Below are 59,752 nucleotides of genomic sequence, written 5' to 3'. Positions count from 1 at the left end.
TTATCAACACACACAATGTCATTATAGCCAAACTTAATATTATGAAACAGTAATCAATAAATGTATGAAAGGACGAATGAATTACAAGCATTATGTGATAACTGATAGGAAAGAATGGGATAAAATCAGAACATGTTATTTTAGGCTAACAATTATTAAGATAAAAACATTGAACAGTTTAAGTCCTGAAAGAATGAACCGATCTAAAATAGATTTAATAACTTGCGAAACAACCCTTCTACAAATTATTTCATTACAAATATCTCATAAAAGACTCCCGCACGTGGTGTTATATTTTTCAGGACCCACAGTCGCATTCAGAAGTAAGAACCTTGTTGATTTAACACCAACTACTGGGGAAACACTTGTGTTTAAGACGACGACGTTCAACGAATGTCTCGGGTATGATAACAAGAGCGGGATATTCACAGCACCAGTAGCGGGAACATACACGTTTTCTGTGCAGTTATATGGTACTAATGATGATATTGTTATTTATGCATAATTGCAGACGGTGAAGAGATCAACAAAGGGAGGTTCGCTGATGAAAGATTCTATAAAAGTTACACAGCAGAGTCTGTTGCTGTTCTCCAAAAAGATTCACAAGTTTAAGTGAAGTGTTCTAGCTATTCAGCTAAATTATCAGCTTCAAATGATGCTTGAAATACATTTTCAGGTGTACTGGTTCACTCATAAACCTTTAATTTGAAAAAGGGATGGATGCATTTATGTTACACATCCTCCAAAATTTAATTTTATTGGCATTTATTTCATGGTATATCTTTACGTAACTTATATTGCAACGACTAACTTACACATTTTCAGTTTGGTACACGTACACGCACTACGCAAGCCTTTTCAAATAAATCGTATTATAATAGCAAACTGAGGGTACTTTAATTCATATTAATGTAATAAACTAAATTTATTTTTGAAGTGTAGACATAGAAAAGCACGCCCGTTTAACTCACAACGAGTGAAAAATGTCCATCGGTTAAAATGTTGTGAGCATATGAATCAAATCCGTTTACTAATAAGGAAGTTATGGCCAATGTTAAAGTTTTCTGACAGATTGACGGACTGACTGTTCAAAACTAATATGCCTCCCTTTGGGGTAAACACAACGTCTTGCAAAGAAATGCTGCTGTGCAAAATGTTTTTATTACTGTGGTAGATTGAAAATTATATGTTCACCATCTGAATTACATATTAAAACCATACACGCACTGCGCTTGTCTTGCTCACAACGAGGTTATGGTGCTCACAACGAGGATTAAAGCAAAAAAGGGTATATCTTCGCTTCTATGAAGACTTTCAGATAATAATTTTCGCTGAAGACTTGTGGGCATCTGTTTTAGTTTAGAATGCACAAAACGTCACCAGAATCGACGTTTTCAATGTTAAATTAGGCCCAAAGAGAAGTTGTCTCCAGTTTTCCTGCTACCCCGAGTGACTGCGTCGCACGGTATTTCCATCAAATTGTTCACCAACAGGCAATATCTTTACATGTGCATACTCAGAAAACATATCGCTAGCTAACTGCATTTCGATATTTTTACATAATTGTCTGTAATCTTCAAAAATTATGAAAAACTCACATTGTTTATCGTGTCACACGTCATAGATGGGTGCTCACAACGAGGAACGGAAGTTCCTCACAACATTTTAACCAATGGACATTTTTCACTCGTTGTGAGTTAAACGGGCGTGGAAAAGGCGCAATGTACTATTGGTTTCGAAAACTGAACAATCCCGCTCTTTCCCTAGTATTTACAAATTTGGAGAAAATTTTAATAAAAAAAAATGTCTTTTTCATTTAACGCATATGTATAATGTAAGAACAAAGAATAAAACATTTATATGACAAATTAGTCATATGCCCTTTTTTAGAAGAATAAATCATGATTTACAGCAAACACAACACGTTTTCTGAAAGGTGCAATCATCATTCTATAAGTATAAGAACTTCTTTGGTGTACGATTTGTAGCGAGATTAACAAATAGTCTATCTATTTCAGACAGCACAATCTAGTTTAAATTACCTTTTACTTTTTATGCATTTATCACATTTTAGTCATGTACATGCATATATGTTTGTAAAACTTGCATGCTGATATTTTATTGACCACATACCGGTATATAATGAAATAAAGTTTTCTAATATATATTTCTTTATTATTCTTAAAATCTAGACAATTTACTTATTTATTGATACAGTCCTAGTATCTTAGGTATGATGAGCCGTATTATTTGATTTGTTTATGGTTTGGGCTACCTTAACATAATTGCAAAGAGATATAAAATTCTATAAAAGGGTCGATCTCTCGGACGCAAAGAAAACAACAAAATTGTATAAAAAAATGCAGATACGGTTGGATAAATAATATCTGTCAAACATTGCGGTTCGGATCGGAATATCCGTCCCTAGGGAACCGGTCCATTGGGCGGTAACGAGGCTTCCTTATACACACATGTATAAGTAAATGCTAGCAAGATACATAGTCAATTTGTAAATAAAGTCTACCTTGTGTTACATAGCCACTTCAGATATTATTTATTGAATATTCTACCATATTTCATTATGTTTTAAACTCTTTACATTAGTAAAAACACTTTTCTATGCAAATTTATGCCATTATAACGCACGTAACATTTTTCTTAAAACAACAGCGTATGAACTTCATTCTTAACGGTAAACTGAAGTCATCCTTAGCATGCCATAATACAGCAAGCGACTCATCTTGCATTCCCATACCAGATAAAATGTTCAGCATGGATACAACTAACGGAAAACGGCAGTCTGATATGAAAAAAATGTAAAATCCATCATGCCTCGAAGTGTCAATGATTTATTTTCAACAACAAAAAATAATAACTCAAGACATAGATTTACAAGAATATATACTCATGTTTCTGGATCGAATACAAATGCAGAATAATTAAAGTCAATCCATTTCAGTTTATTTTGTTTTAGTTCGATTACGATAAAAGCTTGAAAAGTTGTCGATGCCGCTTTCCGGATCTTAACAGTATAAGAGTTATTCTTAAAATCTCGACAATAAACTGAAAATCAGTATGTTCACTAAAATTACTTATACTTTTTATTGATACAGTCCTAATTCTTAAAATGTGATGTGTCTTCTATTATTTGATGATGGTTGGGGCAATAGTAAAATAATCATAAAGAGGTATAAAAGCCTATATAAAAGAGTCTATCCCTCGGACGCACTGAAAAAACAATTGTACAAAAATTGCAGACTCCGTTGGGTAAAGTATGTTCCATATAGATTATGTAATTTTACAAAAGCCCTCATGTCTTCTTGAATACATCCTTGCGTGATGCGAAGTATCTTTGGCCCGTCTTACACTCACACTCAATGAGTAAATCCAATATAATTGCCTAACGTTTAAGACAGTCCTCACCTTTCAGTAAAGTGGTATTCAGGTTAATCTAAAGTAAGTGTCGAGTGAACTCAGGAAAGTTGAGAATCTGTGAGATAAGTAGGGGGGTACCTTGAGGTGTCCTCAATAAAATAATACTGAATATCACTTAGTTTAGAGTATTGATTTTGAATTATTTTCGTCTCATATACATTTTAGTTCATCCATAAAACGCGAACTGACAGTATTTTAGAAAATAAATGTTGAAAAACAGATACTTAGGAATAGAGATGATCCCATTAAATTTAAGTCAAAAGTTGAATTTTATCAAAACATTTGATTTTCAAAGGGGTGTACCCAGTGTGATACAAGTATTAACACGGTATTCAGCTCACGGGATACCAGTACTTTTGCCATAAAGAAATAGATTTAATATATGATTTCAAATTAGAAATTTCTTGAATTTCCTTATATCCATGAAAATGACTGTTCCTGTGTTTGTCAATGTGACCGTCGATGATTCTGAACTCGGATGATTTGTCGTTTGCGTCTAAATATAGGCATATGTATAACAGTTAGATACAAGTTATATCACACTGTTTGAATTTTGGGATTGACATAAAATTCCCAATCTATATATATTTGAAGATATTTCAAAGGAAAATGACAGAAAAATATCTTCCTGGCGTCATGAATAACCATGGCATAAATTTAGCGTTGACGTCTGAGTATTTATTGATTAAAAACAACAATCAAAATCCCACGTAAGCAAAAACAATATCTTGAACATTTGTTTTAGCATGATTTATGTAATTACACTTTACTAAACGAGTATGGCGTTCAATACTTAGATTCAGTTTGTAACTTTAAATAACAGCTGACACATGATTTACCGTTTCAGTCGTTAGGTATTCCAGCATCACAATCAAGCAGGGTTGTTTTCTGTTTGTTGTTGTTTTTTATATTAGGGGGGGGGGAATTATGTACAAAAAATCATTGAATTTGATTCAAGAAATTAAAAAGATGTAGGATTCTATATTTGCAAATACCAACGACAAATATTTAAATAAAACAGTCCTTTGTAAAAACACGTTATTGCCTCTTTCTATTTTAAATCTTTAAGAAAAAATAATTTAAAAAATCTTTTTAAAGTCGCACTGGAACGTGCAGTAATGTGTTTATGATGGTAGAAAAATGTAAACATTGTAGTATTTTGACTTCCATATAAAATGATAATGCAATATGATTATACCCTTTGCAAAAGTTGAATGAGAAATAAAATTGATATAATTTCTGAGGCATAATAGGCCTTTAAAATGTCATAAGATGGAAACATAATTGTGTATTGCAGACATAAAAAAATGCATGCGACTTTCAAAATAAAGTTAACGCTGTTGAAATGTATTTCTTTCTTCAGTTCTAAATGCCTGTCATAAGCCTTTCACTACTTTCTTTAGCTTCTTTTTTTTCGTCCTGTCTTTCAGGTTTTCCAACATTACTTTGCTATTTTGGCATTTACTACGTGAAAATGATTAAATTCTCTTTATTCTACTCAGGTGCCCGTTCGTGCCTGAAATAATGCACGGAGGGGCACCTGAGGTCTTCCTCCACCAGTAAAGCTGGAACGTCGCGATAGTATGTGTCGATGTGACGTAAAACCCAATCAAACAAACAAAATTCTCCTTAAAGTTTTCCTCATGCTTTTGTTTTATCGAACATATGTTTAAAATCGTTTTTTTATTTTTTTTTCTTTTAAATAAAGATTTTGATAATTAATTCTTTAACAAAATTGTTCCACTTCGGTGAAATACACTCTTTTAAACGACATGGTAACACTTTTTCAATGTTAATTGAGTGATGTTATGCAATAAAACTGATCGGTCAACTTTTGAAGTCTCCCTTACGAGAGGTAGAGTTGAGTAAACAATGAATACCACTTTGCACATTGTGAGTTACTTATCGTAAGTCTACTCCAGCGTTACTTGAGGCGACCTTTCGTGAGTTTGAGTCGAGATTGAGATTAAGTATCGTTTCTGAATACGGGCCTTTGATTTCTGAAAGGTTTCGAATTCAACATTAAAAATATAACTCAAGACAGAACTTAACAAGAAAGTGAATGCTAGCTAGATACATGTTCGATTTCTCAATAAAGGCTAGCTTGTGTTAAGTAGCCACTGCATATTTATTTGATAAGAGACAATTAAAGAAAAGGAATATTTCATGTTGTAGTAAACTTTGTTACGCACTGTAAGGGATAAAACTCATAATGTAAGCTATGTATTTAGAACACACGGGTATTCTCTTGTGTTATTAAAAGTGAGATTCATAATCAGTTTATTTATCACTATAACAATACTAACTTTACATTTAATAGTATAAGGATGTCTTTGTAGAAAAAAATCAAGTAACCTTATTTGTTATTGGTTTAGAACTGATTCTCATTTCGTTAATAAATAAATACGTTATTTTTTTAATTTCTTAAAATTTACAATATGAAATTGCTTGATGTTTTAAAGATAACATACAATATACTAAAATGGCAGTCACAGTATGATACATTGTTTTATCTGTTCATTTTACTTTTTTTACTTAGAAAATGAAAAAAGTATTATTCTTTACGTTTGTACTATCTTTTTTATTGAACAAACTTGTCGTCTATAAACTTAACGACTGCCGTATACCGGTACCTCATATTTCCGTAGTACTATAATACCCAGGTTTTATGCATCAACAGTTTCAAGTGCCTCCTAGACCTCATGCATCTGCCATGTACTTTAACTATGCATTTTTATCGAAATGCTAGATATACGACAAAGAAATTTTTTTATTTTATTCAGATTAAGATCAAAGAAAATTATTTCAACATTTTACTTTTTAGTAGACAATTGTCTTTGTTAAACAACCATTAAGATATTTGATAAATGTCATAGAGAGAATCTTCACTTTCAGACGGGGCTCGGTATAGATATACTACAAATAAAAATAATATTGTTTAACTGTTAAAATGTTAATGTCTTTGAAATATTAGAACACAACTTTACTCACTTGGCAGCAGATAGGTGTTAATTGCCATGTTGTGTACATAAATATTAAATGGAATAAACTATGATGTAATTAACATGTCTTTACTAAAGTATTCAACGTATTTCCCCGAATCTTATTCTTTTAACTTAAAATTGTTGTATGTTACCATGGAAAGGATACCTCCTTACTGAAGAGTATTCCTTTTAAGTAAGGTTATTAAACAGAATTTCCACGAGTAATCGAATAAAATTTCATTGTTTTTCTTCAAATAATATTACACTGTAAAAAACAGAAGAAAATGGTAGCCGAGCAACAAAATGATTGTTCATGGCGGTATTTTTTGTAAATGTTCAGTTGCTATTAAAACAAACATGATGACACAATATATGACGATTAAGTCTGGTGAGATTTTTCTGTCAAATGGATCAGAATACCGATAATTACTTGTATCTAAAACAACCATCATTTCTTTAAACTAAGTATTATATGGTATTTTAAAGCAGCATGCCTCCAGAGTCATGCTAATTTCATGAAAATTTTGAAAATGTATTTAAAAGTAAAATACTGTGAAGTGAACAAAGAAAGTAATTTACACATTGCAAACGGCACTTACAATCTACGTAAAGTGCCAAAAGGCGGTCAAAATATACATAAATACCTCTTACTGCGTTAGTAACGCAGTAAACTTGTAGTGATTGATACTGAAAAATCAGTCATTAATCGCACATGACATGTAAATAATTAATTGAATATTGAATATTTTTACTTTTCTTAAGATCTTAATACATTTTTCTAGAGATTGAATTTCTAGAAATATTTTTACTCATCTGGAGACGTGCAGCTTTAAGGCAGTATACTCCAAATGCATTTCCTCCACATTGAAAAGTGATTAAAGGCACATTATGTCTAAGAAATCTGACATTTTTTTAATATTTAAGAAATGGCAAACAAATGACTAAAATTTTAGATCCATTTTAAAAATAAAAAGTACTAAATGTTTTTGTTATGTACTTATTAAAGGTATTTATAAGGTTAATAATGCTTAAATTGTGGACAAATGTGGTATCTATATTTTCGAAGTCCAATGAAATAAAAACTAGTATACGGTTAAAGAATTTTATATATGAAAAGATCGACCGATATATACACCTGGAAATAAATTAATCACATCCGGCAGTTTTCTTCAATTTTGACATGATTAAAACTGATATTTTAAATTAAATTTGGGCAATGGCACAAACCACCTGTAGTCAACCTGCAACAACTGGACCAAGTTCTGCACCAAGAATGGCAAACTGTTCTTCAAAATCGCATTAGACGTCTAACTGGTATTATGGGGAGAAATATTGAGGCTACAATCCGGGACGTGGCGGTTACATACGTTATAAAAAATGCCTACATAATGTTATTTCAGGTTACGTAATTGTCAGCATTTATCAAAATCATCCACCAGTAAATAGTGTGTAAACGCTCCAACACTATACTTATAAACACTTACATTTTGATAAAAAAACACATTTGTTTATGCTTCAATAATTTGGTTAAGGATAAACTGAACTCATACATTTACTAGGTTTTCATAAAAATGTCATTGAATTAAAACTTGTAGATTTGTTTCCCTGCTCTCTATTTCCTAGTGTTTCGGTTAGAGGGAAGTCTAAATCATATACAAGCATTTTTTCCCCGTCTTAATTCTTACTCAGTGCTTTACTTTTCAGTTAGGGGCAAATCATGTAATTGTGCTGTCCAATGTATACATTTTATAGATTACTTGCATTTGTTTATCTATAATCTGTCTTGTATTGTATATATCACATTTGTATACTTGTTTTGTCTGTAGTAATTTAAAAACTGGTTGTGTAATTGTCGTTCAAATCTTCATGTATTATGGAGGATAATAAATAAATAATAATAAATAATAATTATCTGGTTAATGATTACTTGATAGGTATCGCAACTTATCAATCCTCAACCCATTTACACGACATGTAAAATTTTTATATTGTTAGAAACAAATAAATTGAAAATTTAAAGTACTTTACAGCAAATAATAACGTAACGAAATATATTTGACGAAGTGTTTCGTTACAATTCGTCTCAATTTCATTTAATTTAGAATTAAATGGGGCAAAACTGTTAAATCCATCTAAAACATGTTCTCAGTAATAAAGTAATCTAATATATTCATTTTGAAAAAAAATACCTGAACCATTGTAGAGGTTAGATTTAATCAAAACATTTCAAAAGAACTACAGTGTCTGTTTTATTTTAAGTTAGAGGTTGCATTCCTTAAAAACATGTGTTTTTATTGAAGTTAAAGTTACATTATATTAATTTGATTTTTCAAACATAACTCGGTATTAGATGAACTTTATCATTTCACATATTATGGCATTTGATATAATTTATTGTTGTCAAGATCTCCCTGTTTCAGTACGTTAATGAGCTGATTGTCTAACATTTGTGATAAGATAAACATTATTTATATGTATGTATATATACGCTTAAACACTACTTAAGGCGAATCTACCAAGCGAAATGTTTTAAGTTTATTCTACCACGTGAAATGTTTTAAGTTTATTCTACCACGTGAAATGTTTTAAGTTTATTCTACCACGTGAAATGTTTTAAGTTTATTCTACCATGTGAAATGTCTCAAGTTTATTCTACCACGTGAAATGTTTTAAGTTTATTCTACCACGTGAAATGTTTTAAGTTTATTCTACCACGTGAAATGTTTTAAGTGCATTCTTTGTTCTCGTTCTTGACTGAATGAAATATTTCACCGAGAAGCTTAAGCCGTAGAAGTATCATCGACTACATCAGTGAGACATTTTCGCTGTAATACACGCTCTTCATCTCTAAAGACAATAAAATTATAAAAGATAGTTAAATTATATAAAGGGAGGCAACCAATACATTAAATTGTGTCAAGGTGAGACACGGTTATTCCCCCCTCTGGTAAGCTTCCACTCAACAAGTAGCTTTGGCTATCAGAAGGCGTAATCTTCTTGGAGTAAATTATTATTATGCATGGTCGTAAAGGTAATACATTTAATGATATGCACATTGCGAAGATGCCATTCGATTTGATTCAACAAGAATACAGGTTTTATAATGAATTTATTATTTAGACAAATTTTAAGTCATTCTTTTTGAAAATATTGTACACATTGGAATTACCGTTTAATAGAAAAGTCTTCTGGTGTAAGTAGTTACTGGTATAAGTTGGTATTTTCTTAAAAATTAAAACCTCTTGAATTTTTTATCCGATTAATCATATTATGCTTTAAAATTGCAAAGTATATAAATTGAAAGGACGTTAAACTATTTATAGTATTTCAAAATAAGCAATTGAAAAGACATTTATGAAATCCTTTTTTTTAAGTTTTTAACATGAACGAACAACATAATTCGGTAGGCACGAGGCTTTGTTAACCATGTGAAATTGATGAAAAAGTTAGTCTACAAAATCATGATAAAAAGGAACAGCACTGTCTGTTTAGAATCTGTTTCTTATTGATTAACGCAAAATTAACGTCAAATTGATCTTTTCCGCCATCCGTTGGTGCTCTTCCAAAATAATAAATGATAACATAAGCACTATTTCACAATATGTAAAACAAGAACAGGTTATATCTAATGTGATAAACGTTGATGTGATTTATGAAAGTAGCCTAAAAACAGAAAAAATAAGCAGCCACCAGGGGGATGGTTAACAATACATCTATATACAAAAAGAAAGTATATGTTTACTTATATGAATTTTTTTTCATTCATGAATGAAGTTCGTCCGAGTAAAAAAGCACAGTATTCAGGTTTACATGTATTCGTACCAAAGTAAACAATAGATGGCAAATAACAGGATCCTATTAATCCCGGCCCATAGCATGCAATCAATCATTTACATTGTCTGCCGCTGTAAGGTATAAACTGCATGTTATAACAAAACTCAATATAATGGGTCAATATGATGACTTATTGCTATAAACAGTGATAGATCAAACACCATCACTCGTGTTTTGACTATCTGAATTTGACGTAAACACGATAAATAAAATTTCTAAGTTGCAGGAATGCTAAAAGAAAACAAAAGCAAACTGAAATCAAACACATGACTCGTAATGCAAATGATGTAAAATAAGATGAACAAGGACTCTGTTAACGTATACGTAAATTATATTTACTGGCCGGTATTGTATTCAAATACAGTAAAGACTTTAAACTTACGGTGTGTCAATTATCGTCTCAGGGGTTTCAGTGGCCGAGTGATCAAGGTTGTTGACTTAATACAACTTGCACCTTACCGCTGCTATGTGTTTGAGATGTGAATTGGACTTTGAATTATTTCATGTGAGAAAGTTATGTAGGTATTGACATGGCTAGTGTGTGTCAGTGAGCATCGTCTTGCCATGTTGATCTTTGTTCTCATTTTTTACGATGATGTTACCAACTCACGATGTCATTAAAGCCAAACTTAATATAATGAAATAATAATGAATGAATCAATAAGAAGAACAGATAATACAAACACATAACTAGGAAAGTATGGGATAACATCAGAAAATGTTATTTAAGACTAACAATTATTTAAACAAAAAGCATTAAATTATTTTTATTCCTCAAGGAATGAACAGATCTAAATAAGATATTATAACTTGTGGGACAACCCTTAAGCAAGTTATTTCATTACTGATATTCCATAAAATCTCGTCTCCCACATCTGCAAATCACATTTGATTCTTCGAAAGGGCCAAAATATAAACATGTTTCAGCGTTCAGTTGCTTTACTATTTATTACTGCAGTGCTATCGGAACCAGAATGTTCTAGATTTCACTATGAGGAACAAACTTTAAACAAAATGATTCGACAGGAAATAGCCATGGAGAAACTGCAGGCGGATATGGTGGCAACTCAGCAGCAAGTGCTTGATGCCCTGGGAAAGTTGACAGAAACAACTAAGCAGCTTAGTGACGACTGGAATAATGAAAAGATAAAATTGGAGCATGTTGCAAATGTGTCGGCGGAGGAAACCAATAAAAATGTTAGAAACTTTGCTGTTGAAATGGAAAAACTGAAAGGTAAAACTACTTAGAATTATACTTTACTTAGAATTAACATTATTTGTAAAGTGCTGGTAAAAGGTATTATTCAGTATTGAATTCAACAATAAGTGAACTTTCAATTTAAAGAAAAATAAGTTTTTATTAAGATTTCTAATTAAATTTTTACTTGTACTTGTCAGGATGCTTAGTACCAAGTTTAATCCTATGTAAAGTCAGTTGTTAAATACTCGTAGTAAGTAAAAATAATTATATATGAACACAGATTTGTTAAATCTATTGATGCTGTCCCACATTATTGACCTGGCACTCTTTCATATGACCCTATTGATGGTAAATTCCGTAAACAATACGATATATTTGTAAATCATTATGAATGTAGATAACATCTTAATTAAGAATCCCTCTTAGTGTAGTCGATAAAGTTAAAGAATTTTGACGTAACGTCGTAGGGTCCGCCACTTTTATTTATTTCAAATTCTAATTTCAAAGTAGTCATTCTCTTAAAACTTGTTAACTGTTTTTATGTTTATTATCTGTGAAGTATTTTTGATAACTGCATATATAGCGGGTATGGCTAAAACATGTACGATTGCATAATGTCAAAAGTATAACTGTGGACAAATATGCGTTCTAGATTGTCCGTACGTCTAAGTATTAACGGAAATATCCCGATAAAACAAAGGAAACAACGTCATCAACAGGACAGCAGTATGGGCAGTACGACTGATATTGTCAGTGAAATCGGCTTGCTGATTGATTAATTTGTATTGTGAAGGAGCTATACTTTTATTAAGGATCTTGTAATGAAATAAAATGAAATATAATTGTATAAAAACACTACTTTAAAAAATATTCTAAAACAAGTTGTAGTAGAACGAGTCCAAAACAAAATTCTCGCACGTAAATTAGAAAATAAAGTATATTTTCATAACGTGTTGTTAGTTATGAATCGAACCAGAGACCTTTAGATCCATAGCTCGACATTTATAATAAAAGCGTTAAATTAACCATTTTATGGATATATTCGTTAGATACCATTTGTTATTCAATGATCTTAACAAAAGTTAATTAATGAAGTGCCAGGTCAATATTGTTGGACAATAACATACATGTATATTTCAATTTAAACATGCTTTGTCACTACATATTGTATACAAAAATCTAAATTACATTTATCTAGGACCAACAGTCGCATTCAGAAGTAAGGACCTTGTTGATTTAACACCAACTACTGGAGAAACGCTTGTGTTCAAGACGACGACGTTGAACGAAGGTCTCGGTTATGATAACAAGACCGGGATATTCACAGCACCTGTAGCGGGAACATACACGTTTTCTGTGCAGTTTTGTGTTTCTGGTGGGAAAAATATGTATTACGCAATAGTTGCAGATGGTGTTGAAATAAAGAAAGGATGGTTCTGTGATAAGGATTGGGTTACATGTTACACTACAGACAGTGTTGCCGTACTTCAAAAAGATTCAAAAGTTTATGTGAAGTGTTCTTACAGCAGTAGTTCATTAACAACTTCAAGTAACTACTGGAATACATTTTCAGGTGTACTGGTGCAAATATAAACCTTCAATTTGAAATTGGAATATTATGTTAACATGCATTTTATGTTTATATTCTTGTGTGTGTTTCTTTCGCATGAAGTATATGTTATTCAATTTACCTTGATTTCAATGTATGTCAATTATATTGCATTTCATTTACGCAAATGAAGAATATAATACGGTGTCAGATCAGTTTGGAAAAAAATGGTAGACGCATTGTTTATATCGTATAATAAACATATGACCTTAAACTTGTATCAATGTAATAAAACATTATTCTAATATAGAAGTTGCACAAAATGCTATTGGTGTTGAAATAATTATGTTAAATCACATTGTGATCATATTGTGGTAAAAGTTAGATATGTCCTTTGAATAATGAGGGTCCATCAGCCGTTAAGGCATAGAAAGCACCTTTCGCTTGCTGCCGAGTACAAACCCCTGACATGTAATCAGTCATGCCTTTAAAGGGTTAATTGTAAAGCACGAAGTAATAATAATTTACTCCCATGCAATTTTCACGGAGTATTAGCCAAAGATCGGAGTTTTCATCCAAAAGTAAGTCACTGTACGGTGCACCTAGATGAACAGTAACCTGAGACAGTATTAAAAGGAGATAACCCTTTTTATTTCATGATTTCTGTCGGGTTTTGGATGTAGCTAAGCAATACAGCTTAGGACCGAGTATTACAGAAAGAGTTCCATTTATTTCGTGTATGGAACATCAAAAGCACATACTTATTATATTAACAGACAAGCTGACAAATTATTTGACTTTAGGTGGAATTGTGACAAAACCCTGAAGCAAATTTGAACCACTCACTCTCGAGACCGTTTCCTGTAACTCAACAGTACCGTTGAAATATAAAGAACACAGTCGTGACCTGAGTAAGTCTCGAACCCACAACACTGTTTTGATAAGCAGCACTGTTAAAGGCTAAGCATTTGCTCTCTTTAAATAATTAACGGAAATACATGCATATTTTGTCAGACATATCATTAAATGTTAGCTAGACACATGCCTAATTAATAAAGGCCATCTTGACATTACATAGCCCCTGCTGCTAACTCTTCCAAATATACAGGAAGGTGTTAACTTAGATATTCAATAGGAATAATAAACGACTACGAGAAAATATTTCGGTTTTTATTTTGAACGCTCTAAGGGATGCAACTCATATTGTAAACTGTGTAACAATAAAACACGGTTATTCCTCTTGTGTTATCTGAAATGAAATTTTAATTCCGTTTATTTCATCAGTACACTAAGGTGGCACAAAGGTGTCATGTGAGTGTTGTTATTTATCTCGTGCGTACGAGATACTATGTCGTGGCCACGAGTTACTAAGTCGTGGCGTCGAGATAGTTATGTCGTGGCCACGTAAGAACAAGTTACTGAGTCGTGGCCACGAGATAGTTAAGTCGTGTGAACGAGATACTATGTCGTGGCCACGAGTTACTAAGTCGTGGCCACGATATAGTTAAGTCGTTTGAACGAGATACTCTGTCGTGGTCACGAGTCACTAAGTCGTGGCCACGATATAGTTTAGTCGTGAGCACGAGATGAATAACCAATCAGATTACACTATTTATATGAATTTTCCTAATTAACTAAACATGTATACAGTACAAGGAGTCCCCTACTTTACCTGGCTGTAAAAGTGTCATTTATAAATACAAGTTATTGATTAATTAATGATTTTACATTTAGCGTCATTGTGACCTAGATGTTTGACCAAATGGCCTGAAAATTCACGTTCAATGATCTTTCTAGGTTAAATTAACTATTGTCTATTCCATCTAAATCATTCAGCAGACAAGGATTTCACATGAAGTGTTTTAAATTACCTTGACCCTTGGCTTTAAACATTCCTATAGGCTATCTACTGTCCATGGGCATTGTCCCTACCAAATAAAATAAACAACTCAAGTTATCGTATAAACAATGTTAACAGACCGTTGTATGTACAAACTGACCAATTCTAACCACAAAAGGCGATAACTTAGTCAAAATTAATGTCTGATTTATGGGCCTTAGAAGGTGCTTTTATAATATAATTCTAAAGACATGTATCAAGTTTTAAGTGAACACTACAGTATTTTTAAAGATTAATGTTGCACTTAAAACATAATTTTTCCTTAGTTTAAAAATTCATAGTGTAATCTGATTGGTTAATTATCTCGTAAGCACGACTTAGTTATCTCGTTCCCACGATATAGTAACTCGTTGCCACGATTGATATCTTGTTCCCACGATATAGTACCTCGTGGCAACGACATAGTATCTCGTTCCCACGATTTAACTATCTCGTGGCCACGACATAGTATACGGTGACCACGACGTAATGATCTCGTGGCCACGTCATAGTATCTCGTTCCCACGACTTAGCTATTTCTTGGCCACGACTTAGTAACTCGTGGCCACGACATAGTATCTCGTGCGCACGAGTTAAATAAAAAAACACATGTTACCTTTGTACCATCGTAATACACAAACTTACAACGGATTGGATTTCGCTTCATGGGGAATATTCAAATCTTCTGTAACTAACATACTAAAATGTCTGGTAAAATGCTCTAATTTACCTAGTGTATTCCTGCAAGTTTGTTAGATCTTTTTTCATTGAACAAATTTCACATTTATATCATCTATAAATCTAACGACTGTTGCATTATATTTACACCAATAATATTTATTTATTTTAGTAAAAGTGCTTTTAAGAATTGTTTCGATAGGTATCAGTATTTTAAAGACTTTTACAAGAACAATATTCTCGTAAATGTTTTAAGGTATGACAATCCTAATAAGATACCTCCTTACTGAAGAGTATTTGTTTTAGGCAACGACGAGGAATCGAATACAACGAGCGTCATACTTTACTTCTATTTCTCTTTTATTTCTTAATTCTTGTCTATATTATTGAATTTCTTCATACAGAATTGGAAACTTGTTATTCAGAAATATTTATTGTCCTTGCATTTAAGTGTAAAAATGTAGAAAAAAGTAGCTTAGCAACAGAATGATTGTTCATCGCGGAATTATTTCGTAAATGTTCAGTTTAAATACTATAAAACAAATGTGATGACACAATATTAGATGACTAAGTCTTAATATTCCTGCTTGTATAATGTTGAATCACCTTAAGGATATGTTGCCGGTTTTTTACATTTGTCTTTTGACGTCATATCTGTGTATTGCAGGCTTCATAATCTCTGATCCCATTTCAAAATTCCATTTTATTTAGTTCCTCCCTTTGTTTTCTTGTTTAGGGCACACACCGCTTTTCATGGAATGGCACGAGTGTCACATTGAAGGTTCCATGACCAAGTTCTGCACCAAGAATGGCAAAATTTTCTTCAAAATGGCATAAGACGCCTTACTGGTATTATGGGGAGAAATATTGAGGCTACAATCCGGGACGTGGCGGTTACACACGTTATAAAAAATGCCTACATAATGTCATTTTAGGTTACGTAATTATCAGCATTTATCAAAATCATCCACCAGTAAATATTGTGTAAACGCTCAAACACTATACTTATAAACACTTACATTTTTGATAAAAAAAACAACTCATTTGTTTATGCTTCAATAATTTGGTTAAGGATAAACTGAACTCATACATTTACTAGGTTTTCATAAAGATGTAATTGAATTAAAACTTGTAGATTTTTCCCCTTGCTCTCTATTTCCTAGTGTTTCGTTTTCGTACTAGGGTTAGAGGGAAGTCTAAATCATATACAAGCATTTTTTCCCCGTCTTAATTCTTACTCAGTGCCATACTTTTCAGTTAGGGGCAAATCATGTAATTGTGCTGTCCAATGTATACATTTTATAGATTACCTGCATTTGTTTATCTATAATCTGTCTTGTAATCTTGTAATGTATATATCACATTTGTATACTTGTTTTGTCTGTAGTTATTTAAAAACTGGTTGTGTAATTGTCGTTCAAATCTTCATGTATTATGGAGGATAATAAATAAATAATAATAAATAATAATTATACTGGTTAATGATTACTTGATAGGTATCGCAACTTATCAATCCTCAACCCATTTACACGACATGTAAAATTTTTATATTGTTAGAAACAATAAATTGAAAATTTAAAGTACTTTACAGCAAATAATAACGTAACGAAATATATGGACGAAGTGTTCGTTACAATTCGTCTCAATTTCATTTTATTTATAATTAAATGGGGCAAAACTGTTAAATCCATCTAAAACATGTTCTAAGTAATAAAGTAATCTAATATATTCATTTTGTAAAATTACCTGAACAATTGTAGAGGTTAGATTTAATCAAAACATTTCAAATGAACTACAGTGTCTGTTTTATTTTAAGTTAGAGGTTGCATTCCTTAAAAAACATATGTTTTTATTGAAGTAAAAGTAACATTTTATTAAACATTGTGTCCGCTTTAGTGCGAACCTTTTTTGATTATTCAAACATAACTAGGTATTAGATGAACTTGATCTTTTCACATTTTATGGCATTTGATATAATTTTTAGCTCGACTATTCGATAAGAATAAGTAGTGCTATTGTAGTCACCCGAGCGTCGGCGTCGGCGTCTGCGTCGGTGTAACCACTTATGTTAAAGTTTTTGTAATAGTTCAAAGATTTTCAAAGTCCATTGACATATGGCTTTGAAACTTTGCACACTTGTTCACCATCATCACCCCAGCCTGTATACAGGAGCAGGTAACTGTATCAAGCATTTTGACAGAATTATGCCCCTTTTTCGACTTAGAATTTACGTTAAAGATTTTGTAATAGTTCAAATATTTTCAAAGTCCATTGACATATGGCTTTGAAACTTTGCACACTTGTTCACCATCATTACCCCAACCTGTAAAAGGAGGAGGTAATTGTATCAAGCATTTCTTTTTACTATCAAGCACTATGAATAGTCGAGCGTAGCTGTCCTACCGACAGCTCTTGTATGTTGTCAAGATCTCCCTGTGTCAGAACATTAATGAGCTGATTGCCTAACATTTCTGATCAGATAAACGTAATTTATGTGTATGTATATATACGCTTAACACTACTTACGGCGAATCTACGAAGCGAAATGTTTTAAGTTTATTCTACCACGTGAAATGTTTTAAGTTTATTCTACCACGTGAAAAATTTTAAGTTCATTCTTTGTTCTCGTTCTTGACTGAATGAAATATTTCACCGAGAAGCTTAAGCCGTAGAAGTATCCTCGACTACATCAGTGAGACAATTTCGCTATAATACACGCTCTTCATCTCTAAGACCGCGTCTACACCTATTCAAGTTTCTTACATGTCACATTTAGATTAGCTAAATAAATGGCCATTTCAACATTTTTTCAGGCACAATTTTTACTGAAATGTCTCGTTAAGATAGCCCTGGATTTATACCTTTGTCTTTGCAATACTATCATGTTTCTGTAAAATATGTGAAAAAAAGCGGAAAACTGATGCAATTAGCTAAAACAATGGAGTAAATGAAATGTGTACATTCTTAAAAATTCATAAAAATTGAGAAAATGTGACAAAAATTTATTTTTATGCAAATTCTTTATTTGATGAAAGTTATTCACTAAATGAACAAGATCATTTTAAATCCATTTTGACTCTACTTGAAAAAGAGCTCTTTTTTATTTTTTTTTTACAATGAATTTATTTTTATTTATTTATTTATTTTGTTGCTCTTTTGTTTATCAGCGTATTGATTTGTTCCTTTGACAAATACATTGTAATTCAAAGGGCATGTACACTGAATAGTCAGAAAAAAATGAAAATAACAGCACTATCAAACCTTCGGGCACATGTTTTGTGTCAAACTGGTGTAATCAGTGTCTTGACAGCCAAAAACTTGTAGAAAAATAGAACCTGTTCTAATTTTCTTGCAAGAAATTATCTTCATGGATGTCACATAATTTCTCTTTAAAAACCATTCAAGTAGGGTGTCTACACTATCCAATACAAGAAAATATGATACTTGCATTCAAGACTTGGATAGGTGTAGACAGGGCCTTAAGACAATAAAATTATAAAAGATAGTTAAAGTATGTAAAGGGATGCAACCAATACATTTAATTGTGTAAAGATGAGACACAGTTACTCCCCCTCTGGTAAGCTTCCTCTCAACAAGTAGCTATTGCTATCAGAAGGCCCCTGTCTTGGAGTATAATAATATTATGCATGGTCGTAAAGGTAATACATGTAATGATATGCATATTGCAAAGATGCCATTCGATTTGATTCAGTGCGATTTAAAAAATAAAGAATACTGGTTTTATAATGACTTAATTATTTAAATAAATTTTAAGTCATTCTTTTTGTAAAATATTGTACACATTGGAATTACCGTTTAATAGAGAAAAAAAATAATTGGAAACAAGATGTCTTCTGGTATAAGTAGATACTGATATAAGTTGGGATTTTCTTAACTATTAAAACCTCTTGAATGTTTTATCCGATTGATCATATTCTGCTTTTTGAAATTGAAAGGACGATAAACAATTCTTAGCTTTTCAAAATAAGTAATTGAAAAGACATTTATGAAAATCCTTTTTTTAAGTTGTTAACATGAACTCACAACATAATTCGGTAGGCATGAGGCTTTTTTTAAAATGTAAAATTGATGAAAAAGTTAGCCTACAAAATCATGATAACGAAGAACAGCACTGTCTGTTTAGAATCTGTATCTTTGAAGTTTCTGTTGTTGATTAACGCAAAATTGACGTCAAATTTATCTTTTCCGCCATACATTGGTGCTGTTTCAAAATAATAAATGATTACATTAGCACTATTTCAAAATATGTAACACAAGAACAGGTTATATCTAATGTGATAAACGTTGATGTGATTTATGAAAGTAGCATAAAACAGAAAAATTAAGCAGCCACAAGGGGGTGGTTAATAATATGTCTATGTACAAAAAGAAAGTATATGTTTACTTACATGAATTTTTTACATTCATAAATGAAATACGTCCGAGAAAAAAGCACAGTATTCAGGTTACATGTATTCTTAACAAAGTAAACAATAGATGGCAAATAACATGATCCTATTAATCCCGGCCCACAGCATGAAATCAATCATTTACATTGTCTGCCGCTGTAAGGTATAAACTGTATGAATATGAATTTCCATTATAACAAAACTCAATATATTGGGTCAATATAATGACTTATTGCTATAAACAATTATAATTCAAACACCATCACTTGTGTTATGACTATCTGAATTTGACGTAAACACGATAAATAATATGTCTAAGTTGCAGGAATGCTGAAAGAAAACAAAAGCAAACTGAAAACAAACACATAACTCGTAATGCAAACGATTTAAAATAAGATGAACAAAGAATCTTTTAAAGTAAACTATTTTACTGACCGGTATTGTATTCAAATATGGCAAAGATGTTAAACTAAAGGTGTGTCAGTTACCGGCGTAGAGGCATCCGTGGTCGAGTGGTTAAGAGTGTTGACTTTAAGCAACTTGCACCTCACCGCTATGAGTTTAAGATATGGACTTTAGATTCTTTCTTGTGAGAAAGTTATGCAGTTATTGGCGTGGCTAGTTGAACGTTGCCTTGCCTTGTTGATCATTTTTCTCATTTTTTTACAATGATTTTATCAACACTCAATGTCATTGAAGCCAAACATAATATAATGAAAATAAAATAAATATAATTATTAGAGGATTGGATGATACAAATACATCACAAGCATTTTGTGATAACTGATACTTAAAAAAGAATTGAATGATTCCAAATTCCTCAAAGAATGAACCTACCAAAATCAGATAGTTTAACTTGCGAAACAACCCTTTAACAAATTATTTCATTACATGTTCCTCATAAAAGTATCCCGCATTTGAATAGAACATTTGTTTCTTCGAAAGGGGCAAAATATAAACATGTTTCAACGTTTATTTGTTTTACTGTTCATTACTGCAGTGCTATCTGAACCAGAATGTTCTAAATTTCACTATGAGGAACAAACTTTAAACAAAATGATTCGACAGGAAATAGCCATGGAAAAACTGCAGACGGATATGGCGTCAACTCAGCAGCAAGTGATTGATGCCCTAGGAAAGTTGACAGAAACAACCCAGCAGTTAAGAGACGACTGGAATAATGAAAGGACAAATTTGAAACGTGTAACTAACGAGTTGATGGAAGAAAACAATAAAAGTGTTAGGAACTTTGCTGCTGAAATAGAAAGACTGAAAGGTATCTCTCTTAAAATCATACTGTACTTTTAGATTAGGCATTCTTGTCAAGCTCCTAATTAAAGAGAACTGTTTTTGTTCTCAAACAATTAAAATTTCTCTTTGAATTATATACATTCTTTTAAAATTTGTCTTTGACAGCTGTCAGTGATATGCAGACTCTAATTCTTTCATTATTCATTTAATTAAGTTTCACTTACTGTTTTGTTTCGACAAGGACATACACATTCTTTAATGCTTGATTCCATGCTATGTAACAAAATACACGTATAATGTTATATGAACATATATTTTATTCAAACTTTGAAAATAATCGTGGCAGTGGTATAGAAAGTGAGCGGCAGCTTCTATTCTATAAACATTCTCAGTTAAACAGAGAAGAAAAAAAATAACCAATTTCTAAAAAAAGAAACCTTGAAACGGCCAAATTGAATGCTTTACAGGGTCGGTTTTATTGAGCCTGTTAATGGACGTACATGTTCTAATCATTTCTAATTTATGCCGTGTTTAGCGACCTTTTTAATAATATTTCGTATCTTGAAGCATTAAAATGCTACAAAGCAAACGACAAATGAGCGGTTGCAGGCAAAATGACAACGTTTCAAGACTGTAACGACATTTACTTTGACATTTATTAATGTCATTTGGTCATCCATTTAAAAGCATGAAACTACAGTTAAATATATCGTAGTTACTTTATGAAATGTTTTAGACCAACTTACGAAGTGCATCAACAAGTACGAAAAAAGTCAAAAAGGGTCACTAACTTAAAAAGTATGCAGACGGTCCTTCACTGTAAGTTTTCTTTAATGAGAGCTATCAATCTGTGAAGTGTAATACTAATACATTTTCTTTAATGAGAGCTATCAATATGTGAAGTGTAATACTAATACAACACAAACATTAAAAGACGGAAGTACAAAAGGGCGCTTATGTTTCTAACAGAAAATGTTGTTGATCAAGTCAGTGTGCCGTAAAGGTGAACGGACAGACAAACAATAGGAAGGAAAATTGTCCGGAATGACAACTTCAAATCTATATCTCACGGTTTTCTGTAAGAGATAGGAAAGCGAAATAAAAAAAAACATGAAAAGTAAAATCAAATACCGGCTATATGTTTTTCAATGAAAGCTTTTCAAGTGTTTGTTGCAATTCTGTCCATACTGTAAACATTCTACTTTATACATTGACTTTCTTTTAATCTAGGACATTCAGTCATATTTAGAAGTAATGACATAGCAGACTTATCACCGACCTCAGGTAAAACGTTTGTGTTTAAGACGACATCTTTGAACCAAGGTCTCGGCTATAGTAACAGGACAGGGATATTCACAGCACCTGTAGCAGGAACATACATGTTTTCAATCCAGTTATGTGTAGAAGGAAGTCATGAACTATTTTACGCACTAGTTGTGGATAATGAAAATATAAAAATAGGATCGTTCTATGATACCAGAATAACTACTTGTTACAATACAGACACTGTTGTTGTTTTAGCAAAATATTCAAACGTGCAGGTAAAATGCTTGGCATCTCCATGTCGATTACACAGTTCCGGCGTATACTGGAATACATTTTCAGGTGTACTTTTGAAGTCATAGACGACTTTTATTTTGAAAGCGGAACGTGACGTTTACATGTATTATAATTACATCATTTCATAATTTTCATTATAGTGTTAAGACGATTATATCACTAATATTTTTGTACAGTATTAATCAGAGTGTATCGAAATATGAACATGTAACATATTTCTTTTGTTTCATGTCAATTACAGCTCCAGATGTCAATCCCTGTCCAGTGCCTTTACTAATATTTTACTTTAAATTGGCTTTCTTATTTTACATCGATTTCATATAACAAATGTATCATTTTTCATGGACACTTATTTATGTATTGTTCTTTTACCTAACATTTAAACGTTCGAATCGATTTTATTTCAAAACCAATTACAAAGATACAGGATTTTAATGCCAAGAATCTCTCATTTATACGTGAATCATGGGACATATTATTGATGTAAATTATTGTTGTCTATATTTCACGCGAGTAATAAAAATGTTACTTTACTTACATTTATTTCAATGTATTTCATTGATATAAATAATATGGCATAACCGGTTACACTTAGTAAATAATATAGAACAGATGAAATATATAATGAGAAAAACTGTGCATTCCCGTTGTCATATTCATAGTCATATCCAGAGATTGTTTTTTTTTTTTAAATGTCTTTCTGTTATTAAATACAAACGTATTATTTATTGTAGAATACTGAATAAAACAATGTCGAACAAATTATTTAATGTTAAATTACAAAATATAGATAATTTCGCGCATGCATTACCCTCTTTAACAGAATTTAGTCTATTGTCCTTTCAATGTAGGTTCTTTTGTACGATATATATATAATTGTAATAAAACGCTTGTATGCATTACTGCCATTATTTGTTTTATTGACAACGAACTGTTCAACGTATATTATTGACCACGATGTTCTGCTGTGTTTGATTTAGAATTAAAACATTAAATGGATAACGTACACTTGTTATGTTATTTATTTATTCATATACTTAGTATGTGTTACCTCCTTTCATTTGATTTTTATTCAATTGTTTTTACAACGTATATTTCATATAAGTGACATTACCTTTATATTATCCGGCTAGCTTACGGAACGTCGGCGGTTCTACTCAGGTTCCCGTTCGTGCCTGTAATTATGCACGGAGGGGAACGTCGCGATATGACCTATACTGTGTCGATGTGACGTGAAACCCAATCAAACAAACAAACAAAACCTTTATTTTATGATGTAAGTGTATGCTAATTTATTTGAAACCGGCTGCTTGCTGTTGTTTTTGAAACAAACAATCTTTTAGTGGAATACATAGTTATGTTTATGACGGATTTTGTACTTTAAAAACAACAGACATATGAACACTAGTCAGATCTTTACACAAAGGTATCCATGTTTTTATTGTATGAAGGAATAAATACAACTGCAAATTATGTACCGAGAAGCTAAACTAAAACGGTTTACCTTAATTTAAGCCTTTAAGATGAAAGCTTAAACCCTTTTTGGACCCTCCTCTCAATGTCCCTTCCTGAAGCTGAATACCACTAGTGTGGTATGAGGAAACATCGTCGCTGCCCAAGTAGTTCCCGACCAAATGATCCCTAGATTTAGAAGCAGACATATATACCATTTGGTCTCCGCTCCATTTGTAAATCGATAACGCTTGAATAAAGACATCATCTATATAATATGTCAATAAAAATCATCTTGATAAAATTGGTAGGTCAGTTTGATACCAAGCTGTCTGCTACAATCATTTAAAACGTAGACAATATAAACGAATTGTCCATTCGAATTTCCTTTAGTGTCATCTATGTACTCGTCTGTGATTGAAATATTTCAAGAAGAAGCAATTATAAAGCCTAAAAATAATAAAAGAAAATAAGTCGATAAGTGGAACTCAACAACTCTAAAGGATGTTACTGCTTCAATAGATTACTTCCCCTGGAATTTGCTTTTTAAGATCGAACATCATATCATCCAGTAACAATGATAATCGGAATTTGAATACTTCTAAGGAATGTTTCTTATGCTATAAATACTGTATCTTTGAACCAAATCTGAACACCTCTCCTGTCATTCAAAATAACCTCGAACTAAATTTGTATTGAAAGTAGTTCTACCACGTGGTTTTAGAAGTGAACGAAAACAAGAGATGTATTGTTTACTTTTTTATCTATAAATTTACTTAACTTTGGTGGTTTTACTCGAAATATCGAAATAAATTTATTGTATTGTATTGTAATGTAGTGTATTTCATCAGTACACAAACTTACAACGGATTGGATTGTACTTCAGGGGAAATATTCTAATCTTCTGTAACTAACATACTCAAACTGCATTTGTTAATTTCACTTGTTGTTGTTGTTGTTGTTGTTTTTCGTAGATAATTAATATTGTATTCCTGTACATTTGTAATATCTTTTTTCATTGAACAAACTTTCACATTTATATCATCTTAAATTTAACGACTGTTGCATAATATGTACATAAATAATATTTATCTATTTTAGTTAAAATGCTTTTAAAAATAGTTTTGTAAAATATCAAAACATTAAAGACTTTAACTAGCCTAAGAACAATATTCTAGTAAATGTTTTAAAGGTATAACCTTCCTAACATGATACCTCCTTACTGAAGAGTATTTGTTTTAGGCAACGACGGGGAATCGAATACAACGAGCGTCAAACTTTACTTCTATTTCTCTTTGTTTTATTTCCTTATTATTGTCTATATTATAAAATTTCTTCAAACAGTATTGGAAACTTTGTTTTATTCAGAAATATTTATTGTCCTTTTAATTTAAGTGTAAAAAAGTAGAAAAAAGTAGCTAAGCACAGAATGATTGTTCATCGCGGTATTTTTCCGTAAATGTTCAGTTATTATAAAAGCAAACGTGATGCCACAATATTAGATGATTTAGTCTTGTGTGATTTCTTAACCCTCATTCTGTTAATTGGATCAAAATATCTTAAATTAAATGTATCTAAAACAACCCTCATTTATTTTTACTTAAAACAATGTGGTATGTTAAGGAAGTTTTCTCCAATTTCTTGGCCTAGCTCTACTTTAAAAAGTATTTAAAGGCACATTATGCCTTAGAAATCGAATATTTTTAAAATGGCACACATGTTCTATATAATGATTGAATAATAGACATGGGGTATGTGGGATGTTAACGATTGAGAAAAGGAGCGCTGAACGTACAGAAATGTGTCGCGTAAAGGTAGCAAAAAAGAAACAAATTAGTATTTTGACTTCCATACAAAACATCAATTCACTATAATAGTAATACCAATTGCCAACAGAACAATAGAAAACTAAAGATAGTTTAAATGACAAATGATTATATTTTTGTAACATGTTTTTTTTTTCTTAAATAAAAAGGATACATTTCTGAGGCATGATGGGCCGTTAAATATTCTAGAACTAATACGGGATATGGGATACGTTGGTTCAAACACCTATTGAGCAACATATGTTCTTCATTTTTTATATCCTAGTGTCCGGTTTAGAAAATAAATGTTAAAATATTAATTATATAATTATTAAAAGTATCTTTAACTGAATAATGCTAAAATTACGAACACAATTGGTAGTTGATATTTTCAAAGTATAATAAGATAAAAGCAAACAGATTAAATATTTTAATTGACAAGATCAATATACTTTGATAGCTTTGGGGGAAATAAAAAAAACCTCTAGACTTAGTAGATTAATGTGGTATTGTCAATAAGTCACACTTAGCCCAGGAAAATCGTCAAACACGTGTTTGAAATGGATGAGTAGAGAGACAAAGACAAATGACAAGTGACAAAGATATTTATTATACAGAAAAAAAGCGTAAGGTCTTGCTTGTGAATTAATTGCCAATGAAATAAGTAATATTTTCAAACTCAGGAGCAGATAACTCGAAAACGAGCTTGGTGACCAACAACTTTTTTCGCTTGAAATGAAATATTTTTGTTATCATGCTTTAAAATCATGCAAAATGTTGATAAATTTTATTGTACGGTGTATTTTTTTCTAAGTAACTGTAGCATATACGGCATTGAATTTATGATAAGTTTGTAGGCGGGTGGAAGACTTTTGCAATTTAATCACTTTAAAACGCCAAGAAAATAAACTTATTATAACAGCTGAGAGATAGATAAAGTATATAAAGGGATGTAACCAATACATTAAACTGTGCATAAATGAGACACGGTTACTTCCCCTCCTTGTATGCTTTCAGTTTATTTTCCACTCCACAAGTGACATCAGGTATCAAAAGGTCCCTGCCATTGAGTATATTATCATTTGACATTGTCGTATGGGTAATAATAATATATACATTGTTAAGATGATTTAAGATTAAATTTTACAAAAAGATAACAGGTGTCATAATTATGTTAACATATTTTAGGATATTATTTTTGTAATAGTAATATATTATACAAATGATTAACTCAGTGACGGAGAAATATAACATATAAATTGAAAATAAAACGACTCCTGATTTAAAGTGGTATATTTCACCATGGTCTCAAATGAGGTATGTAAATTGACAGAACGATTAGTACTTCTAAGTTTTGTATTTTTTAAAAATAAGCAACTGATGAGCTGAGGAAATTGTTATTGAAAAAAATCATCTCTGCCAAAGTTTTTTTAATTTTGTTCACTCTGCTGTTGTAGAATGTCATGCCAATTTATAAAACCCTTCGTCTTTAAAGTTTTTAACATGAACGAACAGCATAATTCACTAGACATGAAGCTTTGTCTTAACCACATGAAATTGATGAAAAAATTAGCCTACAAAACCATGATAACGAATAACAGCACTGTCTGATTAGAACCTGTTTCTTTGAAAGTTTCTGTTGTTAATTGACGTCAAATTTATCATTCGCGCCAGCCTTTGGTGCAATTTCAGAATAATGAAAGATTACATTAACACTATATCAAAATATGTAACACAAGAACAGGTTCTATCTAATGTGATAAACGTTGATTTAGAAAAGTAGCACGAAAAAATGAAAAAAAATAAGCATGCATCAAGGGGATGGTTAATAATATATCGATATACAAAGAGAAAGTAGATGTTTACTAACGTGAAACTTTTCATTCACAAATGGATTTTCATCTGAGAAACACCATATTCAGGTCTACATGTATTTGTACCACAGAAAACAATAGATGGCTAACAAAACACGGCATGAAATCAATCATTAACAGTTTATGCCAGAAATAAAAAGAAAGTTGTTAACGTAAACCACTCTACAGGCCAGGAAAGATTTTAAATTTTTAGCTAAAGGTGTCTCAATTATCGTCTTAGGGATATTCTTGGTCTAATGGTTACAGTGTGGCCATACCACGTGACATTGACGTCGTTTTCGGCATCATTTCCAAGACAAATGTTGCTCGATTCGGAAAAGAAAATAGCCGTAAATATTTTATTTCTGTACCAATTTCTTTGGGATATGCACCAGTCTACGGGGAAAAATATAAGCTTTCCACAGAATATTGGATATTTGTCCGTTTATAAGACGTTTTATCAAACACTTTGCATAACCTTGGAAGTTGCTTGTATCAGAGCGGGCTTCAGTTGCAAGCTATTTCGTTTTCTGGCGTTATCTGGTCTACGCCATGAATAAAAAGTCAGGTTTACATCAACCGGGAGTACGGAAGGCAAAACTCTACCTTAATATGTTCATATTTTTATTATGAATGACATAAATCTTATATTTTTCTTCAATTGTCAATTCTGGCACCAGTTCCAAGTCGAAAGAAAGGACTACAGTTTAAAGCAGATTTTAGAATCCGTTGCAAATGCAAAGCATGTAGCAATACTAAACGTGGAATAGAAAACAGAAACCCTAAATATCGCCCAAAACGGCAAAATTGAAAATGTTGATTGACTTAGCTAGCCTGTCCAATGAACGTGCACATTCAGGATCACTTCGATTTGTGTGCTCTGAATAAGGGTTACGCCTCAACACGGCAATTTTTAAAGAGCTATTTATACGTATAACCATATACATGTATATATAAAGAACCTGTAGCAATGTTTTAGTATGATAGATTCAGATTTTTAACACAGTGGCACTCGTTGATAAAAAAATATTTTTACATCCTGTTTTCATACCCACGGTAACCGTTTTTTTGTGAACTGGATATAACTTCGTTAACTTAAGAACACTATTAAATTCTATCTATTTTATAATTGCATTTATTTCTGTTGATAAACTGCATATCTGACAAATTTAGTTAATTATATCAGTCAACTCAGCTTTATCAGAGAGCTCACCAATATACATCGTTCATAAACATTGTTCATAAAGAGAGGAAGGGAACGGAATATTTATGGTTTGAAAACATTTAAATCGAGTAGAACCTTGTTAACAATAATGTCTCTTTCAACTGAATAAAAACGATAGGGATATTTGGGACTATTTCTTATCGATGTGGTCATTGGCTGTAAATGCATGGATTATTACACGCGGCATGACCTGCAGATGTCCTCAACTGGCTTTTTGTAGCATTTTAAGATTTAAAAACGGACCACACATTAAAATCTAAAACAAGATAAACATGACGCATATACTAAATAAGTGAATTATCTGATATGTAAATAAAGCAGTAAGTCATTTGACAGTTGAAGGATAAAAATTGAATATACTCTTCAAATGTAATCGCAATTTTAGTAAGCTTATGTTAGCTATCAATTATTCAATGGACGCATCAGTGTCATATGGACCCTAGTCTTAGATCTTGCCGATGTTGCTATTACAGATGTTAATGTAAATATTTATATAATTATTGATAATCATTGTTATTTCCGTCTTTTTGAATGTTTTGTTTTCATGAAATTTGACTGTGATCGATGGCTATTGGTTTGTAAAATCATTTATCTGTTTACTATTTTCTACTTTGTTTACTCCACATGGCGTCCATTCTCGTTCTTATTCATGGCTATTTTAGGTCTTTTTGATAAATAAAGAATCATAAGTAATGCAACTAAGTAACAATACTATCAGGTTTACACGGCAAAGTTCCAAGTTCAAATTGTGATTTCGTTTATCAAATTCTATAGAAATTTATTATACAACAATTCCAGAAAAAATATAAATCTTTAAAAAGTTTCTCTTTTGAGGACAGAAAAACCTATTTGTCACTTTCACGAGTGTCAGTGTTTGTCAGTAACTCTTGACAAAAATAAAGTGAAAAAATACCTTTAGCTTTACAACACTCGCGTTAAAGTGTAACCCTTTCCATAGCATACAAACGTGTTTTTTTATTTTAACTCTTTCTCTCACTGAGAGCACATATATTTTCTTTCGCCATTGTGAAATAGAATAAAACACATTTTACTACATAGGATATATAAGATGAGCAATACTTAAAACCTCTTCAAAACGAAACCAAAATATTATTTTCCGACAGGACTAAATCTAAGTGATTTGACGTGCACTATTGCGATACAAGTATAAGTGTTATTGCTTTAAGGAACAATCAGTTTTTTCACAATCTCTCTGTGAAAGATCAAAAATGATAAACTAAATTGTAGAAAGAGAACGGTAGGCATGTTGCTTCGCATTTGCAACGAATTCTAAAATCTGCTTTAAACTGTAGTCCTTTTTTTCGACTTGGAACCGGTGCCAGAATTGACAATTGAAGAAAAATGTAAGATTTATGTCATTCATAATAAAAATATGAACATATTTAGGTAGAGTATTGCCTTCCGTACTCCCGGTTGATGTAAACCTGACTTTTTATTCATGGCGTAGACCAGATAACGCCAGAAAACGAAATAGCTTGCAACTGAAGCCCGCTCTAATACAAGCAACGTTCAAGGTTATGCAAAGTGTTTGATGAAATGGCTTATAAACTGACGAATATCCAATATTCTGTGGAAAGCTTATATTTTTCCCCGTAGACTGGTGCATATCCCAAAGAAATTTGTACAGAAATAAAATATTTATGACTATTTTCTTGTCCGAATCGAGCAATATTTGTCTTGGAAATGATGCCGAAAATGACGTCAATGTCACGTGGTATGGCCACACTGGGTTAAGGTTGTTGACTTGCGGTTGTTGACAACTTGCACCTCTTCGCTGTGAGTTTGAGTCATGAAATGGACTTTGGATTCTTCTATGTAAGAAAGTTGTGCAATTATATGCGTGGTTAGTTTGTGTCGGTGAACGTTGCCCTGTCTTATTGATCTTTGTTCTCATTTTTACAATGTTATCAACACACAATGTGATAAGCCAAACTAAATATTATGAAACAGTAATCAATAAATTTATGAAAGGAACAAATAAATTACAAGCATTATGTGAAAACTGATATGAAAGAATGGGATAAAATCAGAACATGTTATTTTAGGCTAACAATTATTTAGATAAAAAACATTGAACAGTCAAGTCCTAAAAGAATGAACCGATCTAAAAGAGATTTAATAACTTGCGAAACAACCCTTCTACAAATTAATTCATTACAAATATCTCATAAAAGACTCCCGCATTTGAATTTTTCCACTTTATCGACGATAGGGGAGGCAAAATATAAACATGTTTCAAGGTTTAGTTGCTATACTATTTATTACTGCAGTGCTATCGGAACCAGAATGTTCTAGATTCCATTATGAGGAACAAACTTTAAACAAAATGATTAGACAGGAAATAACCATGGAAAAACTACAGGCGGATATGGCGGCAACTCGGCGGCAAGTGCTTGATGCCCTAGGAAAGTTAACAGAAACAACCCTGCAGCTTAGAGAAGACTGGAATAATGAAAAGATAAAATTGGAGCATGTTGCAAATGTGTCGGCGGAGGAAACCAATAAAAGTGTTCGAAACTTTGCTGCTGCAGAAATTGAAAAACTTAAAGGTAGAATTATTTAAAGTTATATTTTACTTACAATTTGCTTCAGTTGCAATCTTCAGAGAAAACAGATAGAGATGCATTGCATTCAACAACAAGTCTATATTCCTTAAAACGTTTTTAAAGTTAGTTATTCAAACTACATCTATATTTACTTGTGCTTGTCAGAAAACATCGATGGAACCTTTGGTTCACATTACGTAATTATTTAAGTCACATCAATATATCTAAATATTTTTTTCAAAATCTTATGAAACAGTAAGATGGGTAGTGAAATAACACATTTATTTTACGGTTCCTCGTAACACATGTAAATTCACGTCACACTTTTTGTCACTTGACAAATTAAAAAAAAAACTTGATGAGATTGGTATATATAAAAGTACGATTTTCATAATTTTACGTGATTTTTATGTCATTGTTCTAAAATGCCCCGGTTGAATGATATTGTAAATTAGCTGTAAATAAACTACCGACCACGTATCATTCTGTTTGACACTAACCGTCTTGCCAATCCACTTACAAGTGAACATGCAATACCAAGTGTGTAATATTATGCTATACATTGGTAATTAATTTTTATCATTAACACCTTTCTGTTTCAATTTAAATTACTAAAACTAAAGTCGTAAAATGATACCTTAAACAATGAACTTTTGTATGCTTTCCATCATGTTTTTTATCACCGAATTATTAGTCCCGCATATTTTCGTATATCTGTTATGAATATTAATTCACGTTTTGAGTAATAACCACTTTAAGTTTTCCCAAAATTACTGTTTTCTGGATGACATAACTTAAAATCAAGTCTACTTAAGCATTAAAGTATGATATGTTGTAGTCATCCGCCCTAGGCAGATACGCATGCGAGAAATGCGAAATGCATCACTATTGAAAACCCGTTTGCTAAAAAGGTCTATAATACATTTAATACATCGATGGTCAGTATGCTAATTACCAAGTTTAATCTCATCCTGTATTAACTTTTAGAGAATCAGTAAATAATGATAAATTTAAAGTAAAGACGGACAAAAATTTAAAATCTATTTGTGACATATATTTTAATTTACTTATATTTGTCTCCGCATATTGTTTACACACGTGGTATTATATTTATAGGACCCACAGTCGCATTCAGAAGTAAGGACCTTGTTGATCTAACACCAAGTCCTGGAGAAACACTTGTGTTTAAGACGACGACGTTGAACGAAGGTCTCGGGTATGATAACAAGAGCGGGATATTCACTGCACCAGTAGCGGGAACATATTCGTTTTCTGTGCAGCTTTGTGTTTCTGGTGGGAAAGATATGTTTTATGCAATAGTTTCAGATGGTGTTGAAATAAAGAAAGGGTGGTTCTGTGATAAAGATTGGGTTACATGTTACACTACAGACACTGTTGCCGTACTTCAAAAAGATTCAAAAGTATACGTAATGTGTTCTTACAGCAGAAGTTTTTTAGTAACTACGAGTAACTACTGGAATACATTTTCAGGTGTACTGGTGAAATCATAAAACTTTAATTTGGAAAAGAAATTTTACGCTAGCATGTATTTTATGTTTATTTTCTTGTTTTTGTTTGTTTCTTTCACATGATGTATATGTTATTTCATTTCCATGGATTGCATTGTATATCACTGACATAAATCAAATGACATTTAATTAATTAAATAAAGAAAATAATACAATTTCAGTTCAGTTTGGTGAAGAATGAATATACGCACTCGATTTTTTCTTTTCAGACAAATAGTATAATAAAGTTATGACCTTAATAACATATCTGTTCAATGTAATAAATAACATGATTCTAAATAAAGAAATTGATAATACACTATTGGTATGGAAAACTGTACAATCACGTTGTTGTCTTTTTTATGGTAGAATTTAGAGACACTTTCAATATAAAAATGTCTCTATGTGTATATGTACGATGCTTTATAAGGGTCCTCGCCGTAAAGGCATATAAAGCAACTCTCGCTGCCGAGTACAAACCCCGGAAATGTTATCAGTCATGCCCTTAAAGGGTGAATATTAAAGCATGGAGTAAGGATAATTTACCTCCATGTAATGTCCACGGTGTATTAGCCAAATATATGAATTTTCATCCAAAAGTAATTCATTGTAAGGCGGTCAATGTGTACCTAAATGAACAGTAATGTGAGACAAGATGAAAAGGAGGTATCCCTTTCTAATCTTTTTATTTCATGATTTCTCTTGGATTTTGAATTAAGCGAATTAATACAACCTAGGACCGAGTATTACAAAGAGGATTTACATTTACTTCGGGTTTAATACATCAAAAACACATACTAATTATATAAACAGACAAGCTGACTCATTTACTTGATTTTAGTTCGAATTGTGACAAAACCCTGAAGCCAATCTGAACCATTCACTCTCGTGGCCGCTTCCTGTTGTTCAACAGTACAGGTGAAATACGAAAAAAAACACAGTCGTGGCCTGAGTAAGTCTCGAACCCAAACCCGGTGTTGAGAAGCAGTTCCGTTACCAACAAATCATTTACTTTCTTTTATTAACAATGAAATTGAAAAAAATAATTTATCAGATATAAAATTAAATGTAAGCTAGACACATGTGTAATTTGTAAATAAAGACCATCTTGACATAACGAAGCCCCTGCTGCCAACTCTTCCAAATATACAGGATGGTGTTTACATATATTTTCAATAGGAAGAATGAAAACTAAATTAAAGTGCTCTAACGGATGTAACTCATATTGTTACTGTGTAGTAATGAAACGCATTTTATTCCCTTTTGTTATCTTAAGTGATATTCATACTCACAAAGAAATTTTTTCCGGGGCCAACAAGTAGGGAAATATAAATGCTCAGAGCCGAACAAAAGTTCAAATTTTTATTTATTCAACAATGCTTAAAATTGAAGACTTATTAACTCAATGAAAAAAAAAAAATAACTACTCAATATTTTATCTAGATTCTACTTATACTGGAATAATCTTCATAAAGTTTACATGTCTTATTTACATCGCGTTTCTTGTTTACGATGTTTCCAGATGAATATTACAAAGTAATTATTTACGGAAAAATACGGAATGGGTGCAAAGGCAACATAGCTATTGTCGCTGTCTTTATTCAGAAGTTTGGCCATGTTCTATTGAACGAGAGGGGTCTGATGAACTATCAAAATACTGAATTCTTGCCATGTCACAAAAAGTATACTTCAATTATATTGCAGCCTCGGCGAGTGGTCTCAAAGTAAAGACTCGCGTTTTTACCATCTTACCATCAAGTTTTTACCATCGCAATATCGCGCCATCGTGTTTTCTTCACCGTACTTTCACGTTTTCACCATCGTGCCATCGCGTGTTCACTATCCTGCCATCGCGTTTTCACCATCGTATCATTGCGTTTTCACCAACGTAACATCGCGCTTTCACATCGTACCATCGCGTTTTCATCATCCCGCTTTCACCATCGTACCATATAGCTTTCAACATTGTACCATCGTGTTTTCACCATTTCACCATCGTACCATCGCCTTTTCACCATTGTGACACCGTGTTTTACCATCGTACCATCGCAATTTCATTATCGTACCATCGTCTTCCGGTGGCCTTGCGCAATCAACAATGTATGTCTTCTCATTATTAAACCCCACACCCTTTCTATTTGCGTATCTTTTGCATCTAAGTATTTGAAAGATTAAAGTTGTCATCCTAGTGTACTGTACATATGAAGTTCCAAGTTGATATCTTAAATACAGCAAAAGAAAAATGCACTTACTCTCTCTTATGTCGAGAGTAAATCAATTATTCTCTAATCTACTATAGCAAGAAACAACAACAAATACATAGGAATAACGCTTAATATTTGGTAGTACATATCACAAACCAATAGAATCAATCGGTATTTATCTGTATCTGTTATGTTCTTGTATTTGGGATTCATCAGATTAATATAGCATTGTTGCTGTATCCCGAAACTCTGAAACGAAACTGAAAAGATCTGAAAACGTGGTTACAAAATATTACAAACAGAATTATATTGTTTATCTTAAAATATTAAATAACAAGTTATGTTCATTAAAACAAAGAAAATTCATTAAATTATGCAACTTTAATAAGTTATATTTCAAAAAAAAAGATTTTTTGTGTGTCATGTGAAGAATGATGAAAAAAAGCCTAAATATTCAGCAAGAATGTGTATTAAAATACTTCATTACAAAAACGTTTGTTGTAAGAAGGGATGGGGTCGGGTGGGGCGTATTTAAACAGGTTATTAAGTAACCACCAAATGCAAGCGTCGAGTGAAGAAAAACCGCGAAAACACTAATATAATTATATACCCCCACTAACCCACGAAAATACACGTGCACTGTTAAAAAAAGAGAAAATATTTAAGGTATCACTCCATATTTAACTTAAGGTACAGAACCATACAATAAACACCTCATTCACGCTATATCCCGATACGAGAATAATTTCATTTACTCTCTTTTATGTCGAGAGTAAATCAATTATTCCTCTAATCTACTATAGCAAGAAACAACAACAAATACATAGGAATAACGCTTAATATTTGGTAGTACATATCGAGTCAAACAAAAGAGGGTATTACGTCCGGAAAATAAAATTATTGAATCTCTTAAACAAATTATCAGTAAAAGAATGATGTTTACCCAGAACATATATACCAGAAACATTTCCGTTCAGAGTATTTCCATCTCTTAGCTAGGCCTGTATAAACTGTAGTACACCAGAGACTCAATGCGAGACGTGGTCAAGTCAGTTCCATCTGCTTTTCTGAAAATCTAATTACACTTTTCGCCAAAAACTGATAGTTTATAATATATCCAAAAAAAAAACATAAATAGTATAAATATTTTTATAAATATTAAAAGATTAAAAAGATTAAAACTTGTTTCGTAGTTTCAGGCGAAAAATGTAAAACTATATAACACAGTTATATAAAACCCTAACAGGGCACCACTTCCGCCCAACAGGGGGCAACACTTCCGCCCAACGAGGGGCAACACTTCCGCCCACGAGGGGCAACACACTTCCGCCCAACGAGGGCAACACTTCCGCCAACGAGGGGCAACACTTCCGCCCAACGAAGGGAAACACTTTCCACCCAACGAGGGGCAACACTTCGCCCAACGAGAGGCAAACTTTTCCGCCCAACAAGGGCAACACTTCCGCCCAACAAGGGCAACACTTCGCCAACGAGGGGGAACATTTCCGCCCAACGAGGGGCAACACTTCCGCCAACGAGGGGCAACACTTCGATTAAAGCAAGCATTCGATATAAAAAGATATTCAAAACAGAAATGAAAAGAAATATAATCTCCTTAAATCAAACTTTTACTGTTACAAATGATTCAAATTAGGTTAAAACATAATCACTGATATATAAAGTAATAATTTCAAATCACTATTTGATGAAATAAATTCAAACAACAATTTGATGTGATAATTTCAAGTCACAATATAATGCAATAGCTTCAAAACACATGGCTATTGATTAATAACAGTGTCAATTATAAGTGAAGATTTAATGACACAGATAATAGGTCCTTCAAAGAATCTTCATCAGAGCGTTTTAGTTCTAAGGCTTCACTTATTCGTAAAAAATCAGCGTAACACAAAAAACACAAGGTAACTATTCTCAAATTTCCCAGAAGCAAAAGTATATTATAATCTTTTCAAAATATCAGGAGAAACAGATTGTTTTTTCTGCACTGGTCGACATACTTTCCTGACACAACCTTCCAAACATAATTTTAACCAGTTGTCTTTACATGGATTTTCTAAAGAAGCTAACTTGTGAGCAGAGTTAATAGCATAAAACGCTGTATTTAATTTTGATTTCCCACAACACTCATTCTCGAACTGTATTAAAGACACTAAATACAGTGCTACCGTTACAGGTGAGGCAGGCAAAAAGGAAAACTGTTATTGCGTACACCATTTTGAATTTTTTTCAACAGAATATTTATAATTACGTATCGTTTGTTCTTTGCTAGACATCACAGCGTCTTTCACTTCTGAGAAAAGCTCCTGGTTTTAAGGCAAAAATCTACACATTTCTTGTACATCTAACCAACGCTGACTGGTTAAAATGCCTGTAAAATTGACAAACAATAATAAAACAAAATATTTCATTATGCTTAATTATAGCATTGCGTTTCACAAAAAAAAAATTGACCTTTTAACCAATCATTAAACATAAATTATATGAGTCAAAACTAACAACATTCTATTCTAGCAACAATTACTAAGCTAGTAAAGTACGTAGATCAAAAAATAGTTGCTTTGTTTCTTCCTTGAACATATATATCCTTTGGATAATAAAACAAAAGTATTTCACAAACAAATTGCTTAAGATTTGATGTTTCCCCAAAAATCATCGGGAAAAAGGGCTCGAAGGCCAGTAAAGGGCTACTAATGTACCATTTGCTTTAGAATATAATAAATAGTTTAAAGCCATTGGTATCAAATAAACTGGAGGAACAATTAAGAATATCATCGTTAGGTTGTATCGAAGTTTCCCAAAATTCTAAAGCATGTTTTAATCGACCTTTAACTGAATAATCAGAAATTTTAATACTACTTTCTGTATATTCACAAAATATCTCGTGATGACAAAAATGTGAAAAATTAGAGTGCAAATTATCAAAAAACCAATACTTATCATATTCAAAAGAAGAGTCTTGTAATTAATTGTTTATTAATCTTGACTTCCTGCTTGTGACATTCAGGTGCTCTTGACTCTGTTGAAGTACAAATGGGTCTTGTATATGGACCGGTTCTGACATGTGTACATCCAGATGCGATGTGTCCCAACTGTCCACACTTGAAGCAAACGACTGTTGAGGGAAGTTGTTGCTGCTATGAGGATCCGCCAGTCATGGCCAATCTAGATTCTGGTGTTCGGCGAAAGCTACGAAAATTAAACTGAGAGCTTTGGTTAGAATAAGTAGACAATTAGGCCTTTTCGATACGAGCTTTGGCCCGGTCTTCAGCTTTACAAATTCTTTTATCGTCATCAGAATCGCTAGCCACATCCAATTTCTCATACTCTTGTATGGTGGCCCAACCGGAAGGAGAATTGTCAGCAATTCTGATCAATTTATTTCTACTTTTAATAAGATGTTTTGCTTCAGAAATATACTCATTAGCTTTGCCTGCATTTCTTAGCGAAATAGCCTTATCAATACTGTCGAGCATATCATCAAGTTCACAATTGAATTGGTACTGTTTATTGTTAGATAAACCCTTTAAAGTAACAGATGAATCTTTTCTAACCTTTTTTCTTGTAGCTTCTGCAATCCACTCTGTATCTGTCTGAACGCTCCTCTAGAAGTCGTTGAATTTAGAATCAAAATAATTCTTCAGTTCGTCAACAATTTCTGCTCTTTATGACGATTCTCCACGTGGCTGAGAATACCGATTTTCTTCATCACTCATAATTTCGTATTTAAACAGGTTATTTAAGTACCACCAAATGCAAGCGTCGAGTGAAGAAAAACCGCGAACACACTATATATATACCCTACTAACCCACGAAATACACGTGCACCGTTAAAAGAAAATATTTAAGGTATCACTCCATATTTAACTTAAGGTACAGAAACCACACATAAACACTCATTCAAGCTATATCCGATACGAGAATAGTTTCATACATGTATTAAGCGTATTTAAGCATATATTAATTAGTCTTTGACCTATATACAGAATAACGACACAAATGGAAAATTAAATGTGAAAATAACAGGTTTAATTATTCTAATCGATTTACTCAAATTAAATAGTTAGTATTCTAGTCTTGTTTTTTTCTGTCTGCCGTATCAGAATCTGAAATCTTTCTGTATATGTACTGGTCATACTGGCCGAAAGGCAATGATAGGTTGGCGCGATGTTGAAAACGCGATGGGACGATGGTGAAAGCGCGATGGTATGATGGTGAAAACGCGATTGTACGATGGTGAAAGCGTGATGGCACGATGTTGAAAACGCAATGGCACGATGGTAAAAACGCGATGGCATGATGGTACGATGGGGAAAGCGCAATGGTACGATGGTGTTAACGCGATATAACATCGCATTGTCACCATCGCAACATCGCGATTTCACCATCATACCATTGTGTTTTTATCATCGTGTCGTCGTAACATCGCGTCTTCACCATCGTACCATCCTGCATCGCGGGTAAGGACGAAATATAAAATAACGATTGTCCAAACGGAATACTGTACATTATGCTTAAGAAATAGAATATTTTGAATTATTCAGAAATGGCAGACATGTTTTATATAATAATTGAATAATAGACTTGGAGTATTTGGGATGTTGACATTTGAGAAAAGGAGGCTGAACGTACAGTTATGTGTCGCGTAAAGGTAGCAAACCATGTATTCACTTTAATAATTGCCAACAGAGCAATAGAAAACTAAAGAAAATTAAAATGACAAATGAGTATATTTTGGTAACATGTTTTCCTTGAATAAAAATGATACATTTCTGAGGCATGATCACAGGTGGCAGTATCAGTGTTGGACACCTCATAACAGCCTGACCCTGGATCCCTGCTAAAAGCCTGAAAAAAAAACTTTTCACCTGGTGATTTTTTATATAATTGTATTGGGTGGTTTTGTATTAAGTATCTTATAGTAAGCCTTAGAAGTGAAATAATTTTTTTCAGGGTTGTAGCAGGGGTCCAGGGACATGGTGTGGTGGGGTGTTCAACACTGATAATGCCTCGTGTGGGCATAATTGGCCATTGAGAATTATTACAACATTGAAATGGGAGTCGTGGGTTCAAAAGCCAATTTTGCGACATTTTTCTTCATTTTTTTTATCTAAGATTCCTGTTTAGAAAGAAAAAATGTTAAAATTTTTATTATATAATTATCAAAAATATCTTTAGCTAAATAATGCTAAATTACGAACAAGATTGGTAGCTAAAATATAATAAGATAAAGCAAACAGATTAAATATTTTAATTTACAAGATCAATATACTTTTGGTTTGGGGAAATTTTAAAAAAAATCTCTAGACATAGTAGATTATAGTACTGTGGTATTGTCAATAAGTCACGTTTGCCAGGAATATCGTAAAACACGTGTTTGAAATGGATGGGTAGAGAGACAAAGACAAATGACAAAGATATTTATTATACAGAAAATAGCGTAAGGTTTTGCTTGTGAATTAATTGCCAATGAAATAAGTAATATTTTCAAACTCAGGAGCAGATAACTCGAACACGAGCTTGGTGACCAAGAACTTTTTTCGCTTGAAATATTTCTGTTATCATGTTTTAAAATCATGCAAAATGTTGATAAATTCTATTGTACGGTGTTTTTTTCTAAGTAACTGTAGCATATACCACATCGAATTTGTGATAAGTTTTGTAGGCGGGTGGAAGACTTTTGCATTTTAATCACTCTAAAACGCCGAGAAAATAAATAAACTTTTTTATAACAGTAGGCAGGTTTCACCTAAGAGATAGATGAAAGTATATAAAGGGATGTAACCAATACATTAAACTGTGCATAAATGAGACACGGTTACTTCCCCTCCTTGTATGCTTTCAGTTGTTTTTGTTCACTCAACAAGTGACATCAAGCATCTTAAGGTCCCTGTCTCGGGGTATAATATCATTTTACATTGTCGTATGTGTAATAATAATATATACATTGTTAAGATGCTTTAGATTAAATTTTACAAAAACATAACAGGTAAAACACATTTTAGGTTATTATTTTTGTAATAGTAATATATATTGTACACATGATTTACTTAGTGACGGAGAAATATAAAATATCAATTGGAAATGAAACGCCTTCTGATTTATGCTGCTATTTTACACCATGGTCTTAAACGAAGTATGAAAATTGACAGGACTATTAATAGTTTTTGAAATAAGCAACTGATAAACTAATGAAATTGTTCAACAAATTCTATCTCTCCTAAAGTTTTTTCTTTATTTCTTTTACCCTGCTGTTATAGAATGCCATGCCAATATATGAAATCTTTCGTCTTTAAAGTTTTTTAACATGAACAAACAACATAATTCAATAGACATGAAACTTTTTCTTAACCATGCGAAAAAAAATGAAAAAGTTAACCTACTAAAGCATGAAAACGAAAAACACCACTGTCTGATTGCCTGTTTCTTTGAAAGTTTCTGTTGTTGATTAACGCAAAATTGACGTCAAATTTATTATTTGCACCACCCTTTCGTGCTTTTTCAAACAATGATTACATTAACGCTTTTACAAAAAAAACGGAACACAAAAAAGGTTCTATCTAATGTAATAAACGTTATGTAATGTTTTGTTATGTAGATGTGATTTGGAAAAGTAGCACGAAAACAGAAAAATTTAGCAGCCATCAGGGGGGTTGTTAATAATATATTGATATACAAAGAGAAAGTATATGTTCACTAACGTGAAACTTTTCATTCACAACTGGATTTTCATCTGAGAAACATCATATTCAGGTCTACATGTATTTGTACCAAAGAAAACAATAGATGGCAAATAACTAGATACCATCAAGCCCTGCCCACCGCATTAACTCAATCATTTACATTTTATGCCAGAAAAAACAAAGAACACTGTAATCGTCTTTTGCAAAGGATAAACTTTGTCCAGTATAACAAAATTACAATATAATGGTATAATGGGTCATTATAATGATTAATTGTTATAAGCAATGATGAATCAAACACCTCAAACATCATAAACTATCATGACTATCTGAATCTTGCCTCAACAAGATAAATAGAATTTCAAAGTTGCAGGAATACTGCAAAAGTAACATATAACTCGCAATGCAAAATATGTAAATCATGATGAACAAATAATCTTTAAACGTAAACTATTCTACTGGCCAACAAAAATTTTCAATTTGTTATTAAAGGAAAAGATATTACAAATTACTAGAATTTTGTGATAATTGATAGCAAAGCATGGGATAAAATCGGAAAATGGTATTTTACCTTTAAATTAACAATTAATAAATAATAAACATTTAACGTTTCTAATTCCTCAAAGAATGAACCAACCCAAATCAGATATAAGAACTTTCGAAACAACCCTTTGTCAAGTTATTTCATTACTGGTATCCCATAAAGTCTCCCGCATTTGAATTTCGCATTCGTTTCTTCGAAAGAGGCAAAATATAAACATGTTTCAACGTTTAGTTGCTTTACTGTTTATCACTGCAGTGCTTTCCGAACCAGAATGTTCTAAATTTCACTATGAGGAACAAACTTTAAACAAAATGATTCGACAGGAAATAGCCATGGAGAAACTGCGGGCGGATATGGCGGCAACTCAGCAGCAAGTACTTGACGCCCTTGGAAAGCTGGCAGAAACAACCAATCAGTTAAGAGACGACTGGAATAATGAAAGGACAAATTTGAAACGTGTAACTAACGATTTAATCGAAGAAACCAATAAAAGTGTTAGGACCTTTGCTGCTGAAATGGAAAAACTGAAAGGTAAAACTATTTAGAATTATACTTTATTTAGAACTAGAAATGTGTTGTCATGCCACGGATGCCCCGGCACGCAGCCAAAATGTCAGATGTTATAATATTTACTTCCAAATTTGTTTGCACAAATTTTTGTTTTCATTTAAGTTCAAAGCCCTTAAAACTATTCATTTTTTTCAAAGTTCAAGAAGTTAACGGAAACATCCCGATAAATCAAAGGAAACAACTTCATCAACAGGACAGCAGTATGGGCAGTACGACTGACATTGCCAGTGAAATCGACTTGCCGATTGATTAATATGTATTGTAAAGAAGCTATACTTTTATTAAAGATCATGTAATGAAATAAAATAAAATATAATTGTATAAAAAACTACTTTAAATAATATCCTAAAACCAGTTGTAGTGGAACGAGTCCAAAATAATTCTCGCACGTAAATTAGAAAAAAAAATGTATATTTTCATAACGTGTTGTTGGTTATGAATCGAACCAGAGACCTTCATATTCATAGCTCGACATTTATACTAATACCCCATATCTCACTGAGGCTTTAAATTTATTTTATGGATATATTCGTTAGATACCAGTTGTTATCCAATGACTTAAACAAAAGTTAGTGAAGTGCCAGGTCAGTATTGTTGGACAATAATATACATGTATATTTCAATTTAAACATACTTTGTCACTACATATTGAATACAAACATTTAAATTACATTTATCTAGGACCCACAGTCGCATTCAGAAGTAAGGACCTTGTTGATTTAACACCAAGTCTAGGAGAAACACTTGTGTTTAAGACGACGACGTTGAACGAAGGTCTCGGATATGATAACAAGAGCGGGATATTCACAGCACCAGTAGCTGGAACATATACGTTTTCTGTACAGTTTTGTGTTCATGGTGGGAAAAATATGTATTATGCAATAGTTGCGGATGGTGTTGAAATAAAGAAAGGATGGTTCTGTGATGAGAAATGGAGTACATGTTACACTACAGACACTGTTGCCGTACTTAAAAAAGATTCAAAAGTGTACGTAAAGTGTTCTTCCAGCAGTAGTTTATTAGTAACTTCTTCAAGTTACTACTGGAATACATTTTCAGGTGTACTGGTGAAATCATAAAACATTTTGAAAAAGGAACTTTACGCTAACGTGTTTTTTATGTTTATATTCTTGCTGTTTTGTTTCTTTCACACTTTGTATATGTTATATCATTTCCATTGATTGCATTGTATACCACTGACAAAAAAAATCAAATGTCATTCCATTTACGTAAATAAAGAAATAATGCAATTTCGGTTCAGTTTGGAGAAAAATGAATACCAGCACTCGTTTATTCGTTTTAGATAAATCGTATAATAAACTTATGACCTTAATTTTATATCAATGTAATAAATAAAATGATTCTTAATAAAGAAAATTCGCAATACAATTTCGCTATGGAAAACTGTACAATCACGTTTATATCTGTTTATTGTAAAATTTAGAGAGCATTTCAATATGAAAATGTCTCTGTGTGTGTATGTTCTATGCTTAATGAGATCCATCCGCCGTAAAGGTATAGAAAGCAGCTCTCGCTGCCGAGTTAAAATTCCGGGCATGTCATCAGTCAGGCCCTTAAAGGGTTAATTGTAAAGCACGAAGTAATGCAATTTCCAAGGAATTTTAGCCAAAGATATGATTTTTTATCCAAAAGTAAGTCATTGTACGGCGACCAATGTGTATTTAAAATGAAGAGTAACCTGAGACAACATGAAAAGGAGATAACCCTTTTTATTTTTTTATTTCATGATTTCTGGTGGGTTTTGAATTTAGCAAAAAATGTAGGAACGAGTATTACAAAAAAGTTTCCATTTATTTCGTTGCGGTACATCAAACACAAATAATAATTATATAAACAGACAAGCTGACTCATTTGCTTTACTTTAGGTAAAATTTTGACAAAACCCTGAAGCCAATTTGAACCACTCACTCTCAAGGCCGCTTTGTAACTCAACAGTACCATTGAAGTATAAAATAACACAGGCGTGACCTAAGTAGGTCTCGAACCCAATACCTGTTTTGAGAAGCAGCACCGTTACCCACAAATCATTTGCTTTCTTTTATTAACAATGAAACGGAAAAAAAAACAACATATTTTATCAGGCATATGATTAAATGTTAGCTAGGCACATGTGTATTTTGTAAATAAAGACCATCTTGACATAACGAAGGCCATGCTGCCAACTCTTCCAAATATACAGGATGGTGTTTACATATATATTCAATAGGAATAATAAAAAACTAATGAAAGTGCTCTAAGTGATGCAACTCATATTGTTTACTGTGTATTAATGAAACGCGTTTATTTCCCTTGTGTTATCTTACGTGAAATTCATAATCGGTTTATTTTATCACTTCACCAACTCACAAAAGAAGAGTTCGTTTCAGGGCGGAATATTCTAATCTTCTATGAATAACATACTAAAATGAATGGAGCAATACACTACTTATCTGTTCATTTTGCTTGTTGTTCTTTTGTAGATAATGAAAATTGTATTCCTGCACCCAATTGTATAAACGTTGGTTAAATTAACCCTGGGTTAAACGCTAACCGTGGGTTAAATTTAACCAACTTTGGTTAACTAACCAATTTGGTTAGTCACTTGTATAAACCGAGATAACCAAAAGGTTAACTAACCAAAATGGTTAAAATTAACCACTGGTTAAACTAACCAATACTAGTCCCGACATGCAATAAATTCTATATCCGGTTACGTTATTTTCGCGGAATATGTCAAAATTGACACATGGTTTACGCTTCCATTTTTATTACAATCGAAAATTTTGATAGTAGAGTTAAAATCGGTTCAAATTTAAATGAAGATGTTAATTGTCACCACACTAATTATATATCATCATTAAACAAATGTACAAAATATAACTTTTACGTAGGATGAACTTGTTTATGACCTCGGAACTGGTGTTTAGGTACGAATAACTTGCATGGTTGCTATGGGCTTTGTTTACAAATTAAAATGTACTGCAAATGAGCAAATGATCGCTGACATAATGTTATTAATCAAAATCATTCGTTAACTGGGAAGAAAATGGTTAGAATGTAACTAATTTCATACAAGAATCATTTAATTCAGAAGTATCGACGCATATATTTCTATCAGATTCGTACCTAAAACGTTCGAACCAAAGATATTTTGATTAACAGCTGATGCAATTATTGAATGATTTTGCCACAAACTACTCTCTATAGTGTCGCTTTATAATATATGAAACTTCTGTGTCAGTTACTAAATACCATTTCAGTCACCTTTGGTAAATCTTGTTGCATTTGCCAAAGCTATGTTTCATGATAGGAGAGCTTTACTGAAAGTTTACCATATTATAGCAAAATAAATAATAGAATATAGGTCTACTTCTTGCTAATTACCCCCCCCCCCCCCCCCAAAAAAAAAAAATAAATAAAAAACAAAAACAACAAAACAAACAAACAAAATATATGAAATGAAAAACACATAAATGAAAACAAAATCATTTTGCTTTCTTGTGACTGTATGGCTGACATCCTTTATTTTAAACATTCAACATGTTTTAACTTTAATTCTCACTAGTCACAACACTCAAATGCAAAATTGACTTGGTTCCCAGCAGTAAATTTACTAAACAGAGGAGAAACTAAATGAAAAATAATTATAAAAAAATGTCATCTTGAATTTACCATAATTAATTAATTTATGAACAATCAAAAGTGATTTTTAATTTACCTCTACTTCAATTTTGAATTATTTTTATTGATGTTGTTTAGGAATTTTTAGATCTTATATATTTATTACTAATACATGGATCTTGTAAATAAAAATACTTAACACTTAATGAATGATTGGAACCTGTCACTGGCCAACATTATACTAGTCCAGTACCTTTAGGAATAGGCTATATGTCATTGAAGTAGGTAAACCAGGGTCTCAATATATATACATAATGTAATGAATAGTGTATGACTGTTACCATAAACAATAAGTTATATATAGTTTAATAAGTGCATATTCTATAACTGGTTAAAAATGAAAAAGTGTCCAAATATGTTTTCTAGAGTTCTATCTATTGTTAAGATATTATAATTTTGTAAAATATTTTTATCTACATTGAAAGTCTGAAAAAATTATTTAACCTTTTCCCTTATATAAGCGTGTTTCGACGGCTTTTTGCCCCCACCCCCTTTTGAGGCCTCAAACAGTGAAAAAATGCCCTATTTAGACCCCCAACACTGTTTTTCGTTTGAGAAATGTTGTTCAAAAAAGTGACCACTTTTCGGCGCCGTCCCCCATCCAAATATTACATCAGGGGGTTGCCAGAAGGGGGATGTGCCCCGTTCTGTTTGGGGGGTTTGAAGGGGGGCGGAGTCCCCCTCATCTCCAAGAAAATTTTGGACATGTGACAGGCTAAAAATGGCCTCAGGTCGATCTTAGGGTAGCTAGTAACCGACGCTGAAAAGCCTTTTACGGTATCTCAATTCATTGAGAAGTTGCAGCACTTTGAAATCAGTTTTGATGGAAAAAAAACAATGCAAAATAGTGATTTTTGGCAATTTTGAGACGTCCCCCCGTTGCCATTGTAACAGGAAATTTACCATTGAGCATGCTGTTACAGAGGCTATGGTGTAGTCAACATTTGTGCCAAGTTTCATTAGTATTGAAGCATTTTTCATACTTTCATAGCAGTTTGAACTTGTTACAGGAGGCTTTTCAGTGAAAATGGCCATTTTTCGCAATATGCTCATGGGGTAAAAGGTTAATAAATAAAATACATCCTCATTGAACAATGGAATAATGGTCTAAATCTCTCTCTCCCTTCCTCTATTTATTGCTTATTTATTAACCCCCTCCCTCCCCATCTAAGAAATATCAAGAGTAACAATGGGGATGAGATATTGAATATCTGCACATGGCCATTTCCAAGGTATAATGCTAAATATGCTTTAATAATGCTTTCATTCATCTGAGTTCAATCATAAATATATTTACTTTCATAGTTTACATTGCGTAAAGAATAAGTATTTTAGAGACAAAGCAGTTTAATTCAATATAATAATAATAAAAGAAATGGACAAAATTACATGTAATTGTAAAATCAAAATGTATAAATTTCTGTTTGAGTACATATAGAATATAAATATTAATGTTAAGAATTGCCTTTTTCCCATTCAGTACTATATTGTGTCACATTAAATCAGACCTAAAGCAGCTTCCTATCCGAAATATTTTTCAATACTTTATAAGTGAGAACAAATATCCTGTTGTTCAGTTAAATTCTGAAGAATGTGTCAGTGTGGTTATAAAATATATGAGACTAAATTTAGTTAATTTGAGAAAAGACCTTTATTGGGAAAACATTGAGGCTATTTTTGGATATTTTAAAAGTTGAAAGTTAAAAGGTTGATAAAATAACTTTATTATTAAATATATGACTTGTGTGTTAATTCATGATCATGAAGCCTGTATAACTTTCTTTAAAAACTAAATAAAAACAGTTTGATTTTCATCAGAAGATGACATTGTTTCTTTTCCCTGCTACTAGAAATAAACAAAATAAACAAGCCCTTTATCAACCTTTGATGAGAAGATAAATTGTCTCAGTCATCATTTTGGAAATTTTGCTGATAAAATTAGGAAAAAGCAAGTTTTTCAACATGGAAATCTTCCTAAATTATTGAAAAAAGTTTATTGTACTCTACCAAAAAACAACAACACACTGTGACACATATGTCTGTAACAATACCGGAATGAACTTAATCAATAACTAACTTTATTGCATTGGATATTCCAAATTTCAGTTTGATTAGGAATCTTTTTAAAGATTGGGAAAAATAAGCATGATTATATGTTTTACAGTATTTTCATTTTGGAATCTGCTTGATAGAGCTAAAATAATTATCAATGTATCTGGAAACTATTTAATACACATTAAAAAACTTTGTGACTAATTTTACACAAGATGAGCCAAAATATTTTAAGGACACCAGCTTAGCAAAATGTACATTGTCCTAGGATTTTAAGAAAAGTAAAATTCAAGTTTTTAGTAATATTTTTTATGACAGTTGTGAACAACTGATGATTGATTTTTCAGTATCATCACCATATTTCACTATATTGCTACTGTATGACTAACGCAGTAAAGCTACAGTCTCACTTACATCCCGGTATATGACTTTCATATGTCGCTGTATGAAGCAGACGTGTTATTTTGTGCTCTTGGATTATATTTAATTGCTAGTTTGCATTCACAATTGTATTCTTAATATTTATATGTATTGTACAACGCCGTTGAATATTGTTAAATAGAAACAGGCGTTTAATTAAATAAAAAGTTTCAAGTTTCAAGGTAGACAACTTTGGTACAACCGTAACTCTGCCGGCAACATCCTGGATGATCCGGGAACATTCGACCCCGGATAGAATAAAATATTTAATATCACTGGGGTGGTTCGGGATGATCCGGGAAGAATAGCTTTGCCGGCTTTATCCTTAGCTCTGCTCTGTAAGTGTGACCGCAACAATAATTTCACCCCGGATCATCCCGGTAACTAACCGGGATGGTCCTGGGCTCTGCCGGGAGTAAGTGAGACCGCAGCTTAAGGACTTTTTGCATACTTTGACCTCTTTCTAGTATGGTGGCTGATATGTTACACTTTTGCATGTTGCGTTGTTGTTTATCGCCTTTTTTTCCTGGGCGCTACAAAACATGCCAGACTGTGGCACGTTGTCCCCATGTCTCTTGGCTTATAACGAGGGAATGTCTTCTTACTGTGTTATCGCATGGCTTAATTGAGTCGTTGTCGCCAGCAACAAAGCAGATTTAAGCCTCAATAAGCTAATTTTTCCATTTGAGCCAAGCGACAATGTGTCATGGTGCCACACACTGCGAAACAACCTGCCAATTGGCTTGTTTTGCTAGTGACATGACAACAAGATATCAAGGCCTGAGCAACCTTGACTTTTTGGTTTAGGAATAATAATTGTTAAAAAGCAGAACAGTGCATGAAATATGGAATGAACAAAATATATTCTTTTATATGACTTTGTTCCTTTGTTTTGCCAATTTTCATATCAGATAATGGTTTTATACACAAAACACACAACAAAAACACAAAATGTCATGCAAACTGTTTAACTGGCAGTGGCACAAAAAGTTAAATGCATTATCATACCTTCTTCATCATGATAAGTTCAGCAAGAGAATTCTCTAAGGTGATATATCCTGTCAGTCTGTAAATCTTTAATAAGTCATGTTGTTATTGACAATTACACGAAAACGCACACATATGTAGCGAGGTCAACACTATTTTTGAAAAATAATGAAATATGGTGAAACTATACATTTTTTAGAAAGCTTAGGAACTACAGACAAACTTAGAAAAAAATAATTGTAAATCTTTCTTTATTTTTTTTCTCATGATTTTTTTAAAAACTGCGATTTTCGATGTTTGTCTGCCGATTTTGCCCAATTTTTTACAAACACAGGAGTAGTCATGTTTAATTATTACTAATGTTACAGGGTACATCTTAGACTAAAAAGGCACTTAAAATTCAACCAAAAGTATTCATTTACCTTTATATTTAAACAAGTAGTTTTAAATCTCCACATTTGAGATCTTCTAGACGTTTATATGTATAAATGGCTTGATCTCCATTGTACTTGACATTAAACCATGCTGGAAAGCCTGGAACCTGAAATATTCATATGATGCACATATTTACTTAACATTAAGATTCATTGTATTTCATATTAAAAAACCTAGAGAAAACAAATTCTATCTGCATTTAAGGCCAAAAAAAATAATTGTTTGTTGTCCCCCTACCTAACAACGAAAAACAGTGTTATCAAAAAATTCTTATTGTCTCTCAGCATAAAAAGATTTCATTTATCAACCCAAACCAACCACCCATCATTTGCTACAAATTTTAAACAGTATAGCACTTTAGAATTGAAAACATATGATAGAAAAAATATAAACCACTGTTCATAACGTTTTGCTGAGTCAGGAAAAATATGAAGATTGCAATGTACAGTTAATGGAATTTAAAAAGAAAAAAATAAGTGCCTGCCTAAGTACCCAGATTTACAAAGCAAGGTCAGGAGAAAAGCAAACAAGGAATGTTTTCAATGTGGCTTAAAGACAACAAGTTATTTCATTATGTAATAATTTTGAAATATTTAAATATCAGAAAAAACTTAATTTAAAAGATGTTACAAAAGCATAATCATAAGTTTAATAATGGTAGAAACAAATTATTGTGTGCTGTAATTTATTGATTAAAAATGCAGCTCCAATTTCTGTTAATATATGCATGCTTTTGGGTAGTAAAATAAACTGCAGTCACATTATCTTTTTATAGATGTTGTCTATATCCATGTTGAGATTTAAAGGTGAAAACAAATAGCAATTTATGCAAGATATATATAAAATGAGAACCAGTATTGTTTAAGTAGATATACTGATGTGTAAGAAGTAAAAACAACAGCTAAATTTCTTCTCTTTTAAATCAAATTTAAATTGTGTTACTAACACTTCTGCTAGTCTTTTACAAATTTTACTGATTAAAATAGTGTTTTCATAGATAAAAAGTACCAACTGCTAGCTAACAAAAACATTAATCTGGAGGAATGCATCTTTAACAGTTTTACCTGTGAAATGACTTTTCCAGTATACCATGATTTTTCACCATCACTGATGAAGGCATGGCTTATCTTTCTTCCTACAATAACCTGAACTTCTTCATCCCTTACCATTTCAATTTCATATGCTTTCCTGACAAGTTTTTTTACATTCTCTCTCAACTCTGTTACTGACAAGGGAACTGTTCGATTTCCTACTTTTTTTGACATTTTATATACCATTTTGTCTGAACACTTTTGCTTAAACACTGTTTTCCTAAAATGAAGCTGTGCTTTAAGAGCTGCAACTTGTTCTTTTTTGGATTTAATTAAGCTGATACCCGACTCAATGTCCTGTTCCGTTTGCCAAAGACCCCAAAGTTGGACATTGTCAGTGATATCTTCACGCTTCCTTATCCTGTTTTGTTCTGTCTGTTCAGCTTTTTCTCTCTTTTCTGCTAATAATCTTTTCCGATCTGTATCAATAGCTTTGCTTCTACTTTTAAAGACTTGTCTCAGATGTTTCACATCTTTTCTTGCTTTATTAACAATTGCTTCCTTTTCTTTATCTGTTTTATCAGAAAGCCATTTATTTGTCTTATTATGTATAAACATGATATTTGCTTCTGTAGCTAATATTGAAGTGTTTGGTTTCTCACGCAGTAACCTATCCATATGTCCAAATACTGTTTCTGAGAACTTATTATGTTTCGGTGCACTGCATGTCTTATTTTTAATATTCTCAGATGCATTATACCACAAACCCTCTGGCAAAAAGTCTTTGAATAATTTTTTACAGAGTTCACTCAATGCAGGTATAATAATCATTAAAATGATCTGAACTTTACCATCATGTTCCCATTCATTTGTCAAACAAGTAAAAAAATTTGAACTTGCTAATTTGTCTTTGTCTACAAAAGATAAATTGTATGTTCCATCCATGAAGCTGTTGATGTTTTGTGGAAATTCATCTAGATATTGTACAAGTTCCTGGTACATTGTCTGTGATTCAATGATGTGTATGTTTTTATTCTCTAATGCGCACCAAAGAGGGACTGTGATGAGTTCACTTATCAATCCAAGGGCTTTACACCCAGCAACATATTCAGGGACATGGATATCATGATGCACAGAAGCAAGCAACTTGTTTGAATGTTCAATGTTTAAATATTCTTGTAACTTATCTTTTAAGAAGAATATAGAAGCTGCATTCCTGAAAAGAATGTTAAAGCGATTGCCCCTGAAACGTTCTAGAGGCACAGTTCTGAACCTTTTTTCATATAAAAATTCTTTACAGTAGGTGTGGAAGTTAAGGTACTGTCCATTTTTTTCATCACCCCCTTTAGAAAATGCTTTACAAGCTGTCCGCACAAGTCGCACTGTGCCCGGCTCTGAGTTATTTTTGAAAGATGGATCTAAGATTGGAGCTTCAGTATCTGATTCATATTCAATAAGAGCCTTTGATGATGTTTCAGCCATGTGAACAAGGGCATGCAGAGAACAAAAAAAGTTGCATAATTTGCTTAAGGAAAGCTGCTCTTCATTGGTCATGTTTTCCCACGCTTCACCAATATCTTCCTTTAATACATCAGTTCTGAAGTCTTCCAACAACTGGTTGAACTTTATCTGTGTGCTAGCTCTGTCAGACATTGTTGAAGATATATTCTTCAGTATTTGTTTCGATGCTGGATTTTCAGCAATTTCTGACATCGCATCTATATCTCCAAGTATCTGCAGCAGAGACTGAAGAACATCTTTCCCAGATTTTGTAACAATTTCTCTCATACCAAGCACCCAATAATTACCATTCTCATCTGCTGCATGGATACCTTCTATTTTTTTTCCAAATTTATTTGTTTCATCACTAAGAAGACATGTGTTTCTCTCTGGAGAAAACATCTCAGCAATATGTTTTTGACCCAAAGCTAGTCTCTGTATATTCATGTTATTTATGGTTGCTTTGCAAGGCAGTCTATTAGCCTTTATTTTAACTAAGTTTAAAACACTTTCTATCACTGGTGAGACATTTTTAAAAGAAACATTTAAATTCAAAAGGTCATATACACATTGTTGTAATTCTGGTGTGAATTTTCTACTGTGTTCATGATATGTAATAACATTGTCATTTACAATATCTCTTAGATAATTGTTTTCTTGTTCAATGTTTCTTAGCTCCTTTTCTAACTCTTCACATTTTACAATGTGTGTATTAATTTCAAACTTTTTTGTTTCCAGTTCAGTTTGCATTACACTATTTATATGAATTTCCTGTCCTAGTTTGACTTTGTTTTTTTGAAAGACATGCTTCAACATACATATTTTTCAAACGCAGTCTTTTCAGTTCAGAATTTTTACTTTTAATTCTATTTTCCAAACATTTTACATACCTGTTAAGGCGTTTTTCAGATTCTTTGTGTTCTTTAATTTTCAGTTTTAACCTGTTTAAATTTCCAATTTTTGCAGTTTAACCTCTGATTTTTTTTCTGTTTGTTTAAGGTTAGTTTCAAGTATTTTATTTTCTTCTTTACTGCTGTTAAGTTCTTTTGCTATGTCAGCTGTGACAGTTGTAAGGCATTCTACTTTTTCCTGTAAATGTACAACATTTTCAGACTTTCTAGGAAATGGAACTGTCTCTTTTTCTTTAGGAAAAGAAACTGAAGTATTTAGAAATACATCAAGTTGTGACTGACCTCCTTTTACACGTCTCAGTTTAAAAACACTTTTATATTTATTATTAAACACTACGTAAGGCGAATCTACCAAGCGAAATGTTTTAAGTTCATTCTTTGTTCTCGATCTTGACTGAATGAAATATTTCACCGAGAAGCTTAAACCGTAGAAGTATCCTCGACTACATCAGTGAGATAATTTCGCTATAGTACACGCTCTTCATCTCCAAAGACAATAAAATTATAAAAGATTGATTTAGACAAATTGTAATTCATTCTTTTTGTAAAATATTGTACACATTACGAATTACCGTTTAATAGAGAAAAAATGGAAACAAGACGTCTTTTGGTATAAGTGGATACTGATATAAGTTGGTATTTTCTTAACAATTAAAACCTCTTGATTTTTTTACCCGATTGATCATATTCTACTTTAAAATTGCAAAGCATATAAATTGAAAGGACGATAAACTATTCTTAGCTTTTCAAAATAAGCAAATAAAAAGACATTTATGAAATCCTTTTGTGATTTTTTAACATGAACTAACGACATAATTCGGTAGGCATGAGACTTAATTAACCATGTGAAATTGATGAAAAAGTTAGTCTACAAAATCATGATAAAAAGGAACAGCACTGTCTGTTTAGAATGTGTTTCTTTGAAATTTCTGTTGTTGATTAACGCAAAATTGACGTCAAATTGATCTTTTCCGCCATCTATTGGTGCTGTTTCAAAATAATAAATGATTACATTAGCACTATTTCAAATTATGTAAAACAAGAACAGGTTATATCTAATGTGATAAACGTTGATGTGATTTAGGAAAGTAGCATGAAAACAGAAAAATTAAGCAGCCACCAGGGGGATGGTTCATAATATATCTATATACAAAAGAAGTACATGTTTACTTACACGAATCTTTTATATTCATAAATCAAATTCGTCCGAGAAAAAAGCACCGTATTCAGGTTTACATGTATTCGTACCAAAGTAAACAATAGATGGCAAATAACATGATCCTATTAATCCCGGCCCACAACATGAAATCAATCATTTACAATGTCTGTCGCTGTAATCGTCTGTTGCAAGGTATAAACTGCATGAATATGAATTTCCATTATAACAGAACTCAATATAATGGGTCAATATAATGATTAATTGTTATAAACCATGAAAGATCAAACACCATCAACTGTGTTATGACTATCTGAATTTGGCGACAACACGATAAATAAAATTTCTAAGTTGCATGAATGCTAAAAAAAACAAAAGCAAACTGAAAACAAACACATAACTCGTAATGCAAACGATGTAAAATAAGATGAACAAGGAATCTGTTAACGTATACGTAAATTATATTTACTGGCCGGTATTGTATTCAAATACAATAAAGGTTACGGTGTGTTACGGTGTGTCAATTATCGTCTCAGGGGCATCATTGGACTTTGAATTATTTCATGTGATAAAGTTATGTAGGGATTGGCATTGCTAGTGTGTGTCAGTGAACATCGTCTTGCCATGTTGATCTTTGTTCTCATTTTTTACAATGATGTTACCACCACACGATGTCATTAAAGCCAAACTTAATATAATGAATAAATCAATAAGAAGAACAGATAATACAAATACATAACATGTACTACATTTAGGAAAGTATGGGATAAAATCAGAAAATGTTATTTAAGACTAACAATTATTTAAACAAAAAGCATTTAATTATTATTATTCCTCGAGGAATGAACAGATCTGAACAAGATATTATAACTTGCGGAACAACCCTTAAGCAAGTTATTTCATTACTGATATTCCATAAAGTCTCGTCTCCCGCATCTGAAAATCACATTTGATTCTTCGAAAGGGCCAAAATATAAACATGCTTCAGCGTTCAGTTGCTTTACTATTTATTACTGCAGTGCTATCGGAACAAGAATGTTCTAGATTTCACTATGAGGAATAAACTTTAAACAAAATGATTCGACAGGAAATAGCCATGGAGAAACTGCAGGCGGATATGGCGGCAACTCGTCAGCAAGTGCTTGATGCCCTGGGAAAGTTAACAGAAACAACTAAGCAGCTTAGTGACGACTGGAATAATGAAAAGATAAAATTGGAGCATGTTGCAAATGTGTCGGCGGAGGAAACCAATAAGAATGTTAGAAACTTTGCTGCTGAAATGGAAAACCTGAAAGGTAAAACTACTTAGAAATAGACTTTACTTAGAATTTACATTATTTGTAAGCTGCTCGATAAAGATATTATTCAGTTTTGAATTCAACAATAAGTGAACTTTCAATTTAAAGAAAAATAGTTTTTTATTAAGATTTTTAATTAAATATTTACTTGTACTTGTCAGGATGCTTTGTACCAAGTTTAATCCTATGTAAAGTGTAAAGAGTAAAAAATAATTATATATGAACACAGACCTTGTTAAATCTTTTGATACTGTCCCACATTATTGACCTGGAACTCTTTCATATGACCCGTTTTTTTGTAAATTCCGTAAACGATACGATATATTTGTAAATCAATATGAATGTATATAACATCTTAATTAAGAATCCCTCTTAGTGCAGTCTATAAAGTTAAAGAATATAGACGTAACCTAGTAGGTTCCGCCACTTTTATTTATTTTAAATTCTAATTTCAAAATAGCCATTCTCTGAAAACTTGTTAATTGTTTTTATGTATATAATCTGTGTAGTATTATTGATAACTGCATATATAGCGGGTATGGCTAAAACATGTACGATTGCATAATGTCAAAAGGATAACCGTGGAAAAATATGCGTTCTAGATTGTCCGTACGTCTAAGTATTAACGGGAACATCCCGATAAAATAAAGGAAACATCTTCATCAACAGGACAGTAGTATGGGCAGTACGACTGATATTGCCGGTGAAATCGACTTGCCGATTGATTAATTTGTATTGTAAATGAGCTATACTTTTATTAAAGATCATGTAATGAAATGAAATAAAATATAATTATACAAAAAAAACTACTTTTAAAGTATCCTAAAACCAGTTGTAGTACAACGAGTTCAAAATAAGTCTCGCAAGTAAATTAGAAAAAAAATGTATATTCCCATAACGTGTTGGTGGTTATGAATTGAACCAGAGACCTTAAGATCCATAGCTCGACATATGCTAATACGCCACATCTGACTGAGGCGTTAAATTACCCACTTTATGGATATATTCGCTAGATCCCAGTTGTTACCAAATGTTTAAAACCAAAGTTTTTTGTCGGGTAAATTTGTTTGACAATAAAAATAATGTATGTTTTAAATTTAAAACATGCTTTGTACAATATTGATACAAACTTTAAATTTTTTTACTAAACAGTCGCATTCAGAGTAAGGGCCCTTTGGTTGATTAACACAACTTCTGGGGAAAGCTTGTTTTTAAGACGACGAATTTGAACGAAGTTCTTTTATGATAAACAAAGAGGGGGATATTCACAGCACCAGTAGCGGGGAATATACTTTTCTGCAGTTTTGTGAGATAGGGAAAAAATATTTTTATGAATGTTAGGTGGGTTGAATAAAAAAAGGGATTGTTGTATAAGAAAATGGAAAATATACAAAAAGACATGTTCCAAAAAATTCAAAAAGATTCAAAATTATTGAAGTGTTTACAGAGAGCCCAAAATATTTCAAGTGAGTAGGGAAAAAACTTTTCAGGTTATGGTGAAATTAAAAAAATCTTCAAAATTGAACATTGAATTATGTTTAAAATAATTTTCAGTTTTATATTTTTTTTTTGTTTCTTTCAAAATGAAAAATGCATTTTATTTTAAAAATTTGATTAATTGTGTTTTCTTGAATAAACAAATGGATTTATTCAAAATAAAAAAAAAAAAATACTATTTATTTCAGTGTGGAGAAGATTGAATATACGCACTCGTTTTTTCTTTACAGATAAATCGTATAATAAACTTATGACCTTAATTTAATATCTGTTCAATATAATAAATAACATGATTCTTATTAAAAAAAATGCGTAATACACTATTGGTATGGAAAACTGTACAATCACATTGTTGTCTTTTATATGGTAGAAATTACATAAAAATGTCTATATGTGTATATGTCCGATGCTTTATGAGGGTCCTCGCCGTAAAGGCATAGAAAGCAACCCTCGCTGCCGAGTACAAACCTCGGAAATGTTATCAGTAATGCCCTTAAAGGGTGATTAGTAAAGCATTGAGTAGGGATAATTTACCTCCATGAAATGTCTACGTTGTATAAGCCAAATATATGATTTTTTATCCAAAAGTAATTCATTTTAATCTTTTTACTTCAAGATTTCTCTTGGATTTTGAATTTAGCGAATTAATACAACATAGGACAAAGAGTATTACAAAGAAGATTTACATTTATTTCGGGTATAATGCACCAAAAACATACTAATTATATAAACAGACAAGCTGACTCATTTACTTGATGTTAGGTCGATTTGTGACGAAACCTTAAGCTAATTGCTGTAACTCAACAGCACCGGTGTAGTATAAGAAAACACGGTCGTGGCCTGAGTAAGTCTCAAACCCACAACCCTGTGTTGAGAAAGCAGAAATTTTGCCCGCTAGGCATTCGATATCTTTATTTTAACAATAAAACGGAAATAAAGGTATATTTTAACAGGCGTATAAGTAAATGATAGCTAGATACATGCCTTATTAAAATTTTGTTAATAAAGGCCATCCTGACATATTGTAACCCCTGCTGCCAACTCTTCCAAATATACATGATGGTGTTTGCATAATTATATATTCAAATGGAAGAATAAAAACGCGTTAGTATTTCACGAGAAAATATTTCGTTCTAAAAAGCGCTCTAAGGGATGCAACTCATATTGTAAACTGTGTAGTAATAAAACACGGTTATTCCCCTTGTGTTATTTGAAATCGATTTGTTTCATAATACACAACTTAAAATGGATTGGATTTCGTTTCAGGGATTATATTTGAATCTTCTGTAAATAACGCAACTTACATGACTGGTACAATACACTACTATCTGTTCATTTTACTTGTTGTTGTTGTTTTTTTCGTAGATATTGAAAATTGTAATCCTACAAGTTCGTAATTTTTTTTCATTGAACAATTTTACGTGTTTTCATGATTGTGACAAAATAACCAATCTTTTGATATTTTACCTGTGTGTATGAATGGTGTAATAGTTAAGAAATACTGAGAGAAAAGAAGAGAACAGGTTTTGAAATTTTTACAATATAACTTTACAACCTCATACTAACTCGAATCAT

General features: G+C 32.1%; 3 protein-coding genes across 4 annotated transcripts; all 3 read left to right on the top strand.

Annotated features, from left to right (window-relative positions):
• Positions 1-11,145: 11,145 nt before the first annotated feature.
• LOC132751715 (uncharacterized) lies at positions 11,146-33,399 on the top strand. Of its 2 annotated transcripts, none has more exons than XM_060741929.1 (2): positions 11,146-11,487; positions 32,799-33,391. In XM_060741929.1, the coding sequence occupies exons 1-2, from the start codon at positions 11,172-11,174 to the stop codon at positions 33,191-33,193; spliced, it is 711 nt and encodes a 236-aa protein (XP_060597912.1). In that variant the 5' UTR covers positions 11,146-11,171; the 3' UTR covers positions 33,194-33,391. The 2 variants fall into 2 exon arrangements, with proteins under 2 accessions (XP_060597912.1, XP_060597911.1); XM_060741928.1 differs by lacking the exon at positions 11,146-11,487 and adding an exon at positions 31,108-31,685 and having other exon boundaries at positions 32,799-33,399.
• On the top strand, positions 20,914-23,758 carry LOC132751714 (uncharacterized). Its single transcript, XM_060741926.1, has 2 exons — positions 20,914-21,245; positions 22,451-23,758. The coding sequence occupies exons 1-2, from the start codon at positions 20,930-20,932 to the stop codon at positions 22,843-22,845; spliced, it is 711 nt and encodes a 236-aa protein (XP_060597909.1). The 5' UTR covers positions 20,914-20,929; the 3' UTR covers positions 22,846-23,758.
• A 9,429-nt stretch (positions 33,400-42,828) lies between the features above and the next one.
• On the top strand, positions 42,829-44,288 carry LOC132751713 (uncharacterized). The gene is made up of 2 exons (XM_060741925.1): positions 42,829-43,170; positions 43,891-44,288. Exons 1-2 carry the CDS (start codon positions 42,855-42,857, stop codon positions 44,286-44,288), a joined length of 714 nt encoding a protein of 237 aa, XP_060597908.1. The 5' UTR covers positions 42,829-42,854.
• Positions 44,289-59,752: the final 15,464 nt, after the last annotated feature.

This window comes from Ruditapes philippinarum, unplaced genomic scaffold (genome assembly GCF_026571515.1).
Source record: "Ruditapes philippinarum isolate M1 unplaced genomic scaffold, ASM2657151v2 ctg5318_1_1_1_1, whole genome shotgun sequence".
Classification (NCBI taxonomy): Eukaryota; Metazoa; Mollusca; class Bivalvia; order Venerida; family Veneridae; genus Ruditapes; species Ruditapes philippinarum.
Note: the sequence above shows the minus strand (reverse complement) of the source record. Positions and strands in the feature narration are given on the sequence as shown.

Excerpts from the sequence above, each read along its gene's own strand:
- LOC132751713 (XM_060741925.1), top strand. The coding sequence starts at position 42,855 with ATGTTTCAACGTTTAGTTGCTTTACTGTTTATCACTGCAGTGCTTTCC. Across the intron at positions 43,171-43,890 it reads TGAAATGGAAAAACTGAAAG|GACCCACAGTCGCATTCAGA; the intron begins GTAAAACTATTT and ends ACATTTATCTAG.
- LOC132751715 (XM_060741928.1), top strand. The coding sequence starts at position 31,367 with ATGTTTCAAGGTTTAGTTGCTATACTATTTATTACTGCAGTGCTATCG. Across the intron at positions 31,686-32,798 it reads AGAAATTGAAAAACTTAAAG|GACCCACAGTCGCATTCAGA; the intron begins GTAGAATTATTT and ends TTATATTTATAG.
- LOC132751714 (XM_060741926.1), top strand. The coding sequence starts at position 20,930 with ATGTTTCAACGTTTATTTGTTTTACTGTTCATTACTGCAGTGCTATCT. Across the intron at positions 21,246-22,450 it reads TGAAATAGAAAGACTGAAAG|GACATTCAGTCATATTTAGA; the intron begins GTATCTCTCTTA and ends CTTTTAATCTAG.